The 60,948-nt window shown below is 44.4% G+C and overlaps 1 protein-coding gene and 1 pseudogene across 1 annotated transcript; both read left to right on the top strand.

The window, feature by feature from the left end:
- Positions 1-4,068: 4,068 nt before the first annotated feature.
- On the top strand, positions 4,069-4,203 carry LOC136163384 (thymosin beta-4-like). The gene has a single exon (XM_065927811.1). It carries the CDS (start codon positions 4,069-4,071, stop codon positions 4,201-4,203), a length of 135 nt encoding a protein of 44 aa, XP_065783883.1.
- Positions 4,204-21,543: 17,340 nt separating this feature from the next.
- LOC136164213 (arsenite methyltransferase-like) lies at positions 21,544-59,695 on the top strand (annotated as a pseudogene).
- Positions 59,696-60,948: the final 1,253 nt, after the last annotated feature.

Raw genomic sequence — 60,948 nt, forward strand, 5'->3', positions numbered from 1 at the left:
GTCCATCCTGAAGGAGCTCAGTCCTGGGTGTTCATTGGAAGGACTGATGTTGACGCTGAAACTATAATCCTTGGGCCACCTCTTGCAAAGAGTTGACTCATTGGAAAAGACCCTGATACTGGGAGGGATTGAGGGCAGGAGGAGAAGCAGATGACAGAGGATGAGATGGTTGGATGGCATCACCGGCTCAATGGACATGAGTTTGGGTAAACTCCAGGAGTTGGTGATGGACAGGGAGGCCTGGCGTGCTGTGGTTCATGGAGTCGCAAAGAGTCGGACACAACTGAGTGACTGAACTGAACTGATAACAAGGGAATGGATGTTGGGCAGGCAGATTCAAGAGATGCCTACTGTGAACACCTGCCACCCACTAGGATGGGGCTCCAGTCTCTATATCTACAGATCCTCTGGTCTTCCAAGCATCTCTAGATTGTATCCATTGTCATTTTCCAGATAAGAAAACGAAATCTCAGAGTGCTTGAGTCACTGTCCGCAGTCCCACAACAGGTTCAGGGTCAAACTGGATTCAAACTCAAATCCTATTTCCCAAGATGGACAGAAGTTCCTTGCTGATCTGGGGCCTGTGAGCTCCTCCAGCCTTTAGCAGAGTCTGGCTCTCCCAGCCCTGTGTTTGTTAGTGGGAAGCATTAACGCATGCGCACTCATGCACACATACACAGGTCAATTAAGGTTTTTCCACTTGAGCCAGAAGATGATGCCCCCTTGTGGTTCCTATTTATGACTCCAAGAGAAATTAAGGAATCCGCATGGCCTCACCTCTCTCCTTCCCTTCAGAGCCAAGGGACCATTTGCTGATGTCTGCTTTGCTCCCTTCATCATCACCCCAGCAGCCACTTGGTCTAAAGGCAGATCCCTGGTCCCTGTAAACTGAGGCAGAGAGCAAAAAAGAGATGAGAAGGGGCAGGAAGGGCTGAATAACAGGGGTGGTGGTCCATGATGCTTCTATCCCACGAGCACGGGATAGGCTACCTGCACAGCCTCCAGCGGGCCCTGCACCTCCCTGCCCCTGGGTTCTCCTGAGTGGAAAGATGCTGCCTCTTGAGTGACAATAAGGATTAAGCACTCCAATACACATCGCCTGCTGAGAACAGTGGCCAGTGCATGGTAGGCTCACAATAAACCAGCTCTGCAGTACTGAGGCCAAAAACAGCTTCCCTGCACTGGTGCCTAATCAAAACTCAGAGAATTTGGGTGAAGTAGAAAAGAATAGTTTTATTAGTTTGCCAGGCAAAGAGGGACACAGCAGGCTCCTGCCCTAAAAAAAACTGTGTCCCAACCCAGGAAGATTTGGTGAGGAGTTTTCTAGGATGAACCTGTAGTTCACGAATCCTATAGTTTTATAGGACGGTTCAAGGGCAGGGTTGCTAATAAGGATCAGGGTGTTTTCAGGGCCTGTATCTCTTTAATCTGGCCTCAAGTGGTCTCCTAATGAGTTTCTATGGTTCTCAAATTGATTAAACTGTGATCTTCTCTGGAATGAAGAATGCTGACATCTTCCTTTTGTCAGGGGTTTTAGTTCTATAAAAAAAAAAAAAACTCAAAGATACTGTTATATGTACCACTTGAGAAGGAACTAGGATCCTGCCCCAAGGCTGCACTATTTTATCTTGACTGCTCCTCCCTATTCTCTGCATCCCCTCCCTTCCCTGATTAACAACTGCTTGAAAAGCTTCCATACACAGGAGCCCCACTGGGTCCTACTCAGCTTCAGCATTATCAGAGGTAGGACCAGGAACAGGAGCAGAAGGGTGGTCTGCACACACAGAAAGCAGAATCCCAGAGAAGGTGGGACCCTAGGACTAGGCAGAGACATTCCAGACCAACGAATCCCACTCAATCTCTGGGAGAAAAGATGGACTTGGGGTGGCCTGTGAACACTGGGTCCCATACATGTGCACACAGATGCCCTCTGCATGGAAATTCAGGCCCTCCCAAACCGTCTCCAGCCCAGACTTTCAGGAGAGCAGCCAAGGAACATGTGGGCTCTGAGAATACAAAGTCTGTCCTCGCTCCTTTAAGAAGGAACAGATTCCAGACTCCTAGATCCCAATGGATTCTATTAGCCAGCTTCTGCCTCCATATGGGGATTAATCCACTGACTACACTATTGGCTGAGCACAGACCATGGGCCTCCTGATGGGGAAATATATATACACATATCAATAAATAAATCTGTATACATATTACATGATATATACATCTGCACATTATATGTGCATGTATACATATATAGGTATTATATATAGATACACATATACACAGATATTACATTTTATCAATGATCAACAGATACTTTAACAACACCTGGATGAAGGGAAGGGTCCAGCCATGCACAGATATGGTGGACATATCCACCATATCCATCTTAGATCCTTTCTACACACTTCACTCTTCAGTAGACAAAAATTTTTGCTGTCAGTCCTTGCTCATGCTCAACCTCTGTACTCTACTTTTTCCTGTATCTGGGTATACTTTATCCTCCCCTTCTTTCCCTTCCCACTCAGGTTCTCCAGTTCAAGTTTAAAGAGATGCAACCAGCCTCAGTGATTGGCCCAAGTTATCTTGCTGTTTGGATCTTGTGTCCCAAGGAAACTCAGTTGCTTTGGGGAAAGTATTTGTTTTGCCTTTGGTGGTCTCCCAAATATCTTTGGCGCTGGGACCCCATCTTGCTTTTCTACATCCCCTTCCTGGAGATGCCAGTCTTGGCTGGAACTCTATGACAGCTCGCCCTCACTGCCTGTGTCTCCAAGGGCACACTCTTTCCCTTCTCCACACACCCCCAAAACCAAACCTTACAACTACTTTAGCCTAGGGCTATGGCTTTCATAGCAAAATATCATAGACTGGATGACTTATAAATAGCAAAAAATGTATTTTTTGTGGCTCTGGAGCCCTGAAGTCTGAGATCAGAACACCAGCATGATGGGATCTGGTGAGAGTCCTGTTCTTAACTTGTAGATGGCTGCCTCTGGGCCATATGTTGACAAGGAGGAGAAAGAGAGGGAGAGGTCTTTCTCTTCTTATGAGGACACTTATCACCTCCATAAAGACCTTATCTTCAAATGTAATCACAATGAGGGTTTATGGCTTCAACATACGAATTTTGGGGGAGACACAAACATTCAGCCTATAACATCTGACAGCAATTCTTCCACCAAAATGTCCAACTCTGCCTTCACTCAATCCCATACCACTCAATCCGATAACTCTACCCACCCCCATACCCTGATCTGTCGCATGCATGATCAGCATCTTGCCCAGCAGGAAACATGATGGAGGCCACCTGTCTAAGGAAACAGCTGATGAAGTGTTGATCTCTAGTTACACCCCTGACTTTGGACCACTGGCTCCCCTTGACCTCTGACCCCTAGGGCTCTCGCACACCTGGCTGCAGGCTGACATTTGGCGGAGTCTCACCTGTATCCTTGGCTTTGTTCTTCAGTCCCCGCTGGACCTCAGCATCCCCAGTGCTGCTGCCTGTGCCCCTGCCAGCCTCCTAATCACCTGCAGCCTCACTGAGCCAGCACTTCTGGTTGGCCCTGCCCCCTGCGTTTCTTCCCAGAGCAGCCTCTCTATTGTCCTATCCCAGCGTCACATCTGCCACAGGCGTCCCTATGGAGGAGGACTATACAGCTTTACAGCGAGGCTGGGGTCAGGCCAGGGTGATGGCGCAGGTGAGCCCTGCGACAAATTTATAAACAGAGCATTCCTGCCTTCAGTTACCATCATCTAGAGCATCATCAGGGACTATTTCTGGAAAACCCACCCTGAGTCAACTGAAGGTCTCAGCTCTCATCTCAGGATCACTGCATGGCCATCATCTACAAGAAAAGAAACAAGCCAAAAAACAAAAGAACCAACACGCAAAGGCAGCGTTTAAGAGTCATCTCAGCACTCGCCCTGGCAGGCAGGCAGTGCCCACGGAGGGTACCAGTATCCCTAAGTCACCGCTCAAAACAACTAAGAGAGAGAGAGAAAAAGAGCACTCATCGGCCATCGCAGACCGTATTTCTCTCCTTCGCAGCTCGCTCTGCTCCCTCTGAAACCATGTCTGACAAACCCAATATGGCTGAGATTGAGAAATCCGACAAATCGAAATTGAAGAAAACAGAAATGCAAGAGAAAACTCCCCTGCCTTCAAAAGAAACTACTGAACGGGATGAGCAAGCAGGCAAGTCATAATGAGGCATGTGCTGCCAGTATGCATGGTATGCTCCACAAGCGATGCCTTCTTATTTTACCTCTTTTAGCTGTTTAGCTTTGCAGGAGACAGAGAGGTTGGCTCACGTTTATCCTTTTGCACATAAAGGAAAGGAGAGCTACTAACAATGTGTAGGCCTGCCTGTCTCATCTGCCTGTCTGACTGGAAGGAAAAAATTGTTGGTGAAGGAGGGAGCTGGGTAGGAAGACTGAACTCTAGAGTAAAAAGCAAGCTGGTCCACGATGTCCTGTGGGCTGTGAAGTGCAGCTTAGAGTGCCACTTCCTTTCTGTTACAATGTTTTAAATACTGGAATGCAGGTATTTTTTAGCACAAATTAAAAGTTTTAAAATGTTAAAAAAAAAAGGGGGGGGGGAGAGAGAAACTGAGAAGATAATAGTGAAGAAAAGAAAAGAAGGACAAAGAAAATAGGGAGAAAAAAGTAAATAGGTGGCAAAACCTGGTCAACCTTGGGCTGATTCACCTTCATTCAAATGAGACAGAATCAAATTGTTGGGATGTCAAGATTTTTACTTAGGAATCAACCAGTTCCATATACCAAGAAGTAGATTTACATCAACCTACAGTTGGTCAACCAGTTAGATACAAATGCTCAAGAGATGTTAATAGCAATCAACATTTATTTAACTCGACATGGGCAGTCACTGTGCTAAATGCATCATGTGTATTATTTTTTGAATCTTCGTGAAAATTTAGGAGATAAGAGCTATGATTATTTCTCTCCTTACACATGGGGAAACATGTTTATCTATTTTCTGGTCATGAGGAAATATCCTGCCATGATCATCCCACTACAAGAAGAAAAAATAAATTCTACTGACTCAAAGGCCAGTTGTTAACCATTCCATTTATTTCTAAATCAAGCTCCAAGGAATATGATCATTCAGCAGAACACAGGTAAAATTAGGGAAGGAAGGTTTAAATGTGTAAAAGGAAAGTGGCCACAGCAAATGCTGAGAGACATTGGTGGCTTCAGCAAATTCCAAGTTGAAATGCTGATCTTTATTCCTCAGCAGTCAAGTTCAAAATTCAAATCCCTGGCACCTTCTTTGACTGTAAAAAGGTTCACTTTCTTCAGAACCAGAGGATTCCTACTGGAACGTCATTTCAGAAGTACTGTTGTTTCCATCTCAAGAGGACGGTAAAGACTCTCATTCAGGTGTCATCCTTTTGAGATAGTCAACGTCATTGTGAAAATAAAATGAAGTTGAGAGTGCTAGTCTCTCAGTCAGCTCTGTGTGACCCCGTGGACGGCAGCCCGCCAGGCTCCTCTGTCTGTGGGATTCTCCAGGCAAGAACACTGGAGTGAGTAGCCTTTCCCTTCTCCAGGGGATCTTCCCAACCCAGGGATTGAACCCAAGTCTCCTGCATTGCAGGCAGATTCTTTACCATCTGAGCCATCAAGGAAGCCCAGTTGTGAAAACAAAGTTTTTCCAATTTTTGGCTTCCATGGAACCATTACTGGGATATGGAAAATTGTCTGTTGGCAAAAATCTGTGGGCCAAGGATCTTTGGATACTTTTTTATCTCCTCCGTGACTGGGGCTCCAGTTCCGCTGGTCTGTTAGCTTGTAGGAGCTGCAAATCCTCTGAGAAATAAATTCAGGGTGGCCACTCACCCTGTGGATTTGACTTTGTGACAGCAGTGAATGAGAGCTAACTGACCGTGCAGCCCAGGAGGAAAGCCGGGGAGAACAACGTTCATGGGACCCTGGCTGCAGAGGGTCATAAATCTCTCAGGCTTCTCAGGCAGAATTCCAAACGAGGCTCCAGACCTGCCCTGTCCACCGCGATCGCCGTGGCCATGTGCCCACTGAGCATTTACAGTGTGGTCAGTCCCTGTGAAGAGATGCTCTCGGTGTGAGACACACACCGGATTTCTAAGACTAAAGAGGAAAGATTGATTAGCTCATTAATAATAAGCTTTGTCATCACTTGATAAGTTAAATAGAGTATTTTATTAGAATTGAATGCTTCTCTTTATTTTTTTAATGTAACTTCTATAAAATTTTCAGTTGTACGTGTGCCTCCCATTCTGTTTCTGTTGGGCAGTTCTGCTCAGGACATTCAAACCACTGAAAATATCCTGCAACTAACAGACCACAACCAATCAGTGTATGCCAAAATTATACTACTTACAAATCAACTATCTATGAGAACAACCTGTTGACCAGAAGAAAAGATTCTCCACAATTAAAGACACAACGAGATGTGGGGGGGGTGGGGGGGTGGATAGAGACATAGCCTATCTGGATTCACACCCTTGAGTCAGCAACCCACATAAGGAGGAACATTACAATCTCAGAGGTCCTCCCCAAGGAGTGAGAATTCTGAGTGAGATTTCCCCAGCCCTACACTAGAAAGAGGAGCCCCAAGAACATCTAGCTTTCAAAACCAGCAGGGCTTATGTTCAAGAGAACTGGAGGACGACAGGAAACACAGAATCTCTGCTCACAGAGGGTGCATGCAAAATCTCACCCATTGTGAGTCCCAGTGGAGAGGCGGCAGTTTGAAAGTAGCCTGGGTCTGACACTTGTTGATCTCAGAAGGTAACTGAGATCTCCCCCAATGGACACTGATGTTGGCAACAGCCATTGAGGGGTGTTCAGTCTACTATGAAACACCAGGGCTGGCAAACACCATCTTGGAAGCTTTTCTCTAGCCAGTTAGTGTTGCAGACCCAGCTCTATCTTCCAGTGGACCAGCACCAGCCCCAGGACATCCTGAGCTACACAGCCAACCATGTAGGAAGCCTACCCTGCCCTCCAGGGCCCCACGGCCATTACACAAGGCCTGGTCTCACAGACGGCCAGGCCAGGAGCCAGCCCTGCCTACCAACACAGCCACTGCAGTCAGCCTGCCACAAGAGAAGGACCCTCACGGCCAGCATAGAGGGCACCCCTTGAGCACACACTCTGGTGACAGAGAGGCGCATGCAGCTGGGCCTCATCAGACATCCAAACAAGGCCACTTCTCCAAGATTGGGAAGCGTAACGGACCTACCTAACACATAAAGATAAACAGAGTTGGGCAAAATGTAGAGACAGGAGGAATAAGTTCCAAACAAAGAAACGGGACATAACTTCAGAAAAAAGAACTAAACAGAACTTCCCTTGTGGTCCAGTGCCTAAGACCCTGTGTTCTTAATGCAGGGGTTCGTCGTCTGACCTCTGGTCAGGGAGCTGGATCCCACTTGCCACAACTAAAGATCCAGTATGCCACAATGAAGATGGAAGGTCCTGTATGCCAAAACCAAGACCTAGCGCAGCTAAATAAATAAATAAAAGTTAAAGTAAAATAAAACACACTATTAGAAAAAGAAATAAACAAAGTAGAGACAAGCAATCTAAAGAGTTCAAGGTAATGATTAAAAAGATGCTCACCAAACTTGGGGAATGGATGGATGAATACAGTGAAAGCTCTTAGAGGAAATGCTTTCAGTTTTTTACCAGCATATGATGTTAGCTGTGGGAGTGTCATATACGACTTTTATAACGTCAAAATATGCTCCCTCTAACCAACATTGTTGAGAGTTTTTATCATGAATGGATTTCAATTTCATCAGCCTTTTCTGCATCTATTGAGAAGATTATGTAATTTGTTTGTTTTTATTTATTTTTTCCATTTATTTTTATTAGTTGGAGGCTAATTACTTTACAATATTGTAATGGTTTTTGCCATACACTGACATGAATCAGTCATGGATTTACATGTGTTCCCCATCCCGATCCCCCCTCCCACCTCCCTCTCCACCTGATCCCTCTGGGTCTTCCCAGTGCACCAGCCCGGAGCACTTGTCTCATGCATCCAACCTGGGCTGGTGACCTGCTTCACCCTTGATAACATACATGTTTCAGTGCTGTCCTCTGGAAACATCCCACCCTCGCCTTCTCCCACAGAGTCCAAAAGTCTGTTCTGTACATCTGTGTCTCTTTTTCTCTTTTGCATATAGGGTTATCGTTACCATCTTTCTAAATTCCATATATATGCATTAGTATACTGTGTTGGTCTTTATCTTTCTGGCTTACTTCACTCTGTATAATGGGCTCCAGTTTCATCCATCTCATTAGAACTGTAATTTTTATTCTTCATTTTGTTCATGTGCTATCACATTGATTTACTTGCAGATGTTAAACCGTCCTTGCATCCCTAACTCACCTCCATCTTGAGAAAGAACAAAGCTGGAAATATCACACTCCCTGACTTCAAAGAATCATGCAAAGTTACAGTAATCAAAACACTGTGGTTTTGGCACAAAGAGACACAATGATCAGTGGAACAAGATAGAGTCCAGAAATAAACTCACACTTATATGATCAGCAATTCTATGACAAAGGAGGCAAGAATAAACAAGAAGGAAAAGACAGCCTCTTCAGTATATGGTGTGGGAAAACTAAACAGCTGCATGAAAAATAATCAAATCAAACTATTTTACCATATACAAAAATAAACTCAAAATGAATCAGACTTAAATGTATGACCTGAAACCATAAAACTCCTAGAAGGAAAAACATAGCATTACATTCTTTGACATATGCTTTAGCAATATTTTTCTGGATCTTTCTCTTCAGGCAAGGGAAATAAAAACAAAAATAAACATATAAGACTACATCAATCTAAAAAGCTTTTGCACACCAAAATGAAAAGACAGCTTACTGAAAGAGAAAAGATATTTGTAAATGATATATTCAAAAAGGGGCTGATATCCAAAATATACAAAAATTCATGCAAATGAATATTGAGCAAACAAACAACCCCAATTTTAAAAAACCAACCCAATTTTTAAAATGGGCAGAGGACTTAAATAGACATTTTTCCAAAGACAGTCATATACTCAACAGACATATGAAAAGGTGGCTCAACATCACTAATCATTAACGAAATGCAGATTAAAAGAAAAGAATGGCTATTATCAAAAAGACAAGAAATAACAAGTGTTGTTGAAGACCATCCCCATGGAAAAGAAATGCAAAAAAGCAAAATGGCTGTCTGAGGTGGCCTTACAAATAGCTGTGAAAAGAAGAGAAGCGAAAAGCAAAGGAGAAACAGAAAGATATTCCCATCTGAATGCATAGTTCCAAAGAATAGCAAGGAGAGATAAAAAAAAAAAAAAAAAAAAGCCTTCCTCAGTGATCAATGCAAAGAAATAGAGAAAAACAACAGAATGGGAAAGACTAAAGATCGCTTCAAGAAAACTAGAGATACCAAGGGAACATTTCGTGCAAAAATGGGCTCCATAAAGGACAGAAATGGTAGGGACCTAACGGAAGCAGAAGATATTAAGAAGAGGTGGCAAGAATACACAGAAGAACTGTAGAAAAAACATCTTCACAACCCAGATAATCACGATGGTGTGATCACTCACCTAGAGCCAGACATCCTGGAATGTGAAGTCAAGTGGGCCCTTAGAAAGCATCACTACACACAAAGCTAGTGGAGGTGACGGAATTCTTGTTGAGCTATTTCAAATCCTGAAAGATGATGCTGTGAAAGTGCTGCACTCAATATGCCAGCAAATTTGAAAAACTCAGCAGTGGTCACAGGACTGGAAAAGGTCAGTTTTCATTCCAATCCCAAAGAAAGGCAATGCCAAAGAATGCTCAAACTACTGCACAATTGCACTCATCTCACAGGCTAGTAAAGTAATGCTCAAATTTCTCCAAGCCAGGTTTCAGCAATAGGTGAACCAAGAACTTCCAGCTGTTCAAGCTGGTTTTAGAAAAGGCAGAGGAACCAGAGATCAAACTGCCAACATCCACTGGATCATTGAAAAAGCAAGAGAGTTCCAGAAAAATATCTATTTCTGCTTTATTGACTATGCCAAAGCCTTTGACTGTGTGGATCACAATAAACTGTAGAAAATTCTGAAAGAAATGGGAACCATCTGACCTGTCTCTTGAGAAATCTGTATGCAGGTCAGGAAGCAACAGTTAGAACTGGACATGGAACAACACACTGGTTCCAAATAGGAAAAGGAGTACATCAAGGCTGTATATTGTCACCCTGCTTATTTAACTTCTATGCAGAGTACATCAGGAGAAACGCTGGGCTGGAGGAAGCACAAGCTGGAATCAAGATTGCCGGGAGAAATATCAATAACCTCAGATATGCAGATGACACCACCCTTATGGCAGAAAGTGAAGAGGAACTAAAAAGCCTCTTGATGATAGTGAAGGAGGAGAGTGAAAAAGTTGGCTTAAAGCTCAACATTCAGAAAACTAAGATCATGGCATCTGGTTCCATCACTTCATGGGAAATGGATGGAGAAACAGTGAAAACAGTGTCAAACTTTATTTTGGGGGGGCTCCAAAATCACTGCAGATGGTGATTGCAGCCATGAAATTAAAAGACGCTTACTCCTTGGAAGGAAAGTTGTGACCAACCTAGATAGCATATTAAAAAGCAGAGACATTACTTTGTCAACAAAGGTCTGTCCAATCAAGGCTATGGTTTTTCCAGTGATCATGTATGGATGTGAGAATTGGACTGTGAAGAAAGCTGAGCATCGACGAATTGATGCTTTTGATCTATGCTCTTGAGAGTCCCTTGGACTGCAAGGAGATCCAACCAGTCCACCCTAAAGGAAATCAGTCCTGGGTGTTCATTGGAAGGACTGATGCTGAAGCTGAAACTCCAGTACTTTGGCCGCCTCATGCGAAGAGTTGACTCATTGGAAAAGACTCTGATGCTGGCAGGGATTGGGGGCAGGAGGAGAAGGGGACGACGGAGGATGAGATGGCTGGATGGCATCACCGACTCGATGGACATGGAGTTGGGTGGACTCCGGGAGTTGGTGATAGACAGGGAGGCCTGGCCTGCTGCGATTCATGGTGTCACAGAGTCAGACACGACTGAGCAACTGAACTGAACTGTTGAGGACATAGAGAAAATGGAACCATGTACTATTGATGGGAGTGTAAATCGGTCCAGCTACTATGGAAAATAGTATGGAGGTTGCTCAAAAGATTAAAACTAGAGCTACCATATGGTCCAGCAATTTCACTTTTGGGTATTTACATGAAGAAAACAAAGACACTAATTTAAAAATATATGCATATCAGTATTTATTGCAGTCTCATTTACAATAGTAGCCAAGATACGCATGCGTGCTAAGTTGTATCTGACTCTTTGAAACCTTACGGGCTCTAGCCCTCCAGACTCCTCTGTCCATGGGATTACCCAGGCAAGAATACTGGAGTGGGTTGCCATTTTCTCCTCCAGGGCATCTCCCCCACCCAGGGATCGAACTGGAGTCTCCTGCATCTCCTGCATTGGTAGGTCGATTCTTTACCACTGAGCCAAAGCCAAGATATAGAAGGAACCTAAGTATCTGATTGGTAAAGAATTTGTGGTATATGTCGACAATGGGATATTAGCCATAAAAAATGAAATCTTGCCATTTTGCCACAACATGGGTGACTCTAGAGGGTATTATGCTAAGTGAAGGAAATCAGACAAACAAGAAAGGATCTCACTTCTACGTGGAATCTAAAAAATAAAACAATCAAAATGAAACAAAATAAAAACATACAGGTCAAAGGAGAAGCCAGTAGGGAGAGGGATGTGGAAAGGTGAAGGGGATTAACAGATACGAACCTCCAGTTATAAAATAAATAAGCTGCAGGGATGTAACACACAGCGTAAGGGATACGGTTCATCATAGGGTGATAGCTTTGCATGGAGACAGATGATTACTAGACTTATGGTGACCACTTCATAGCGTGTGCAAATGTCAGATCACTGTGTAGTACATCTGAAATCAACATAATATTGCATATCAAGTATATTTCAGTTTTGTTTATTTTACTGTTATTTTTTGATGTGAACCATTTTTTAAACCTTTATTGAATTTGCTGCAATACTGCTTCTGTTTTATGTTTTGGCTTTTTGGCCGTGAGGCATGTGGGACCCTAGCTGTCCAACCCGGGATTCGACTAGCACCCCTGCAATGGACGGCAATGTCCCAACCACTGGACTGCCAGGGAAGTCCCCGTATATTTCAATTTTTAAAAATAACTGTGTGATCACTCTGACTGGTGGAACATGGAAAGCCCCCACCGTTCACCCCTAATCCTGCCTCTTTCTACTTTTCTAATTCTCTTTATTTTATTAAAATCATATGTTAAAGGTTTACACATCATTTGTTTTCCATCATCAGTAATGATAGAAGGAATTTTTTAAAAAATGGAATTGTATTCAATGTACACAAAATTTGAATCTATTTTCTTCAAACAAGTCAATGAAAAATTTAACTTATTGTTCCTAAATTTCCCAAGAAGTTCTTTTTCTTCAAAAATAGGTAACATTATCTATTGAAGCTAGGGCAACATAAATTTATAAGTAACAAATACCAAATTTTAAAATCAAATGTACTTAAAGCTTTTTTTAATTTTTTCAAAATTTAATTAAATTTATTTAATGATTCATCTAAATATAAAATTGTTTGTGATTCTGGTATTCACTGTCTATCTAAATGCCAAAGTACAGAAGAGTATTGTGTTTTGCAGTGTTATATCTAGACATACATGCAATATTGCAAAATGTTCGTCAGCCATCACATGCAATGTTTGTGAGTACTGGACTGATTGGTGAGTCCTTCTAATTGGAACGTGAACAGAAGAAAGAAAATGGGTGTCGACTCTAGTGGAAAATGACACGGTTTTGTAAGACTGCAGTATTCACGTGTTCCGAGAGAGAGAATTTGACAGTATAATTAGTCTGTCTTCAAGGGAAAATTTGACAACTTAATTAGCTTCTTTTCCTTTACCAAGTGCTTCTACAACTCAAACCCTCCTTGTGTCCCGAAACAGCGTTCATCTCCAAAATATGCAATGACACAGGCTACAGACCAGCATCCCCTTCCAACATGGTCTACTGATACGCTGAGGATGGGGAATCAAAGTTTCTGAGGGCTGTTTCCCTGGTGCCTGAGTGGCTTTAGTCAGGAAAATGGATGGAGGGAGGGAAGTTGGGAGGAAGGGAGAGGGGACGGGATAGAGCTACCAGAGCTGGACAGACAACGGTGAGTAGGGAGGTTAGAGTACATGGGTCTGTTTGAATAACAAGGAGAATGGAAACTAATAAATAAAAATCAGCATTCCCCTTATTAATTCTAACTACTCACTTTTCTCTGAATTTGGCTGACACTTTGTCCTTGTAATATTAAATGATGCTAGTATGAGGAAGCAGATAGTCTTCGTGAAGCAGAAGCATTCACAGGTGAAATCTTGGATCCATATGGGAACTTCAGTGAATGCATCCCCTCTCGGTGTTCTTCCTTTTCCGATGATGACTGAGTTTGCTCACTGCAACTTCTGGTGTTTGGTGTACCACCCGTCAGCTTTCTAATCATTGTTAATTCTATCGCCACAGCAGTTATGAACCATCTGGTACATCCTTCCATTTTCACATGTTACTTACAGATGGCAATTACCCAAGTTAATGTGGCCATTTGGATGACCAGCTCCTCGCTCATTTCCAAGACACAGTTGCAGGGATGACATCGTGTGAATATTCCATCAAGGCTTTTTAACCCCATCTCCTCCTTTTCCATTTGCAACCCCCCATTTCCTGGGCTGGGGTTCACTGCTCCATGGCAAAAGGTGGCCAGGCCACAAACTCTTTAACAAAACAATAGGCTTAGAAGTCAGGCATTGCAAAAAAAGAGAAGAAAAGATTTGCTACATGTCTTTTTTTCAATTACATTTTATTGGAGTATAGTTGTGTCAGCTACAAATTGGCACTTGCCATCTACCTCTGCAGGATTAAATCACGTGCTGCTGTAGCTGTTGATCTTCAACACCCTCTAAGAAGAATTCAGGGTGGGGAGCAGAAGTGAGGCACTCTGTGCTCAAGGGGAGCCGAGTGGGCGGGAAAGAACCTGGCAGAACGGATCGCCAGATAGATAGTTAGTTAGATATCAGTTAGGTATTTTCAGGAGCCGATTTCATGAGCCCAATTCTTGTATCTCCCCATATCTAGAAAAGCACTAAAATCATTCATGATAATGACTGTTCCTAGCAAAGCGTCACAAGATTGGTAAAAACCTTCTGGAAAAGTATGTACTCACTTGCATGTATTCCCCCTTCACCAAAGTCACATATATACTATCCGTCCCCCACTGCCTCTTTGGGTCAGATTCTCAGAGCTAACTGAGGTACTGTCTCCCGGGCAGAGGTCCTCATTTGGCCCAAATAAAATCTAACTCACAGCTCTCACCTGTGCATTTTTTAAAATTGACAGTTGATTTACACTCTTGTGTTAGTTTCCCGTGTATAGCAAAGTGAGTCCGCTGTACATACACATATATCACTCTTTTTTAGGTTCTGTTTCCGTATAGGCCGTCGCAGAGTACTGAGGAAGGTTCCCTGTGCTATACAGTAGGTCCTTCGTAGTTCTTTATTTCACACACAGTAACGTGGATATGTCAGTGCCTACCTCCCCACTCATCTCACACCCGCTGTCCCCCTGATAACCGTTAAGTTTCTTTTCTACATCTGTGAGTCTATTTCTGTTGGTAAATAGGTTCATTTGTACCTAGCTCAAATAGCTTTTTAGATTCCACTTACAAGTGATATCATGTGACATTTGTCTCTCTGACTCACTTCACTCACAATGACAGTCTCTGTCCATCCTTGTGGCTGCAAATGGCATTATTTTGTTCTTTTTTATGTCTGAGTACATTTCTTTAGAGTCTATCTGATATGTTAGAAGCCAGGCTTGGGTAGGAGATCTGATCAGAAAAGGAAGGAAAAGCCCCCCTTCTGGCCCAGGGAATCCTGGGGAGAGGAGGCTTCTGGCAGGTGATGGGCGTAGAAGGGGAGTGGGTGCCAGGTGAGGGGCAGGATCCAACATGACTCCCTTCACCCCAGGATATCAGATGCCACCCTGGAGAGGAGATGGGAGGGGAGAGAGGTGGGGATTAAAAGGCTGACATTTTTTTCCTTAAAGGTTTGAATACGTTGGGACTCCCTGGTGGGCCGGTGGTTAGGACTCCACACTCTCTCTGCAGGGTACTAGGATTCGACCTCTGGTCAGGGAACCAGGACCCCACATGCCACAGGGCAGCAAAAATGTTGCTAAGAATAATAATAATAAAATAATGTTGAAACACACCCAAAAATCTTTTGAATAGGTTACCTAACAAATTAATCAGGCCACACTATTTTAAACCTGAAAGTGAAAAATCGCTCAGTCGTGTCCGACTCTTTAGACCCCATGGACTGTAGCCCACCAGGCTCCTCCATCCATGGAATTTTCTAGGCAAGAGTACTGGAGGGGGTTGCCATTTCCTTCTCCAATTTTAAACCTAGAAGGACTTAAAGTTAATTTAGAGGAACACTGCATTTATGGACAGCATAAAGAAACTACTTTCTCTAGATACCTGAGTATGTCTGCAGTCTGCAACCTACAGACACTTTGGTCAACTCAGATTATCTCCACTAATGTTGAATCCGTACAAATTTAGATATATAAAATTGATGCCTCCATCAGAGCAACAAATAATTAACTGGGTTCATCTTACAGAGTAAATCAAATTATGGGAGAAATATTTACCTATTTAAGAGCATAAAACTATTAAACATCTCCCAAGCACAATTTGCCTACGAAGAAGGTATTTTAGATCAGGAAGTAGGGTGTGATGCTTAGGCCAGTGTTTGATATGCTAATTATGTCAGTCATCTAGTATGAATTTATTATTGATGTCAGCTAACATTTACCAAGACTTTATTATGGGCGGCCAACATGCTAAACGCTTACATTAGCTTCAGACTGTGAGGGACATTATTACTCCCTTTCATAAAGGGGAGACTAGAGGAAACAGTGGAAGTGTTTATTCTATTTATTGAACTCACTGCAGAAAATTTTTACACTCTATAGAGTTGTCACTAGCCAGCAAAACAATCAAATCTGTGGACATTTTATTTCTTTTTTTAAATGAAGGGACATTTTATTTCATTTTTTAAATGAAGTACAGTTGATTTACAATCTTGTGTTTATTTCTGCAGTACAGCAAAGTGATTCAGTTATATATATATACACATTCTTTTTCATATTCTTTTCCATATGGTTTTTCATAAGGCTGTTGAGTACAGCTCCCTGTGCTGTACAGTGGGCCTTCTTGCTTATCCGTTCTCTACATAATGGTTTGCCTCCACTAACCTCGGTCTAGCCCTCCCCACGCCCACCCCTCGGCAGCCACGAGCCTGTTCTTTATGTCTGTAAGCCTGTTTCTGTTCTGCTGTTAAGTTCATTTGAGCCATATTTTAGATTCCGCACGTAACTGATGTCACATGGCATTTGTCTTTCTCTATCTGACTTACTGCACTTAGTATGATGATCTCTAGGTCCACTCACATTGCTGCAAATGCCGTTGTTTCATTCTTTCTATGGCTGAGTAGTATTCCGTTGAGTATATGTACCACATCTTCTCTATCCAGTCACCTGTCGATGGCCATTTAGGTGATTTCCACGTCTCGGCTACTGTGAACTGTGCTGCTATGAAATAAAGGCGCCGTATCCTTCTAGCTTAGAGCTTTGTCTGGATAAGTGCTCAGGAGTAGAATTGCTGACTCATATGGTAGTTTTATTTTTAGTTTTCTGAGGAACCTCCATACCGTTTTCCACAGTGGCTGCGCCAACTTCCATTTCCACCAACAGTGTGGTTCACAATGGACATTTTTTAATGGAACTCAACAGTATGAGGGTCTTTTATTTGGGGAATAAAAATACCACAGGAGTAATTTTTGGATATACAACCTAAAAGAGTTTGTTTTCTTTTTGTTTCTGGGATTTTTTTTCCCTTTCTTTCTTTCTTTATTTCAGTTTCTTTGTTTGTCTTCTTGAAGGAATTTGTTTTAAGACATTTTCTCCCATTGTTAAGATGCAACTCTCTCTGCTATAGAGATACATGGGGGGCTTGACCACCTCTTAGTGATACCAGAGACTGGATTTGCCAAAACTCTATCACAGGCCATGGTTACAGACAGTACTGAGCACTTTTCTTGACTAGTTTTTAAGCTCTGAAGGCAGAAAAATTCATCTTTCAGTAAGAAAATACATTTTTTTATTCTAAAATCTTGACTGAAATCTTCCAAAAGGCTGCCCGAGTGGAGTCCCCACTGCACTGCCTCCCTACCTACCATAGGTAGCAGGGCCTGGAGGGGGAAGGGAGGTTTCACCCAGTTTTGTTCATCCCTGAGAATAGGTTGGAACTTGAACTTTGATCAGGCAAATCTGGCCCTACCACCCATGTGATCTCTGAGTTTCAGCTACCTTAGCCATCAAAATGGACGTAGTAAGAATATCTAACTCATAGGTTTGTATGCTGATTATATTAATACCGATAAATGTAGATAAAGTTCTTAATATCATATCTGGCCTGTGTTGAACACAGTAGTGGCTATCACTATTTTACTGTAAATAATCACTTCTCAAGTGAAAACAGGGGCTGCACCAAATACTGGCCTAGGTGCCACTCACATGGGAATAACCCTGACATGGGGAATTTCCCCTTGACTTTCACACTAAAAGACTAAATGGCACTGAGAAAACCATAATTGAAAAAGACACACGTACCACAGTGTTCATTGCAGCACTGTTTACAATAGCTAGGACATGGAAGCAACATAGATGTCCATCAGCAGACGAATGGATAAAGAAGCTGTGCTGTATATATATGGACTTCCCTGGGGGCTCAGACAGTGAAGAGTCTGCCTGCAGTGCAGGAGACCTGGGTTCAATCCCTGGGCTGAGAAGATCCCCTGGAGAAGGAAATGACAACCCACTCCAGTATTCTTGCCTGGAAAATTCCATGCACAAAGGAGCCTGTCAGACTACAGTCCATGGGGTCGCAAAGAGTTGGACACGACTGAGAGACTTTTCACTTCGTGTGTGTGTGTGTGTGTGTGGAGTATTATGCATAAGAAGGAAAGGAATAAATTTGGTCAGTGCTAATAAGGTGGATGAAACTAGAGCGCACTATACAGAGTGAAGTAATTCAGAAGAGAAAAATAAATTTCATATTTTAACACATATGTATGGGATCTAGCCTTGACCAGACGGGCCTTTGTTGACAAAGTAATGTCTCTGCTTTCTAATATGCTATCTAGGTTGGTCATAACTTTCCTTCCAAGGAGTAAGCGTCTTTTAATTTCATGGCTGCAGTCACCATCTGCAGTAATTTTGGAGCCCAAAAAAATAAAGTCTGACACTGTTTCCACTGTCTCCCCATCTATTTCCCATGAAGTGATAGGACCAGATGCCATGATCTTAGTTTTCTGAATGTTAAGCTTTAAGCCGACTTTTTCACTCTCCTCTTTCACTTTCATCAAGAGGCTTTTTAGTTCCTCTTCACTTTCTGCCATAAGGGTGGTGTCATCTGCATATCTGAGGTTATTGATATTTCTCCCAGAAATCTTGATTCCAGCTTGTGCTTCCTCCAGTCCAGCATTTCTCATGATGTACTCTGCATATAAGTTAAATAAGCAGGGTGACAATATACAGGCTTGATGTACTCCTTTTCCTATTTGGAACCAGTCTAACCAGTCTGTCTGGTCAAGGCTATGGTTTTTCCAGTGGTCATGTATGGATGTGAGAATTGGACTGTGAAGAAAGCTGAATGCTGAAAAATTAATGCTTTTGAACTGTGGTGTTGAAGACTCTTGAGAGTCCTTTGGACTGCAAGGAGATCCAATCAGTCCATCCTAAAGGAGATCAGTCCTGGGTGTTCATTGAAAGGACTGATGCTGAAGCTGAAACTCCAGTACTTTGGCCACCTCATGCGAAGAGTTGACTCATTGGAAAAGACCCTGATGCTGGGAGGGATTGGGGGCAGGAGGATAAGGGGATGACAGAGGATGAGATGGCTGGATGGCATCACCAACTCGATGGGCATGAGTTTGAGTAAACTCCGGGAGTTGGTGATGGACAGGGATGCCTGACATGCTGCGATTCATGGGCTCGCAAAGAGTCGGACACGACTGAGCATCTGAACTGATGGGATCTAGAAAGATGATACTGATGATCCTACTTGCAGGGTAGCAAAGGAGATACAGACATAAAGAACAAATTTACAGACACAGGATTGGGGGTCGGGGGAGAGGGTGGGACAAATGGAGAGAGTAGCATGGAAATATATACGGTACCATATGTAAAATAAATAGCCAGTGGGAGTTTGCTATGTGACTCAAACCAGGGCTCTATGACAACCTAGAGGTTGGGATGGGTGGGAGGTGGGAGGAAAGGTCAAGAGGGAGCGGACATACGTGCACCCGTGGCAGATTCATGCTGCTGTGTGGCAGAAACCAACACAACATTGTAAAGCAATTATCCTTCAATTAAAAATATTTGCTTGAAAAATGTTGAAAGGCAAGAAGATCCTTTTAAAAGCCCTTCATTGACAGAGGGTAGATCAATTTGTTCAGGTCCGTTCTAGAGACAGGCCAGCTCTTAGTAATTTAAGGAGAAATTCAATATTGTGTCTCAGCCCAAGTAAAAAAGATAACGCCACTCCATTTTTTAGGGGAAGTTTGAAAACATCCATAGGGAGCTCCCAACTTCCAGTTCTGTATTTAAGAACTGAACTGATTAGAGGGTTTAGCTATTAAGAAATTGTACAAACTCCACTGTTGATTTTAGAACATTTTCTGCTCAAAATTAACCTGGTTGTTACAGGAATTATTTTCCTAAGTCACAACAAAATTTTAAGAAGCACATTCATCATCCCAAGGGTGCAACTGTTCACATTTGGAAACATAGCCTAATCTTAATGCTATCTTCCCAGTTTTCTGCTCCTTTTTGCACTAATTTCTTTGAAAAAAATTGCAGCAATTGCTTCCTCCAAATTCCTCCCTGGTGGGTCTGCCTTCAGACATCCCCATCAGCCTTCCACTAAAAGAGCCCTCTTTCTGGTGTTTGCCTCTCTTTCCCTCTCCTTCCTCCCAAAAGCTCTTTCTTTGCTCTGCTTCTGGATGTCAGTCCTCCAGTCCCCCTTTCCCCATCCATTCTTGGCTGGCTTTGCAGTTTCTCCTTTTCCTCCAGCCTCTCGGAGCTGGAGCACTGGGGGCTCAGTCCTCTTCTCTTCCCTGGGGTCCTTGTCTAGACTCAGGGCTTGAAACAGCCCCTCCAAGCTCACTCGCCAGCCCTGCCCTCTCCCCCAGCTCCAGACTCCCCTCCGTAACTCTCTACCAAGCATGTCTACTTGGCTGTGCTGTGGACACCTCAAATTCAATACCTGATGCTGAGACCTGATCAGTCCCAGCTTCCTAGTTAAAAATCCTAGAGTTATCCTCTCACACTCCCATCCAGTCTGCCCCCAAAACTGTATCATTTATGATTCAAAAGATGTCCTAGGAATTCCCGTGTGGTCCAGTGGTTAGGACTCAAGCTTTCACTGCTGAAGGCAAGGGTTCAGTCCCTGGTAGGGGAACTATGATCCCATAAGCCACACAGCACAGCCCCAAAATAAATAAATGTGAATCTATATCCTATCTCCTACCATTTCTGTTCACCTCTGACACAATCACGAGGGTCCCATTTGCTTCCACCTCTCATCTATAGAATTGAAGTCATCTGAACAGCAAGGAAAACAATCAATCCTAAAGGATATCAACCCTGAATACTCATTGGAAGGACTGATGCTGAAGCTGAAGCTCCAATACTTTGGCCACCTGATGCGAAGAGCCAACTCATTGAATAAGAGCCTGATGCTGGGAAAGATTGAGGGCCGGAGAAGGGGGCGACAGAGGATGAGATGGTTGGATGGCATCACTGACTCAATGGACATGAGTTTGAGCAAGCTCAGGGAGACAGTGAAGGACAGGAAAGCTTGGTGTGCTGCAGTCCATGGGGTCACAAAGAGTCAGACACGACTGAGTGACTGAACAATCCCATTGTTCTCTATGGAGCAGGATCGTCCGGTGGAAATAGGCGGGGATCACACCTGTAAGCTTACATTTTCTACTAGCCACATCCATAAAGGAAGAATGAAACAGCTCGATTAACTTTAACAGTATATTTATTTAATTCAATATATATAGCTCCCCTGGCGGCTCCGTCAGTAAAGAATCTGCCTGTAATGCAGGAGACCTGAGTTCGACCCCTGGGTTGGGAAGATCCCTAGAGGAGGGCATGGCAACCCACTCCAATCTTCTTGCCTGGAGAATCCCATGGACAGAGGAGCCAGGCGGGACAGTCCATGGGATCGCAGAGAGTTGGACATGACTAAGCAACTAAGGACAGCACACAGCATCTAGCCTCAAGAGCCATCTGCAGGGTATCCAAGTCCTGGAGACAGAGGCGACATGGTGACCCCTCACGACACTGAGATCCAGAAAGACGTGCAGGAGCTGAAGACATCAGCAGGCCAATGCCGGGGTCACTGTAGCAGGCTGTCCACAAAAACATCCAGGAAGCCCTCCAGAGTAAACACGAGGAAGCATCCTTGAGCTATTATGGCTGGGTCATAATATGGTCATCTATTATGGTCATCTGTCAGCGTCTGGAAAACTGATGGGTTTTGGACCTGGGTAGTGGAATTAACCGAGATTGCTCTGCTCTTGGTTGGTTGGTGAGAAGGGACATGTCACTGGAATAGACTTGACAGAAGGTCAGTAGAAGTGGCTAACAAGTACATTGAATATCACATGGAGAAATATGGCTTCCAGGCACCCAATGTGACCTTTATTCATGGCTACATAGAGAAACTGGAAGAGGCTGGAATCAAGAATGAGCGTTATGATATTGTGATATCCAATTATGTCATTAACCTTGTACCTAATAAACAGCAAGTGCTGCAGGAGATACATTGAGTGTTAAAGCATGGCGGCGGGCTATATTTCAGTGACATCTATGCTAGTCTTGAATTGCCAGGGAAAATCAGGATACACAAAGTTTTATGGGGTGAGGGCCTGGTTGGTGCTTTGTACTGGAAAGACCTTCCTATCCTTGCCCAAAAAATTGGCTTTGCCCTCCGCGTTTGGTCACTGCCAATTTCATTACAGTTCAAAACAAGGAACTAGAAAGCGTGATTGGTGACTGCCACTTTGTTTCTGCAACATTTTGCCTCTTCAAATTCCCTAAGACAGGACCAACTAAAAGATGACTAGTTAGTTATAATGGAGGAATCACAGGACATGAAAAAATCAATGTTTGATGCAAATTTCACATTTAAGAAAGATGAAACTGTTGAAATGGATGAAGAAACAGCAGCTGTCTTGAAGAATTCACAATTTGCCCAAGATTTTCTGATCAGGCCAATAGGAGAGAAACTGCCAACATGTGGAGGCTGTACTTCTTTAGCAGCAAAAGATGCAATCCCAGATCCATCCACGGTTAGACACAAATAGAAAGTCCAGAAGTCCCCCTACTGTTGCTGGCTGCTGTCACAAAGAAAAGCTGCTGAAACAACAGCTGACCAGAAGACAGTGGACAGGAGGTGACAAGAATGATCACACATGTTTAAACCTGCTCTTCTTCATAGCCCATATGACAAGAAAGCACAAATGGGAAAAATCCACTGCATTTCAGATAAAAATAAATGAATTATTTTTACAAAGTAAAAAAAGTCCATATATCTAAAGTATTGCCATTTCAATGTGTAAATATAAAAATGATGAAGATATTTTGAATTATTTTTATACTAAAGAATGCAGACTTGGGCTTCCCCCCGTGGTTGACTAGCAAAAAATCTGCCTGTAATGCAGGAGCCACAGGAAATGCAGGTTTGATCTCTGGGCCGGGAAAATCCCCTGGAAAAGGGCATGGCAACCCACTCCAGTATTCTTGCCTGGAGAACCCCATGGACAGAGGAGCCTGGCGGGTCACAGTCCGTGGGGTCGCAAAGAGTCGGTCATGAGTGAAGCAACTCAGCAGTAACAGCAGCAGCAGTGTTGAATTTGGCCTTTGAGCCCAGCGTGTATTTTACAGTTACAATGAACTCAAAGTAGCCACAATTCAAGTTCTCAGCAGCGACGAGGAGTAAGAGGTTGTCATACTGGACAGCGCAGCTATAGAATATTATAAACGCAGAAAACATCCCTCCCATCTCTCTTCAAGCAAAAGTAGAATCGCTGGCGATGGCTCTTGGGACCCTCTGTGATCACACTGCCCTCACAGCTTGGGCCTCATGCCTCCTCTGCCTGACTCCAGCGATACGGGGCCCCTCACGGGTCCCTGGATAAGCCATGTACAGGTGGCCCCAGGGCCCCTGCGAGGCCCCCTTCAACTGGGGACTTTCCTATCCCATGGTCACTCCTCCACCCGCCTTTGATCTTTTTTTAATTTATTTTATTGGAATATAGTTGATTTACTATGCTGTGTTCATTTCTTCTATACAGCAAAGTGATTCAGTTACACAAACAAATACTGGGTTGGCCAAAAAGTTCATTTGAGTTTTTTCTTAGCATCTTAAGGAAAACCCCAAATGAACTTTCTGACCAACCCAATACACTATTTTCCATATTCTTTTCCACTATGGTTTATCATACAGTTCCCTGTGCTACACAGTAGGAATCTGTTGTTTATTCACTCCCTCAATCTTAACCCAAATGCTACCTTCTCAGTGAGGCTGTCCAGACCGAGGCTTTTTTCAGACTGAAAACCCTCCACTCACCACCCCTACACACCCTCACCATCCTCTATCTTCCTTAGAGGGATCTACTTTCTGTCACACTTTTAACCTCCTAACATGCCATAAAATCACCTCTCTCCCCACACTAAACTGTCATCTCCACGATTATGTCAGGGTTTTGTTGTTTTTTGTTCTCACTAATACCTTCCTAGGGCCTAGAGCGCTGCCTGGAGACACACAATAAGCATCCATTAAAGATCTGTTGACTCAGATTGTGTTTTTATTCACTTCACACAACAGGAAGACTGTTCCTCCACCATTAAATATTCATCTTTATCATCATTTAATGATGATATGGTATATATCATGTGTAGATAAAGTACATTTTTATTCACCCAACCTAATTGTGAAAATTAAGATATTTCCAGCTTTTCACCATTATGCAGCTATCCTTGGGATCTAGATAAACATTTGTTGGCAAATCTGATTATGTCTGGATCAAAAGAAATGTAATTTGAAAGCCTATTGTTTTTGTCACAGGTTTCCCGTTTCCCATTATAAGTAAAATTTAATAAGTACTGTAGTTATAATGTCATGTGCATCTGGGATTGTCTCTGAATAAATTCCTAGCAATGAAATAATGGAGGAAGGCAAATGCTTTTGTTATCATTTTGGTAGATATGGACTGTACTTGTCTTAACTGTTGACTAGCTTTAGCTAGACCAGTGAACTAAACATCTTAATCACCTACATAGTTTTTGTATTTTTTTTATTGAAATATAGGTGGATTATTCTTTTCCATTATAGGTTATTATAAGGTACTAAATATAGTTCCCTATGCTTATTGGTTATCTATTTTACATATAATATTGTGTATAGGTTAATCCTGAGCTCTTAATTTATCCCTCATCCCCTTTCCCCTTTGGTAACCATAAGATTGTTTTCTGTGTCTGTGAGTCTATTTCTGTTTTGTATGTAAATTCATTTGTATTGTTTTTTTTCATTTATTTTTATTAGTTGGAGGCTAATTACTTTACCATATTGTAGTGGTTTTTGCCATACATTGACATGAATCAGCCATGGATTTACATGTGTTCCCCATCCCGAACCCCCCTCCCACCTCCCTCCCCATCCCATCCCTCTGGAATGTGAGAGTTGGACTATAAAGAAAGCTGAGCTCCGAAGAATTGATGCTTTTGAACTGTGGTGTTGGAGAAGACTCTTGAGAGTACCCCCCCCAACTTTTTTGGCATCAGGGACCAATTTCTCGGAAGACAGTTTTATCACGGGCCGGGGAAGTCAGAGGGATGGTTCAGGTGCTAATGTGAGCAATGGGGAGTAGCAGATGAAGTTTCACTCACTCACCCACCGCTCACTTCCTGCTCTTCAACCCAGCTCCTAACAGGCCATAGCCCAATACCAGTCCAAGGCCTGGAGTGGGGACCCCGGGTCTAAAGCACTTGGGACGGCACCCAGCACAGAGTGAGCCCTGCTCAGTGACACCTATGGCCATCTCTTAATACCTCTGTGAGTCTTTGTCTTCACCAGCATCATTTACCATCTACGTGTCTGCGTTGCACTGGGGATGTTTGAAGGAGGTGAAAAACATCTTACTCTTTTTGTATATAAAACTCAAACATATACAATATATGAACAGACAGACAGTATACCTGTGCCATTAAAGGGTCATGTCATGCCCTGTATATTCGGACAAGCTATAATCTGAAAAGATAACTCACTGCAGTGTTCATTGCAGCACTATTAACAACGGCTAAGACATGGAAGCAAACTAAATGTCTATCAACAGATGAATTTGAACAAAGAAGAGGTGGTACATATACAAAATAGAACACTACTCAGTCATAAAAAAGAATGAAATGATGTCATTTACAGCAACATGGGTGGACCTAGAGATTCTTATACTAAGTGAACTAAATCAGTCCAGTCGCTCATTTGTGTCCGACTCTTTGCAACCCCATGGACTGCAGCATGCCAGGGCTCCCTGTCCATCACCAACTCCTGGAGCTTACTCAAACTCATGTCCGTCGAGTCAGGGATCCCATCCAACCATTTTATCCTCTGTCATCCCCTTTTCCTCCGGTCTTCAACTTTCTCAGCATCAGGGTCTTTTCTAGGGAGTCAGATCTTTGCATCAGGTGAACACAGTATTAGAGCTTCAGCATCAGTTCTTCCAATGCATATTCAGGGTTGATTTCCATTAGGATGGACTGGTTTGATCTCCTTGCAGTCCACGGGACTCTCAAGTGTTTTCTCCAACACCACAGTTCAAAAGCATCAATTCTTTGGTGCTCAGTTTTCTTTACAGTCCAACTCTCACATCCATACATGACTACTCGAAAAACCATAGCTTTGACAAGATGGACCTTTGTCAGCAAAGTAATGTCTATGCTTTTTAATATGCTGTCTAGGTTGGTCATAGCTTTTATTCCAAGGAACAAGTGTCTTTTAGTTTCATGGCTGCAGTCACCATCTGCAGTGATTTTGGAGCACCAAAATATAAAGTCTGTGTTTCCATTATTTCCCCATCTATTTGCCATGAAGCGATGGGACCAGATGCCATGATCTCAGTTTTCAGAATGTTGAGTTTTAAGCCAACTTTTTCACTCTCCTCTTTCACTTTCATCAAGAGGCTTTTTAGTTCTTCATCCAGCCCAGCATTTCACATAATGTACCCTGCATATAAGGTATATAAGCAGGGTGACAATACACAGCCTTGAAGTATTCCTTTCCTGATTTGAAACCAGTCTGTTGTTCCATGTCCAGTTCTAACTGTTGCTTCTTGACTTGCACACAGTTTTCTCAGGAGGCAGATAAGTCAGACAAAGACAAATAGCATATGATATCACTTGTATGTGGAATCTAAAATTTGTGGGAAATTCTTAAAGAGATGAGAATACCAGATCACTTACCTGTCTCCTCAGAAACCTCTATACAGGACAAGAAATAACAGTTAGAGCTGGACAAGGAACAACAGACTGGTTTAAAATTGGGAAAGAAGTATGTCAAGACTGTATATTGTCACCCTCTTTATTTAACTTATATTGAGAGTACATCATGGGAAATGCTGGGCTGGATGAAACACAGGCTAGAATCAAGATTGCTGGCAGAAATATCAATAACCTTATATATATGCAGACGACACCACCCTTATGGCAGAAAGCAAAGAGGAACTAAACAGCGTCTTGATGAAGGTGAAAAAAGAGAGTGAAAAAAGTGACTTAAAACTCAACATTCAAAAAATGAAGATCATGGCGTCTGGTCCCATAACTTCATGTCAAATAGATAGAAAAACAGTGACAGACTTTATTTTGGGGGGCTCCAAAATCTCTATGAAAGGTTACTGCTGCCATGAAACTAAAAGACACTTGTTCCTTGGTAGATAAGCTATGACAAACCTAGACAGCATATTAAAAAGCGGAGATATTATTTTGCCAACAAAGGTCCCTACAGTTAAAGCTATCGGTTTTCCAGTAATCATGTACAGATGTGAGAGTTGAACCATAAGGAAGGCTAAACACTGAAGAATTGTTGCTTTTGAACTGTGGTGTTGGAGAAGACTCTTGAGAGTCCCTTGGACTGCAAGGAGATCCAACCAGTCAATCCTAAAGGAAATAACCCTGAATATTCACTGGAAGGACTGATGCTGAAACTGAAGCTCCAACACTTTGGCCACCTGATGCAAAGAGCTGACTCATTGGAAAAGACACTGATGCTGGGAAAGATTGAGGGCAGGAAGAGAAGGGGTTGACAAAGGATGAGATGGTTGGATGGCATCACCACCTCAATGGACATAAATTTGAGGAAACTTCCGGAGATAGTGGAGGAGAGAGGAGCCTGGTGAGCTGCAGTCCATGGCGTCACAAGAGTTGGACATGACTTAGTGACTAAACAACAGAAAATATAACACAAATGAACTTATCTACAAAACAGACTCACGTGGAGAACAGACCTGTGGGTACCAAAGAGGGGTAGGCGTGATGGGGGATGGACTGAGTTTGGGATTAGCAGATGCAAATTATTATATATAAGATGGACAAACAAGAAATTCCTACTGTATCGCACAGGGAACTATGTTCTGTATCCTGTGATAAACCATAATGAAAAAGAATATTTTTAAAAAATATCAGCCCTGGACCACAAAGACCGCAGAGCAGACCCAGTGTCTTGGACCACTCGGCCCCCATCAGAGCACCTGCCAGAAGGGCAGAGTTCATACAAAAACTCATCTCAGTCTCAAGGGATTCCTTAAAACATCCTCTCCCCTCAGGATACACTGAGACATTTCTGTTGTCTTTAGAATGTTTCATTGTTTGGTAGGATTTTTTTAATATAGAAAAAGATGCCTTTCTCTGCACCTTGGATCACACCATGCAGCTGGGTTTACTGAGTTGCCTTTGTAGACAGCTGGCTTCAGGAACACCTCTAGTTAGAAACATGTTAAAATCAAAGCAGAATGTCCCAAAATGGAGCCTGGCATAGAGGAATCACTCAATAGATATTTCTTGACTATACATTAAGCACGTTTTATTAATTGAAGTATAGTGGGTTTATAATTTGTGCTGGTTTCAGATGTACAACAAAGTGATTCAGTTATAGATATATGTATTCTAAGATTTTTTTCCCTAAAATAGGTTATTACAAAATATTGAGTGTAGTTGCCCATGCTATACAGTAGGTCCTCATTGATTATCTGTTTTATGTATAGTAGAGGCAGTTTTTTGGTAATCTTGGTTGTCAGTTACTTTTATTTTTATAGCAGGGAAGACAGGCCAAAGAATTCTGCATCACATGACCTGCAAGGTCACTCGGCCCACACTGAGGTTCCAGGCTGTGCCCTCAATAGCCAGCAGGAAAGGGGGGCTATTGGGACCCCACAGACTGGGCTGGAACTACCCAGCTGGGTCATGTACATGTATCACTGCCACTCTGTAAGTTGCATCCTAGCCCACCTGCAGCTCCACAGAGATGTGCACCCCGAGAAATGGCATAAATAAAGAGGCAGAAACTCAGGGGCCAGGCGGTGCCAGCATCTGGAGCCCCTCCCGGCTGAGCCCTGGGAGGAGGCGGTCAGATGTACCGCTGTAATTACAAACAGCAGGCTTCTGTATTTACACTTTCTCTTCGTGCGTGTCTTTAATGAGCTCCTGCTAATGGCACATGTGAATTGGAAAGGCCTTAACTGTGCTTTCAACACCTTGTCATTCTTATGAGCCAATTACAAGGAGCCGCTCATTGCTGACTGCAGTAAACTGAACGTTCATTACCCTGAGCAGGTGTCTCACCAGTAATAGTGACCATGATCATCTCCTGCAGACGGGAAAGAAGACGATGGGAGGACGGCTCCGTACCCTGCTAGCAGCCGGTTGTGCAGCACCCGGTCACCCAAAATGCCCTCCCCTGCCCAGACAGATGGTTTTCCTCACTCTTTGAACCTTCTATTTACTATGTTCCAAATACTTAGCAGGCTAACGATTGGCAAGCCAAGACGTGGACACAACCTGAGTGTCCATCAACAGACAATTGGATTAAGAAGATGTGAGATACACAAATATACACATGCTTTTACACATCTATACAAAGAAACACTACTTAGTCTTAAAAAATGCAATAATGCCATTTGCAGCAACATGGATGAGCCTGGAGATGATCAAACTAAGTGAAAAAAGTCAGACAAACACCATATGATATCACTTATATGTGGAATCCAAAATATGACACAAATGAACTCATCTATGAAACAGAAACAGACTCGCAGACACAGAGAACAGATCTGTGGTTGCCAAGGGGAGACGGGAGTGGTGGGGGATGGACAGAGAGTTTGGCATTAGCAGATGCAAACTATTGTATATAGAATGGATAAACAACACGGTCCTACTGTATAGCACAGGGAACTATGTCTAATACCCTGAGATAAACCCTGATGGAAAAGAACATGTAGAAGAATGTATATGTACAACGGACTCACTTTGCGGTACAGCGGAAACTGATACAACTTGGCAAATCAACTGACCTTTAATAAAATAAATTTTTAATGACTTAATTAACTAAAATAAAAAGAATAAAGTAGAAAGAAAGAATTCGCATTCTGAACAAGGTTCCAGGTGAGGCTGCTTCTGCTGGTGCCGGAACCACTGGAATAGTGGAACAGCTATGAGGAGAGTGCGTGTGACCCAGTTGCTTCAGTTATGTGGAACTCTTTGCAACCCCGTGGACTGTAGCCCACCAGATTCCTCTGTCCATGGGATTCTCCAGGCAAGAATGCTGGAGGGGGCTGCCATGCCCTCCTCCAGGGGATCTTCCCAACCCAGAGACTGAACCCATGTCTCCTGCAGCTCCTGTGGGGGAGACTGTAGTATCAACTTAGGTTCAAATATTGATAGAAACTTGCTTTTTACCTCCAATGGGGTCATTGGCAGGTCACTAATTCTTTCTGAGCCTCAACTGCAAAATGGAGATAAGACTATCTATTTGAGTGTTACTAAGAGGACGAGCAATGAGCAAGATTTCCTGGCAGCTCAGACGGTAAAGAATCTGAATGCAATGTGGGAGATCTGGGTTCCTGAGTCAGGAAGAACCCCCGGAAAGGGGAATGGCTATTCACTCCAGTATTCTTGCCTAGAGAATTCCACGGACAGAAAAGATCCTGGCGGGCTATAGTCATGGGGTTGCAAAGAATCAGACACAACTGAGAGAATGACACATTTTCTTTCACTTTCAGAGGACAAAGAATGAGCAAGCTGGGACTCAGCATCAGGCAGTCTGTAGCTGTTGCTGTTTGTTGGAGAGCCTAGGCCTCTTGCTGCATGGCCCCAAGTCAGGCGCGACAGTCAGAATTGGAACCCATGTCTTTCTCCCGAGCTTGGCTGTCTTCCTCTGAGGACTTCCTTAGCACTCTTACCCCACTCCTTGCCCCCAGAGTCCCAGTGCACTTAAGGATGTACCAGAAGGACTTGCCTGGTGGCTCAGTGGGTAAGAAGCGATGTCGTGGCCATCGTTTGTCCATCCAAGACCACACTTGAATTAGACTGTAAGTGATACAAGATCAAGAACCGTGACTTCTCTACAACTGTGTCCCCAGAGGAGATCCTCAGTCAACATCTGTTAGAAGAGCAAAGCGCTTAGGTGAGCCCAGAGGAAAGGCTTTCTCCTTTGCTGCAGTGGCTAGTAGGAAATTTCTGAAAGTAGGGAGGTGGCCTGAAGCTTTGTTTTTTAAAAATATTTATCTATTCAGCTGCACCGGGTCTTAGTTGTGGCACACGTCATCTTCAATCTTAGTTGCAGCACGCAGGATCTAGTTCCTTGACCAAGGATCAAACACAGGCCCCTGCATTGTGAGCATGACATCTTAGCCACTAGACTACCAGGGAAGTCCCATGATCTGAAAATTTCATTGCAAGTGATAAATGTTAGAGGTCACTGGCTAAGGTACACATTATATTCCAGTTTGCCCAGGACAGTCCTGGTTTCACCTTTTGTCCCACATAATTAATACTCTGATTCTCAAAAGTGTCCATGTTTGGAAAATGAATCATGTGACCATTTTATCAGCAGTCTAAATGAGAGTTGGTGACAGCACAGCACTGGTATCCAAAAGCAGTCACTCAGACCTCCCAGGTCCCAGCAAGGCTCATCACCCAGAAAGAGACAGCCTGAGGTCACTGACAACAAGAGAGAACTTAGACATGGGGCTACTCTCTCATCCCACCTCCCAACCCTCTGCCCGTCATAGCTTTAAAAACAAGTGCAAAACATACACTCGACCTCACTTGTCATCTGTGAGCCAGAAAGGTCTTTGCCAGAAATTACACGCTGCTTCAAACTCATTGGCATGGACCCTGAGCTGAAGATGAAGCCTTTTCTACTGTGTCCCCTGACACCTCAAGGAAGTAAGGCACATTTATTAATGGTTTCACATCCCCTGCCCTCTCTCTCCATTGCACAGGCTGTAAATTAAACAGGAATGAGACGGAGCAAGGGAAGTAGAATTTCTATTTATTGGGAGCAAAGTCACCCTATTACCACCCCAAACGAGCCTTCCTCCAGCGATGCTGTTGAGGCAGCTGGAGCCTGGAGCCTGAGCTGGATGGAGCCTGCAGGTGCAGCCCGACTCTGCCAACCTGCCTAGGTCTGTGCCCACAGTCACACATCCCTCAGGCAAGTGGACAAATTCCCTGAGTGCTCAGGGAGTCAGGGGTGCCTCAAATGCAGGCAGAGCTGGGATATCCTGGCGAAGGCTGCAGCCTACACTTGAGCTACCTACTGTCTAGGCTGGAAGACAAGATTGACACGTGCCTGAAGTGGCTGGAGCAAAATTCAGTCCCCACAGGCTTTTACTGGGTTAAGTGAAACCATTCTGGTGTTTAAAATGTGCCCTCACTTGGATGGCTTTATACAAATTCCATAGACCAGTTGGCTTAAACAGCAAACACTTATCTCTCACAATTCTAGAGGTGGGAAGTTGAAGATCAAGGTACCAGGAGGTGACTGGTGAGAGCCAGGGTTGCCACTTTCTCCCTATGTTCTTGTATGGCCTTTCCTTGGCATGTGAGCATGGAGGAGAGAGATGTTCATGCCTCTTCTCCTTCTTATAAGGACACTAATACTATCAGAGGAGCCCCACCTTCATGATCCCATCTGAACTTATCTCTCAAAGTCCCCAACTCCTAATACCATCACATAGGGACTGAGGGCTTTGACACATGGATTTGGGAACATTCAGCCAGGAACAAAACGCCTACCTGTGGAAGATGAGTAATTTAATAAACATTTACTGTGACCAGCCACAAGACAGACTGTATTCTGAACACCAGAGGTACAGCAGCAGTGACTATAAGAAACTCCCGACCTTCTTCTGATGAAGGGGGTGGAAACCATCCAGATGATACAGCTGCCAATGTGTTTGTGAATTTACATGCACAGTAAAGCCCTCAGGATCATATCATCAGATACCATTTCCTGGCAGGCACTGTGGGAGTACTTCACCTTTGTTCCTTCTTCCGTTTTAGCCAAGCATGGGAAAGGAAGTTGTAAAGATCAAAGGTGCCAGGAAGGAGAACTTTTTTGTGAACTGTCTCATCTATCATTGCAGCTGCTCTAGTTTTGGCATCTCAAAGCTCTGGTATCAACTCTCAAAAATCTTGAATGAAATTTCTATGGAGACAGGTCTGTGGCCCCACTAGGTTTGGCAGGATAATGTTGCTAGGCATATAAGCTTCACTTTGAGCTTTCAAATTACAGATTTGAAACCATTATTTGTCACACTGATCCTGCAGTGAAATGCACAGTTAACTTCCTTAAAGTCACTATAAACCTAAAACTACAAAAAAACAAAGCTCCCATTCATCCCAATTCTTAAGGTCAATGTGGGTGGCAGTTCAGAGCTGAAGCAGATTCAAAGGCTGTAGGTACAACAGGCTTGAGGTCACACTGATGTGACCTCGGGCATGTTACATAATCTCTCTGAAATACGTTTTTTTCACCTGTAAAATGAGAACAGAGACCTTGCAGGTGTATTGAACTATAGCTAATAGAAGTGATATGCACAGCACAGAACAATAACAAAGCAACTGGTACTTACTGCCAAAACTAATGTGCCTGTCATTGCTATTCATCACCATCACTAGTGATCATCAGAGACATAATCCTGCACTGGTAATGTTATGTTGTCTGCGTTAGTTGCTCAATCATGTCTGACTCTTTGTGACCTTATGGACCTTGGCCCACCAGCCTCATCTGTTCGTGGAATTCTCCAGGCAAAGATTCTAGAATGGGTTGCCATTCCTTTCTCCAAGGGATCTTCCCAATCCAGGGATCAAACCCAGGTGTCCTGCACTGAAGCGGATTCTAACCTCTGAGCCACCAGGGTAGCCTATCTGCTATCTGTTATCTGTAAAATGCATTAAAGTATCTCAATATGAACAGCATCCTGTATTTATGTAAGCAAGTTAACTGTAATCTATATCCAGGGATGACTGAAGAATATTTGAGCCACCTAGTTATAAATCAACACTCCAAGAAAAGAGAACCTTCCTTTGGTTCTCAAAAGAGAACTTTCTCCATTGGTGCAGCCATTATGAAGAGCAGTATGGAGGTTCCTTAAAAACTAAAAATAGAGCTACCAGATGACCCAGCAATTCCTCTCCTGGGTATATGACTGGAGAAAAACACAGCCTGAATGGATATATGCACCCCAATGTGCATTGTAGCACTGTTTACAATAGCCAAGACATGAAAGCCCCTAAATGTCCATCAACAAAGAAACAGATAAAGAAGATGTAGTATATATATACTATGGAATATTACTCAGCCATTAAAAAGAATGAACTAATGCCATTTACAGCAGCGTGGATGGACCTAGAGATTATCATACTGAGGGAAGTAAGTCAGACAGAAAAGGAGAAATAGCCTATGACATCCCTTATATGTACAATCTAAAAAAAAAAAAAATACAAATGAACTTATTTACAGAACAGAAACAGATTCACAGACTTAGAGAACAAACTTATGGTGGCCAGGGGGGGAAGAATGAGGGGAAGAGATGGTTAGGGAGTTTGGGATAGATATGTACACACTGCTGAGAAGAGCTAATGCCTCTCCTTCTAAAACTCTTTCAAAAACTTGCAGAGGAAGGAACACTTCCAAGCTCACTCTACAAGGCCACCATCACCCTGATACCAAAACCAGACAAAGACAACACCAAAAAAGAAAGTTACAGGCCAATATCACTGATGAGCATAGATGCAAAATTCCTCAACAAAACTTTAGCAAACAGAATTCAGCAACACATCAAAAAGTCCGTGCACCATGATCAAGTTGGGTTTATTCCAGGGATGCAAGGATTCTTCAACACACACAATCAATCAGTGTGATACACCATATTAACAAATTGAAAGATAAAAACCATATGATAATCTCAATAGATGCAGAAAAAACCTTTGACAAAATTCAGCACCCATTTATGATTAAAACTCTTCAAAAAATGGGCATAGAAGACACCTACCTCAACATAGTAAAGGCCATATATGATAAGCCTACAGCAAACATTATTCTCAACAGTGAAAAACTGAAAGCATTCCCCCTAAGATCAGGGACAAAACAAGGGTGTCCACTTTCACAATTATTATTCAACTCCTATTTAACTATTATTCAAATCCTAGCTACAGCAATCAGAGAAGAAAAAGAAATAAAAGGAATCCAGCTTGGAAGAGAAGAAGTAAAGCTCTCACTGTTTGCAGATGACATGATATTCTACACAGAAAACCCTAAAGATAGTATCAGAAAATTACTAGAACTAATCAGTGAATTTAGCAAAATTGCAGGATATAAAATCAATATGCAGAAATCACTTGCATTTCTATATACTAAAAGTGAAAAATCAGAAAGAGAAATTAAGGAGTCAATCCCATTCACCATAGCAACAAAAAGAATTAAATATCCAGGAATAAACTTACTTACAGAGAAAAAAGAACTGTATGCAGAAAATTATAAGACACTAATGAAAGAAATCAAAGACGACATAAACAGATGGAGAGATATTCCATGTTTCTGAGTAGGAAGAATCAATATTGTGAAAATGACTATTCTACCAAATGCAATCTACAGATTCAACATGATCCCTATCAAATTACCAATGGCATTTTTCACAAAACTAGAATAAAAAAATTCACAATTCGTATGGAAACACAAAAGACCCAGAATAGCCAAAGTAGTCTTGAAAATGAATAATGGAGCTGGAGGAATCAATCTTCCTGACTTCAGATTATGCTACAGAGCCACAGTCATCAAGACAATATGATATTGGCACAAAAACAGAAACATAGACCAATGGAACAAGATAGAAAGCCCAGAAATAAACCCTTGCACCTATGAGTACCTTATGTTTGACAAAGGAGGCAAGAATATACATTGGGGCAAAGACAGCCTCTTCAAAAATGGTGCCAGGAAAACTGGACAGCAATATGCAAAAGAATGAAATTAGAACACTTCCTAACACCATACACAAAGATAAACTCAAAATGGATTAAAGACCTAAATGTAAGACCAGAAACTATAAAACTCTTAGAGGAAAACATAGGCAGAACACTCCATGACATAAATCAAAGCAAGATCCCCTATGACCCACCTCCTAGAGTAATGTAAATAAAAACAAAAGTAAACAAGTGGGACCTGATTAAACTTAAAAGCTTTTGCACAGCAAAGGAAACTATAAGCAAGGTAAAAAGACAACCCTCAAAATAGGAGAAAATAATAACAAATGAAGCAACTGACAAAGGATTAATTTCCGAAAAATACAAGCAGCTCATACAACTCAGTACCAAAAAAGCAAGCAACTCAATCAAAAAATGGGAAAAAGACCTAAACAGACATTTCTCTAAAGAAGACATACAGATGGCTAACAAACACATGAAAAGATGCTCAACATCGCTCCTTATTAGAGAAATGCAAATCAAAACTACAATGAGATATCACCTCACACCAGTCAGAATGGCCATCATCAAAAAGTCTACAAACAATAAATGCTGGAGAGAGTGTGGAGAAAAGGGAATGCTCTTGCACTGTTGGTGGGTATGTAAATTGATACAACCACTATGGAAGACGGTACAGAGATTTCTTTAAAAACTAGGAATAAAACCACCATATGACCCAGCAATCCCACTCCTAGGCATATACCCTGAGGAAATCAAAATTGAAAAAAACACATGTATCCCATTGTTCATTGCAGCACTATTTACAATAGCTAGAACATGGAAGCAACCTAGATGCCCATCAACAGATAAATGAATAAAGTAGTTGTGGTACATATACACAATGGGTATTACTCAGCCATAAAGAGGAATGCATTTGAGTCAGTACTAATGAGGTGGATCAACCTAGAACCTATCATACAGAGTGAAGTCAGAAAGAGAAAGATAAATACCATATACTAATGCTTATATACAGAATCTAGAAAAAATGGTACTGAAGAATTTATTTATAGGGCAGCAATGGAGAAACAGACATAGAGAATAGACTTATGGACATGGGGAGAGGGGAGGAGAGGGTGAGACATATGAAAAGAGTAACATGGAAATTTACATTACCGTATGTAAAATAGACAGCCAACAGGTATTTGCTGTATGTCTCAGGAAACTCAAACAGGGGCTCTGTATCAACCTAGAGGAGTGGGATGGGGAGGGAGAAGGGAGGGAGGTTCAAAAGGGAGGGGATATATGTATACCTATGGCTGATTCAAGATTGCTGGGAGAAATATCAATAACCTCAGACATGCAGATGACACCACACTTATGGCAGAAAGTGAAGGAGAACTAAAGAGCCTCTTGATGAAAGTGAAAAAGGAGAGTGAAAAAGTTGGCTTAAAACTCAACATTCAGAAAACTAAGATCATGGCATCTGGTTCCATCACTTCATGGCAAATAGATAGGGAAACAGTGGAAACAGTGGCAGACTATTTTGGGGGGCTCCAAAATCACTGCAGATGGTGACTGTAGCCATGAAACTAAAAGACGCTTGCTCCTTGAAAGAAAAGTTATGACCAACCTAGACAGCATATTAAAAAGCAGAGCCATTACTTTGCCAACAAAGGTCCATCTAGTCAAAGCTATGGTTTTTCCAGTAGTCGTATGGATATGAGAGTTGGACTGTAAAAAAAGCTGAGTGCCGAAGACTGATGCTTTTGAACTGTGGTGTTGGAGAAGACTCTTGAGAGTCCCTTGGACTGCAAGGAGATACAAGTCCATCCTAAAGGAAACCAGTTCTGAATATTCATTGGAAGGACTGATGCTGAAGCTGAAATGTCAATACTTTGGTCACCTGATGCGAAGAATTGACTCATTTGAAAAGACCCTGATGCTGGGAAAGATTGAAGGCAGGAGGCAAAGGGGGCGACAGAGGATGAGATGATTTGATGGCATCACTGACTCAATGGACATGAGTTTGGGTAAACTCCGGGAGTTGGTGATGGATAGGGAGGCCTGACATGCTGCAGTCCATGGGGTTGCAAAGAGTTGGACATGACTGAGAGACTGAACTGAATTGAACTGAACTGATGGCTGACTCATGTTGAGGTTTGACAGAAAACAACAAAATTCTGTACAGCAGCCATCCTTCAATAAAAAAAAAAATACATAAATTTTAAAAATGGATAACAAACCAGGACCTACTGTATAGCACAGGGAATTCTGCTCAGTGTTATGTGGCAGCCTGGACGGGAGGGGAGTTTGGGGGAGAGTGGATACACTTATGTGTATGGCTGAGCCCCTTTGCTGTCTTCCTGAAACTATCACACTATTGTTAATCTGCTATACTCAATATAAAATAAAAAGGTTTTCAAAACTTCAAAAATTGAAAGTGGGGCTATTTGCAGGGGTTAATTTTTTTCATTTACTTAAAGTGGGAAGAGTATTATTTAATCACTGATATTCCCTAGTGGCTCAGATGGTACAGAACCTGCCTACAAGCAGGAGACTCAGGTTTGATCCCTCGGTCGGTAAGATCCCCTGGAGAAGGGAGTGGCTATCCACTGTAGTATTCTTGCCTGGAGAATGCCATGGATGGAGAAGCCTGGTGGGCTACAGTTCTTGGAATCACAAAGAGTCAGACACGACTGAGTGACTAACACTTTCACTTTCACTGGGTAATATTAGTGGTTCGTAGGGAATGTGAAATTATACTGCTTCCCCTTTGGTTCTCCTTTACTTTAGTAAACACACTATACTATTTTAAATGACTGATTGATGCTGTTTGACAGAAAACAACGAAATTATGTAAAGCAATTAACCTTCAATTAAAAATAAATAAATTTTGAAAAATAAAAATACACAATAAAACAAATGAGTAAATAAATAAATCCACACTCCAGAACAGAGTAAGATGTTGCCTCTCAGAAGTTTTTATCTGTATGGATGCACTGTTCAGCCTAAGGAATGAGAGAGAGCTGCTGCTACTAAGTCGCTTCAGTCGTGTCCAACCCTGTGCGACCCCGTAGACGGCAGCCCACCAGGCTCCCCCGTCCCTGGGATTCTCCAGGTAGGAACGCTGGAGTGGGTTGCCATTTCCTTCTCCAGCGCATGAAAGTGAAAAGTGAAAGTGAAGTCGTTCTATCCTGTCCAACTCCTAGCGACCCCATGGACTACAGCCTACCAGGCTCCTCTGTCCATGGGATTTGAGAGAGAGCACAGTGTCAAATAAGGCTCTCAGGAATCAGAGATCTTACCCAGTATCAACAATTTTGATACTTTGCCTTTCAAAAATACAAGCAATTGTGAAGCAGAAGCGATGCAAGGAGGGATCTAGACCCGCCCCTGCCCCCAGAATAAGCTCCCCGGATTCTTTTTTGTTACATTAACAAGACTCTGAGGTATGGCATGCAGTCATATCTTTCATGCAAAAGGGATATGCTTAGATTAGGGAACATCTCTGTTTTCACACTCAAACTGTCACATAGCCTACTCGACACTTTCCAGGAAGTCATGCAACACTAATCCCTGGATTCCAAGTTTCCTTATCATAAGCAACCTTACACAGACCAGGTACATCCTGCTAGCAACATTCCACAGGTAAGGACTCCCCTGTTAGTTATCATTAATGTTATCTGCTTGGCTTGAAATTAGCATGTTTGCAAGAAACTCTACCTTCCTTTTTCCTTTCCCAGAGGCATTCCAGCACCCTGCCCAAAGGAAAGGACTAGGCTGAAGGGCTGCTGTGAGCCATCCTTTCCCCACTGTGAGAAATACACCTTCACTGGCTCAGTACATGGTACTCAAGGACTGTAATTGGCTAGAAAGGTAGATGAGAGTTCACATCCTTTGCTAGAAATAATCTGTCAAACCCAGCAGATTTCACCCATGGCTCTGGGTCTAGGTTGCAGTCTCTCATCACCCTCAACATAAGATGCTGTCACCCGACCCAACCAGAAAGTTCTGATTCTGTCATCAGAACACTGTTGCCTCTGCCTCTAAGTGAACATTTTATTCAAGGTGCTCGTCAAAGAGCCTAAGAATTGGGTGTAGACTTAACTGAGCTAACAGAGAGAAATTGTAGAACTCTTCTGTGCCCGCTTCTAGTAAATGTGAACTTGGTAATAAATAGAGCATCTGTAGCAGAACTAGGGAGAAGACAATGGCACCCCACTCCAGTACTCTTGCCTGGAAAATCCCATGGATGGAGGAGCCTGGTAGGCTGCAGTCCATGGGGTCGCTACGAGTCGGACACGACTGAGAGACTTCACTTTCACGTTTCACTTTCACGCATTGGAGAAGGAAATGGCAACCCACTCCAGTGTTCTTGCCTGGAGAATCCCAGGGACGGGAGCCTGGTGGGCTGCCGTCTACGGGGTCGCACGGTGTCGGACACGACTGAAGTGACTTAGTAGCAGCAGCAGCAGAACTAGATGTGAAACATGTTTTCCTTCTAATTCACCCCCTGATGGCAAAAGTGAGGGGAAAGCAGGTAGGGTCCCATCTTCTTCAAAACATCAAATTTGCCAGCAATTATTAAAAGGATGACTTAGCCAAGATAAGTTGGCAGAAAAATTGGGAGACCCTGGTCCTTGTCCTGCTCTCGCTCCCTAGTGGTGTTGCCTGGGCTCAGACAATAACTCTTCCAGTCCGAGTTTTCCAAATGGGCCCAATCCTATTCAGATCTGTTACACAACAATTTCCTCCCTGCTCTGACAGCTTTGTGCTCTATTGAAGGGACTATGATTAAAAAAGAAAAAAAAAAAAATAGGGGATGAGGAGGGAGACGGTAGAAATTTGCTTAAATGAAAAATAAGCAAAAGTTGGGGAAACCAATTATAGCCATGTGATTATGGGGAGAGGGGACATCTGGGTGGACAGGGAGAAGTTTGTTCTTCAATAGCACCATCTTGTCTCCAAGGAAGCTGGGACATGAAGAAATCTGAACAGGTAGAAGGAAACAAAACTATTAAAATCTAGGATGATTACATATAATTTCTTGTCCACAACAGGACTCTTTTGAGAGTGAAAGGGGACATTATGAGGAGCTGCTTCCGAATAGGCATAACTGTACCAATCCAGACATATCCGGATGGTCAGCCACCTGACCCAGAGCTGCTCTGGTCCCCACACTGATGGGACAAAGTGGGCCGTGGACTCGGTTCCTACCACTAGGAAGGATTAGTGAAGGTAGCAATGGTTTCTTTCAAAGCAAGAACATTGATTTTCAAAAACGAAAACATTCAAGCAAATGTGGAAATATCAAAAAGTAACTTGCCACCATCATTTTTTCACTCATAATGACTATTTGAGCTTAATTGCCAGTCTTATTTTATCTTCTGTCCTTGATGAATAACTTCAAACCTTGAGAGAAAAAGAGAGAGAGATTTTCTCCTCACCCATGGTATGAATATTTTAAACAGACAGACTAGGAAAGATCTTTCAAGCTTCAATAAAAAGGCCACTCAACTAACCAGACTGCCTTTCATATCATAGTCATCATTAAAAATTAATCTACTAATTTCACCTTTTCAAATAAATTAGGGAAAGTACTACCTTGCTTCAGGGAAAAATGTATTTATTTGTGAGAGCAAGACTGAACTTGAGTGGAAATGCTAAATCAAAAGGGCTTTAATGTAAATGTCTAACAGTAAGAAATGGTTATATAAATTCTAATGCATTCATATACGGGAAAACCATGTGGTCACTAAAGCTAATTATTTGTAATTATATTGACATAGAAAAATGTTTATGATATATTAAAGGTATATTGAAACACATCAAATATTTTTAAATCTATTTGATACTGAAAACAAACCAAAAAAGAAACCTGTCACTCACTTTGGGGGGATAATAAGAAACCAAACCGTTATTTTGAAAACTGGGATATAAAGGAAAAGAATCATGCATCTATCTTGTTCTTCCTGTGCTAATTTTCCCCATGGGTGACCAAACAGTGATTGAAGGAAAATGTATCTTTACAGAAGTATTTGGCTGATAAGCAATAGATATGGTAGGATTAGAATATAACAATTTGATATTGTCTAATGAATTTATAGATGCATTAGTTTGCTCGGGCTGCCCTGACAATGCAGCACAGACCAGGGGGCAGGGGTGCTTAAGCGACAGAAACGTACTTTTTCACAGTTCTGGCGGCGGAAAGCATGACCGAGGCACCCGCGGCGCTAGTGTGCCTGGTCGTTCCTCCCGGCTGTGGATGGCCACCTCGCCTGTGACCTCACAGGGCCATCGCTCTGTGAGCATCTGCGCCCGCACCTCCCCTTGGCATCCGACGTTGTTCAGTTCTTGTGTCCGACTCTTTTGCGACCCCCTGGCCTACAGCCCTCCAGGCTCCTCTGTCCACGCAGTTTCCCAGGCAAGAATGCTGGAGTGGGTTGCCGTTTCCTCCTCCAGGGGATCTTCCCGACCCAGGGATCGAACCCACATCTGCTGCACCGGCAGGTGGAGTCCTTACTTCTGATCACCAAGGAAGCCCCCTGTTTGTATCATAACACCTAATGACTTCATTGCAACTTAGCCACCTTGCCTCCAAATACAGTTGCATTCTGAGGTTCTATAGGTTGGGACTACAACTTATGAATGGGAGGGGGGAAATAATTCAGCTGCAAATATTAGATCTAGGTAGCCTTTCAGAGTGAGATAGCAGCAGACTTAATGTGCCTCCTGGGGGTGTTCACAAGTGGACTTGTAGACTTGACTCATAAGGATGGAATCTGAATCTGATCAAGGTTTGAGATTGAACTAGCAATTTAAGGAAACATTATAAATGATGCCATGGGGAAGAAATCAGCAAAATTCAGGCTGAGAAATTCTATAGAACAGATGATGAGTTTCTTTGACAAGTAAACTGCAAGGAGAAAAAATTCGAGGTGGAAACTATGGATGAAAAAGACTCAAGAGACATAACCAAAACAGCCAGTTACAAGTATAAAACTTGATCCTGATTTAAACAAATCATTGTAAGACAAAGACACTTTAACGGTGCCTAGATATTTGAGAATTTCTAAGATATTGCTGTTAATTATTTAAGTATGACAAAAATATTGTTATTTCTGAAGTATCTCTATCTTTTAGGGAGAAATAGTTACTGAATAAATGATATGATGGCTAGGATCTGCTTCAAAATAATCTGGGGAGGAGGTAAATTAAAATACAGACAAAACAAGATTAGCCACAAATGAACATTATACAACCATAAAAATGAATGAAATTCTGCTGTTTGCGGCAACAAGGATGGACCTAGAGAATATTATGCCTAGTGATATATAAGTGAGTGAAAAATAAGTCAGAGAGAGGAAAACAAATACCATATAGTATCATTTTTATGTGAAATCTACAGAAAAATACACATCAATGTATATGTATATAATGTATATGTGTATATAATACACATCAATGTATATGCAAAACAGAAACAGACTTACAGATATAGAAAACAAACTAGTGTTTGCCAGTGGAGATGGGGTGGGGGGAGGTAGGAGTACTGGATTAAAAGATACAAGCTGCTAGGTGTGAAACAGATAAGCAGCAAGACTCTATCGTACAGGGGCCCCCCTAGTGGCTCAGAGGTAAAGAATCTGCCTCCCAATGCAGGAGACGTGGGTTCAGTCCCCGGTCCAGGCAGATCCCACACGCCACTGCACAGCTAAGCCCCCGCACCACAGCTAGCGAGCCGGTTCTCCAGAGCCCAGGAGCCGCAGTTACTTCAACCCGTCCACCCTGGAGCCCGTGTGCTACAGCCAGAGAAGTCAGCGCAATGAGAAGCCCACGTTTCACTACGAGAGAGCAGCCCCCACACAAAGGTGAAGACTCAGTGCAGCCGTACATGAATAAATAAATTAAAATTTTTTAATGATATATTGTACAGCACAGGGAAATAAAATAGCCAATGCTTTGTGATAAATCTAATAAATTTTTTAGAGGTTAGTCACAAATAGAGAAGCAATATATTATACAATCTGTTTTAGTACATATTTGGAATTTTTCAGAATTAAAAATATTTTTTAAATGAGGGGAAGGAAACATTTAGATCATCTATATTATGTTTATTATGAAAAAGGCATGGGGTGGACACACATATACATGTGCATGATCTTAGGGAGAAAATCAAATGGTAACACATTCAAACCTCTAAGGTTGTCCCTAAGTGGCAGAGTTATGAGTCATCACTAATTTTTATAGTATTCTTCTTTGTTTATATTTTTTAAGGTGTATCAGTTTTTTTTACCATTCGGAAAAATAAGCTACTTTTCTATTTAATAAAATGAAAAATGAACAGTCTGAATAAGTGAAAGGTCTGCGTCCTTCAGGACCTTTGCAGACAGCAATTATGAATTATGCAGATCGATAAAAGCTTCTTTCTCTGCTCACTCTTACTACCAGAGTCTGGGGGCTATAAGGGCCTCTCCCCCATAGAGTAATATAACATCCGAGATCACATCAAATCAACATTCGGATAGTAAAAATGGCACCTTTCACAGACATGCCATAAAGAGCATAATTGGACCCATTAAATACAAAGCATGTGAAATCCAAAGGCTACTGAATAAATAATGTTGCTTAACAAAGTGAGATTGAAGTATGAATTGACTGAAATGAGAGTTCATTTCCCTTCTGAAAATTTCATACCTTCCTTCAAAGAGTGAGCCAATCAGAGCATTCCTTCCAGCCCGGTTCTCCCAGATCCCATCTAGAGGAAGCCATGGATGAGTGGTCCAGAGTCATCTTTGGCAACAGTATCCACCAGAAAGCTTCACTTGGGGTTGGTTCACACGCGTTTATTCAGCGCCTCCTATGTTTGACCCTCTGGTGGAAGGTTGGGGGTCTATGAGGATAGGGGTTAAAAAAAGACTTTTTGCTTTGGAAGGTTGCAAACTAGTTGGAATGACGCGTGCGCGCGCACACACACACACACACACACACACACACACACACACACACTTTGCTGATACTACAAAAGCTCTAACAAAATCGCAAGTATTCCCTGCTGCTATGGACTGAACTGTCTCCTCCACCCACCCAGGGCTTCCCAGGTGGCATCAGTGGTAAAGATAACGCCTGCCAATGCAGGAGACATAAGAGACGCAGGTTCAATCCCTGAGTCGGGAGGATCCCCTGGAGTAGGAAAAGGCAACCCATTTCAGTATTCTTGCCTGGAGAATCCCATGGACAGAGGAGCCTGGCAGGCTGTATAGTCTATAGGATCACAAAGAGTAGGACATGATTGAAACGACTTAGCATACACACACCCACCAACTCAAATCATATGTTGTAGCCTTAGTCCCACTGTGACTGTATTTAGAGATCAGGCTTTTAAGAGGGTCATCAAGGTTAGTGAGGCGATAAGGGTGAAGTCCTAATCCAATAGGACCCATGTCCTTACAAGAAGGGATGCCAGAATGTACATACGCAAAAGGAAGGTCATGTCAGGACACAGAGACGGCCATCGGCCAGGTGAGGAGAGAGAAATCAGCCCAGTAGCACCCAGAGCTTGGACTTCCAGCTTCCAGACTTCTAAGAAAATGAATTTCTGCCAGTGAAGCACCCCAGTGAGGGGTGTACTGTTATGACAGCCGTATCAGACTATGACCCCTGCAAGTCACATTTATTCACTTCCACACACCTTCCCTCCTTTTCAGGAATGGCCATTCCATCTAGGAAACAAAAGTAGCCGTGAACACTGCTCTTGGTTGCCCCTCACCACCTCTCAGGATCCCATCCCAAATGTCAGGTGTCTGGGATGCCCAAGCCCAGAGCAGACCCAGGCTAGGTAGAACCTTTGGGGAAATTATATCAAGGCCCTCCTCTGAGTCAAGGCCGTGAGGAGGGGGGGGTGGTGGGAGGAACACAGCAAGGTGGGGACCCAGGACTTATAGGAAAACTGGAAACACTTGCCCTTTCCTCTGTGCAGACTGGGCTTCATAGCAGGTGCAAGGCTGTCGGCAGAGCCCGGTCACCGGGGCTGATGTCCTTGTGCACAATGCTTGGCCTGATGTCCTTGTGCACAACGCTATGCAGGTCATAAGTGTGGTGTGCTAATCCAGTAGGAGTCACGTCCTTACAGGAGAGGAAGAGATATACTCTGAGTGCACTCCATGGAGGGAAGGTCACGGCAAGACTCAGAAAGATGGCTGTCTGCAAGGTCCAGTCCAAACCCTTGACCCATCCTGCTCCCTGAGGCTGTTCACCTTAGCCCGGGGCTACTTAAGGGGGAGGTGGTGCTGACCCATAGACACAGGGACAATCAACACCTGGGTTCCTTCCCCCCAGTCCCCCGCCACCAGCTGCAGCCCCGGCCCCATAGGCAGCAACATTCCACACCCACTACCCGCCCGGCAAAGCAGCCCGGACTGAGTCTGGGTCCTCCCCTAACCTCCTCCCCTGACCACTTTAACTCCCTGGGCCTTTGTCATCCCTACAAGGCTGCAGGGGCAGATGACTGAACATCCCCAGAAGCACCTAGGAGGGAGCTTCTTATATTATCTGTTTGCTAACTATTACTGGCAGAGGCTCTCCCCAAGAAGCTGCCAGGGTGTTTGGGAGGTGGGGGGCCACTGGCCCTCAGCACCCCAGCGGCCCCCACGCCCAAGGCTCTCTGCACAAGTGAGGGCTCTAAATGCTTTTCCAGAGTGGCCACCCAAGCAAAACTAATATCCTACTCTTACTCTAGTAGTCACAACCATTTGGAAGGACATCGATATAACCACAGGCTGAAGAATCTGACTTAAGGCTGATTTCTTTTAAGTGTGAAAATGCACCAACACTAGTGTGGGGAAAACAAAAACTCAGAAGCTGAAGGGTGGCGGCTGGGCTCCACTACATCTCTTTGCGTTCCTTCCAACCCATTCATGACCAGCTCAAAACTGATCTCGACCCTTCCAACTCCACATCCGAGATTTAAGACTGAGGATGATGCTATATATGCAATCTAGAAAGATGGTACTGGTGAATCTGCCTCCAGGGCAGCAGTGGCGATGCAGACACAGAGAACAGACTTATGGACACAGTGGGGGAAGGAGAAGGTGGAGTGATTTGAGAGAGGAACGTTGAAACATACACACCACTGTATGTACAGTAGATAGCCAGTGGGAATTTGTTATAGGACACAGGGAACCCAAGGTCAGTGCTCTGTGACCACCTAGGGGGTGGGGTGGGGAAGGAGGTGGCAAGAGGTTTAAGAGGGGCATGACATGGGTATGCCTGTGGTTGATTCATATTGACGTATGGCAGAAGCCACACACAGTATTGTGAAGTAATTATCCTCCAATTAAAACTAAAATAAAATAAAGAGAATGAGGATGGCCCGCTCCATCATCCAAAAGTATGCAAATAACCAATGCTGGAGAGAGTGTGGAAAAAAGGAACCTTCCTACACTGTTGGTGGGAATGTGAATTGGTGCAGCCACTGTGGAGAACAGTATGGAGGGTCTTCAGAAAACTAAAAATAAAGTTCTCATATGATCCAACAATCCCACTTCTGGTCATGTATGCAGAGAAAACCATAATTCAAAAAATGCATGCACTCTGATGTTCATTGCAGCACTATTCACAATAGCCAAGACACAAAAGCAAACTAAATGTCCATCAACAGATGGTTAAAGAAAATGTGGTACATATATGCAATGGAATACTACTCAGCCATAAAAAAGAATTAAATAATGCCATTTGCAGCAAAGGATGAACATAGAGATTATCATACTGAGTGAAGTATGTCAGAAAAAGACAAATATTATATGATATCACTTACATAGTAATCTTTTTAAAATGATATAAATGAACTTATTACAGAACAGAAACAGACTTAATAGACATAGAGAACAATCTTATGCTTACCAACGGGAAAGTGAGGGGGATAAATTAGGAGTTTTGGATTAACATATACACACTCTGTTCAGTTCAGTTCAGTCCACTCAGTCGTGTCCGACTCTTTGTGACCCCATGGACTGCAGCATGCCAGGCTTTCCTGTCAATCACCAACTCCCAGAGCCTACTCAAACTCATGTCCATAACATCAGTGATGCCATCCAACCATCTCATCCTCTGTTGTCCCCTTCTCCTCCTGCCTTCAATCTATCCCACATTAGGGTCTTTTCCAATAAGTCAGTTCTTTGCATCAGGTGGCCAAAGTATTGCAGTTTCAGCTTCAGCATCAGTCCTTCCAAAGAATATTCAGGACTGATTTCCTTTAGGATGGACTGGTTGTATCTCCTTGCAGTTCAAGGGGCTCTCAAGAGTCTTCTCCAACATCACAGTTCAAAAGCATCAATCCTTCAGTGCTCAGCTTTCTTTGTAGTCCAACTCTCACATCCATAGATGACTACTAGAAAAACTATAGCTTTCACTAGAGAGACCTTTGTAATGTAACACATTTTGCTATATACAAAATAAATAACCAATAAGGACCTACTGCGTAGCACAGAGGACTATACTCAATATCTTGCAATAGCCTGTGATGAAAAGAATGCATGTGTGTGAGTGTGAGTGTGTGCTCAGTCACTCGGTCATGTCCTACACTTGGTGACCTCATGGACTGTAGCCAGCCAGGCTCCTCTGTCTATGGGATTTTCCAAGCAGTAATACTGGAGCAGATTGCCATTTCCTATTCTTGAGTATCTTCCTGACCTAGGAATTAAACACACATCTCTTGTGTTTCCTGCATTAGCAGGCAAATTCTTACCTCTGAGCCACCTGGGAAACCCATGTGTGTGTGTGTGTGTGTGTGTGTGAGATAACTGAAACACTTCAATGTACACTTGAAACTAATATGACATTGTAAATCAACTCTCCTTCAATTAAAAAAAAAGATTGAGGGTAACATGTTCCATCTTGGACAGGACCACAGACTGGGCTTATCAACAGACATCAAACGGCACCAAAAGCTTGGCATGATTTGAAAGACAGGTTGTGAAGACTGTCCAGCTCAAAAGGTCTCCCTCACCTCCCTGTCAAGTGGCCACCAGCACTGCTTTATTCCATTAGCTTCATTCTTGACCCTTTTAAAATGCAACCATTTCTGGGAGCAATGACATAGAACCTCTTCTTTTCTTCAGTTCACTGTTTTATTGAAATATCATTGATTTACAATGTTGTGTTATTCCAGGTATACAGCTAAGTTATTCATATATATATATGTGGCTTCCCTGGTGACTGAGATGGTAAAGAATCTGCCTTCAATGCAGGAGACGTGGGTTCAATCCCTGGGTCAGGAAGTGGAATCTTCCTGGAGTATACATATATATGTATGTGTGTGAGTGTGTGTATATATATATATATATATGTAGAGAGAGAGAGATACAGATCCTTTTCCAAAGAAAGTCTTGCAACTGCACAGTAGGACAGCAGGCAAGAGAATGGACTCTGGAGCCAAGTTTAGGGATTCCCATCCTAGCTCCAGTACTTACTGATGTGTGACCTTGGGAAGGTTATTTATCCTCCTCTTAAGTCCCATTTTCTCATCTATAAGATGAGGATAGTCATAGCACTTTCTGTGTAGGCTTACAGGAACTATTAGCCGAGGTCCTGTGTAATCTGGCTCACACAGTGACTGAGATGGACTTAAGTCATCGGTAACATTCACTCTGACTAGTCCTTAACACGCAGGTGTGAATTGGCTATCAGCTCAGTTTCTCAGAGGATGACAGAAGCATAGACATGGTTGGCTTTAATTAAACAACCAAAACGCTAGTGAATCTGGCCCCTCCTGGTTGTCACCCGCTTTCTCTCCAATGTCACCCGCTCTCAGGCAGGGCCACCCACCCTCCCTCCAAACGAGCCATCCTCACTGCAGCGCCGCCTCCCCTTCCTGTGTCTTGGGGACACAGGGCTCACAGAGAAGGTGACAAAGCTTCTCCATATCTAAATCTTAGCCAAGAGCCTGCCCTTGACCTTGCCTGGAAACTGATACGTGAGGCATAAAATATGAGAGTTGTTGAAAAGCCAAGTCCAGAGTACTTTACAGAGGGCAAGGTGAACGTGGCTGAAATTCTGACTCTATCCACTGGCTGTAAATTTGATTTAATCAAGAAAGCATGGGTTAAGGGTTTAATGGAGATTTGTCTCCAGCTTGGAAAGAAGAAGAGTAAAAAGAGAGTGGTTATTGACATTTTTACTGCCTAGCAGGAGATGCATGTCTGGCCCAAGTGAGAGAATCAGGAAATCTATCAGCATTGGAAAATGGATGACGCTCTGATCAATCTCCCTCCCACTCCAATGGAGCTGGGCAGCACCAGCTATCAAGCTGGTCGCCAAGTAGATGCCAGCAGCTCTGCCTCTTGACTTACAGAGCCAATAAGGACACAGCAAGACTGGAATTTGTTTGGAAACCTATGAAAGGGACGTTCTTTGTCCCTTCTCTGATACGGGCGGGCTTGGAGATTTGGAGGTGAATCACCCCAGCACACAGGTGAATGTGTGTCCCTCTACAAATTAACAGAAGATATCACAGCAAGAATATCTCCCATTCCAAAAATACCTCCTCTACCTTTAGACTCACTGCTTTATCTTCCTATTCTTTTTAAAATTTTAAGTATTCTGGGAATAATAAAATGTTATCATATATTAATGGCAGAGAGTGAATTCATTCATGTAGTTTCTCTCCCCAAGGTAGTGAGTCAAAGGCTGGTTGTTGGGGAAGGTTTCAGTATTAGATAGAAGAGTAGAGATGATGGCAGACCAACATGGGCCCACAGCATCACATTGTCGCTTGGAAGCCAGCCAACATTTCCCAGCTCCCCTTGCATTTGGGCGGCACCGGGACTACATTTCCCAGCTCCCCTTGCATTTGAGTGGCACAGGGACTACATTTCCCAGCTCCCCTTGCATTTGGGCGGCACAGGGACTACATTTCCCAGCTCCCCTTGCATTTGGGCGGCTCAGGGACTACATTTCCCAGCTCCCCTTGCATTTGGGTTCACCATATATCTTGCCAATGGAATGTGGGTGGAAGTGATGCATGTCACTCTGACTGACCTGGTTGAATATGAGGTGCGTCAGTCTCCACATTCTTCCCCTACCTGCCCCTTGAGTGACAGGCTGGCCTTTCTGTAGCACAAGAACACAAGATGGCAGAGTCGTAAGATGGAAGCCGCTTGGGTCCCTAAACACTCCTTGGAAGAGAGCTGCCGGATTCAGGCGGGATGTGATGTGGGATCTGGGGGTCAGCCCTCAGCATCCTGGCGCGAAGGAGGCGCGTGCGGCGTTCTCTCTGGCCTCGCTGTGGCAGTGAGGGTGACAGCGCCTGTGGAGAGGGGGGAGTGAAGGGCCCACAGTTACTCACACTGTGGGAAGAATTCCCAGCCTGTAGCCATCCCGGCCAGGTCACAAGAGGTACTCCGTGAGCGAAAGGAGCAGGAACCCAGTATGCCAAAGAGGAGTTGTTTTATGAGGAAAAGCTTTCTATATTCGGTTGAGAGTGATGGGCTGTTTTCCACTTTTATTTTGGTTTTGATTTGGTTTTCATGAAGCCTGCAACCACACCAAATAAAACACCGTTTCTCTCTCAGCTTCTCTGCATCCTTATGGCAAAAATGCCAAGAAAAAATGTCCTCGATCCACATTCATGCTGACACACTCATTTCAGTGGTTTTTTGAACCTCCAAGCTGGGATTTAGACCAAGTTATAAAGTGAGGTTAAATGAGGTCATTGATGGTAAATATTTTACCCTATAGTCCCCTGACCCTGGTGTCTGGTACTCTGTTCTCTTCCTACGGGCCAGCCGCTACTCTAGGAACCTGGCATTTGTATACATCAGTAAATGGGAAATCAATAAATGAAACACCATTCAAAATCATTCATCTTCTCAATTAGTTTAAAAATCTTCCAAGTCACTTCCATGAAATTCCTCCAGCCTCCTCTCTCTATAAATACTGGGTAGCAAATGTAAGGTGTGAAAGGTGGAAACCATCTCAAGCAAAATTCTCCCATATCCTAGTTCTGGTTAAGGGTTAGCCCAGATCTGAATCACCTCATTCATCCCACTGACGATTTCTGCTCCAAGCCTTCGTAGGATGAGGTCTGTGGGTGAATTAACTTGTTTCTTTCCCTACGAAGGCTTTTGAAAGCCCCAGTTGCTAATGCTCTAACGCACTGAGTTAAGTTCTAAAACACAGACATACACACACAAAAAAGTGATTTATAGGGTATTGAAAGCTCTAACAATCTGTGTTCTGCCAGGCAAATAACAGAAAACACCACCAGCGAAGTGAAGCAAAAAAGAAGTTTAATTGCAGTACATTGGCTAGCTCACAGAATCAATGAAGCCTGGAGAATCAGTTTCGGAATAGAGATGAAAATGAAGGGAAATAAGACTTTGAGAAGCTCACAAGCTGAAAACAGTCTTCTGGGCCTGCCACTACTGGTTGCACTGTCCCTGGGCTCCTGTCTTCCGCAGCTACAGAGAACCATGTCTTCCTATCCTGAGCAGCCCTGTGGTGCAGCTTTCAGGGTCCCGGGCAGGAACATCCAACTGACCCAGGCTGGGTTACCTGCCTCCACCCCGGTTGCCAGGACACCAGGAGAGATGGCAACTGTACCCCTTCATTTCCTGAAGTGGACTATTTGGAGACTAGTAGGTCAAAAATAATCGGTCCATTCCAGGGCATCCCTTTGGCTCCCCCAAATTCCCTCACGTTATTCTTCTCACATTTAAATCTCCTAAAGGAGGCCTTGACATAATGCAATTATCCTTTAAGATACCAAAAGTACTTTCAACTCTCCCCAAGGCGAGGCCACCATATTATTTCAGTTATTTCATATATTTCATATTATTATTATTTCATATTATTATATTTCACATTTCACATTATTTCAAGAATATATATATTCTTTTTTTAGATTATTAATCAGGCTTCCCTTGTGGCTCAGATGGTAAAAAATCTGCCTGCAATGAGGGAGACCTGGACTCGAGCCCTGGGTTGAGAAGATCCCCTGGAGAAGGGATAGGCTACCCACTCCAGTATTCTGGCCTGGAGAATTCCATAGACTGTATAGTCCATGGGGTCACAAAGAGTCGGACATGACTGAGTGAGTTTCACTATCACTATATATACTCTTTTTCAGACTATTAATCATATTATTACTTAATGGCTATTGTTAATCATCAGTCACGTTTTCCTTGGATGTTGATTATCTCACAAAGAATGCAATCTGTACCAATGGTGGACAATTCAGGCATCCAAAACAGAGCAGTGAGGAAAATTAAAGGAATAAGGAAGAAGCTTGGCCCTAGTGACATCACTTCCTAAATAGGACCTTCTGTTCAACCAAACTGGAGATGCCCTCAAGCACCTGGTTCTCCCAAGCGCACAGGCCCTGCAGGGTAACAGGCAGACAAGAGCTGCTCCGGCCACGTGGGTCCGCCAACGGGACGGTGCGGGGGTGTTCGCACCTACCTGCAGGCACCCAGCACCACCAGCTGCGTCTCAATCCATTTAGCTTATAATAGCAGACATGAAAATTTCATCAGGTTTTCTGCTTTACTGTTGTGAAATATTAAACATTAATAAATTATTCAGCTCGATGTAAAATACTACAAATGTTCATAGGTTTCCTCACGAGGTAGTTCAGCAGCCCGTTGGTTATAGGGCTATTTTGGGCAAAGCAATCTGCTCCAGGAAGTGGGTGTCTTTTTTCTTCTTCCATTATTTGTGTTCCTTAATGGGGAAATGTCTATTCTGGGATTCAGGTGCTACAAATAAGTACATAAGATGCAGGAATATTGCCCATGGAGCTGCTCTATGCATTCAGGGATGGCTGTGGACCAGATATGAGTGCTATGTTGGGAGGGAAAGAATGAGCAGAAGGAGTGTGGCCCAAACTTAAGAAGAACGAGGTTGGACATAGAGAACAGACTGGTGGTTACCAAGGGGAAGGGATGGACTGGGAGTTTGGGATTAGCAGATATAAAATATTATATAGAGAATAGATAAGCAACAAGGTCCTATGTAGAGCACAGGGAACTGTATTCAATATCTTGTGATAAACCTTAATGGAAAAGAATATGAAAAAGAATGTGTATCCATGTAGAACTGAGTCACTTTGCTGCACATCCAAAACTAACACAACATTTTTAATCAACCATGCTCTAATGAAACAAAATTTTTAAAAAGAATTAAAGAAGTGTCTCAGGTGTCCCCAGTGTGAGCTTCTCTCTTAGCCTCTGAAGCAGAAGCTCATCACAGGGCTGGGTTGGGCCGTCGTGGTTGCCTGGGCATGCACATTCAGTGAATTGACTGCCAAACCCAGTGCGTTATCCTGGGAGACAGGGGCCGTTCCTGAGACAGAAGTCAAGCTAGATGTAAAACCAGCTTGTTGGACAAGCCGAAGGGCTGACGCAACAGGAGAAGGCTGTGTCCTGGGAAACTGAGGAACTTCCTGGAAAAGGGTTCACCCTAAGAACACAAAACCTCCTGGTCTTTAGTTGGAAGAAGTAATTCTGTGCCCAGTCTTGCGGCTAGTTCTCTAAACCTCCCACAGCCCAGCCTCATAACATGTTGTATCTGCAGAAGAAAAAGAAAGACAGTTCAAGTGATGCCAGAAATCTGAAACAGGTATTTCAGGACCGGTGGTTCCAGCAAAAACTGTTTGGAAGTTGCAACACGCCTCAAAGTAAGGAATTGGCAGCTTTCTCAAGCCAGGCTGGGCTTTAAAACCTGCTCAATGCAACAGACTAGCTTTTCAGGTGGCGCCAGTGGGGAAGAATCTGCCTGCCTATGCAGGAGACATAAGAGACAAGGGCTCAACTCCTGGGTCGAGACGATTCCCTAGAGAAGGAAATGGCAACCACGGCAGTATTCTCACCTGGAGAAGGCCGTTGACAGCGGAGCTTGGTGGGCGACAGTCTGTGGGGTCGCACAGAGTCAGACACAGCTGAAGCGACCTCGCAGAGAGCAGCAGAGTTGCACGGCCCAGCCCCGTCCTCCCCAGCCCCCAGTCTTCCTTCCACGCTGGACTGCTCCTACCCTGCTGCCCCACCTCCCCCCTCGGCCCCACTCCCACCTCCCACCTGACCAATTCTCAGTCCCTCCAGCACGGTATTTGTTGCACTGGTCTCCACCTTTTGTCCCTAGTTGCCTGTAGGTCCCCATGACGTAGGCACCCCAATACCCGATGGAAAATTCAGGAGGATTATTGCTAAAGGAGGCCAGACGCAGAGGTTTGTGGGGCTGGGCCGTGGACCAGACATGAGTGTGCCAGAGAGGAGCCCAGGGCACCCCTCTTTCTCCTCCCACCATGGGTTGGTCTAGTCCACACGACCAACCTCAGGGATGACGGGAGCCTACGTGATACCTTTGTGCAAATCAAAAAAGATGCCCCTTCTGAAAAAAACCTAAGGTTAAAAAAAAAATGCCCCTTCTTAAGATAGTTCTTTGCCATTCATAGAAACAATCATCATCATTTTCTGATATTTATTAAAATGAGGCGTTTCACTTACATTTTTGAGAATTAGCACACCAGACATATAAATCTAGGCTTTCCATGATATGAATGGTACTCACTTAGATGCGGCATCCTTGGGCAGTGCACAACCCACACAACTGCACATGGGGCCCCTGCTCAGCTTTGCATCTGCTAATGCCAAAGGGAGACCCTGAAGCCTGGCCCCGTCCCTCTTCTTTCAGTCATTGAAAGAACCTCTCTTACACACACACAAAGATGTCTGACCCAGCTGTCCACCTGAGTCCCAGAGCCAGTTGCTACTTGGACATCTTATTTCCAAGCCCAACCACACTAGCGGCATCTGCTCCACTTTACACTTCCCACAGTCCCCTCCTGCCGACAGGGAAAGCCCTGGGGTCCGGTGTCCTCACTCGCCACCTGGACCACCTTCCTCCCCCAGGAAGGACACAAGCCCCAGCCCCCTCGGTGCTCAGAGCCCCTCCTTCAGATCACGTCCCCTGACCCCCCATAGACCTCAATACTTCCTTTAGCAGCTTACGCCTCCATGTCCTGCTCCTGCCTGTCACCCCCATCAGACGGCAGGCTCCTTAAAGACGGGCCTGTCCCTCACCCTCCTCAGTTTCAGGGTCACACCTAGTGCTGCCGAGCTGGCCACAGCAGGGATGCCTTGTCCGACCACAAGAAAGCTGGTCTCGCTTTGTACCTTCTTGGGGTTGTGAACACTGAGTCCAGGTCAGGGGAAGCAGGACCCTCAAATGCAGAGGAGGTAGGTGTGCAGAATGAGCAGAGACTGCTTTTTTTTTTTCAATTTATTTTGTTGAAGTATAGTTGATTTACAATGGTGTGTTAATTCCTGCAGCATAGCAGAGTGATTCAGTTATACATGTATATATTCTTTTTCATATTCTTTTCCACTCTGGTTTATCACAGGATACTGAATATAGTTCCCTGTGCTCCACAGTAAGACCCTGTTGTTTATCCATCCTATTTATGATAGTTTGCGTCTGCTGACCCCAAACTCCCAGTCCAGCCCTTCCCCCATGCCCCTCCCCTTGGCAACCACACGTCTGTTTGGGCGCCGCTTTAAATGCACTAATGTTTAGGAGGGAAGCTGCTCTGCTCTCAGGGCTCATGTCTAATATTAGCCTACTTCCTGAGGAAGATGTCCTCTGAGGGCTGGCAATGCCCTCCTGATAACCAGGCCTCCCTGTGGACCCGATTTCACATTCCTGTGGCTCCACCTGCACGGAGGACTCAGGGAATCATCCTCACTTCCCCCGGGAGCACAAGCTAATGGATGCTTCATTCAATAGTACTCACATTGTAAAGCGCTGGCTAATAAAAAGCGTTATAGAAAATTCAGTGGAGGACTTTACATCCGCACTCCCTTCATGAAAGCTTGATTGCCCCCCAATGTGACATATTCACATGGGTGGAGAGGCTGGCTATGCCCTGCACCAGGCTCACAGCAGAGCATCTGACCCCTTCCTGTCTCCCTGTTGCCCCGTAACCTCATCTTCCACCTTCCCTCCATCTTCCCCATCCTCAAGTGTTGTTTCTAAATGAAATTTTTGCAGTGGGTTCAAACTCTGACCAGCTCAGGGGGAAACATTTCCAAAGGTGGCGTAGCAACCTAGGGCAGCTGTGACATCTACAGGGGATGCTCTTGCCCAGCCAGGACCCCTCAGAAGAGTCACGAATACTTTTCGGTGGAACCCAGGGTCCAGAGGGAAGAACTGGCGGAGATTGTGTGATGGAACGATGATGGAACGAGGGGTGCCTGGGGCTCAGTCGGGCTGCAGGAGCCTGGACCAGAAAGGAGGTGAGGATGGGGGTCCACCACCAGAGAAGAGAGGGTGGCCGGTGGGGGAGCTGTAGGAAGGCTGGGCTGCTTGTCCTAAGAAAGAACATTCCAGAAATCAGAGCTTTCTAACTCAGGGAGGACTCCTCCTGAGACGTCAGTTCCATAGGAGAAGGGACTGCTGGTCTTCGCCACTGCGCTTTCCCCACCTTAGAATAGCGCCAAGTGCACGATACATTTCAGTGGCCTCTGCTGAATGAGCACGTGGCCTGATGACCGAGCGGACGTGATGAGCGAGCCCTCGAGGGAGACGTGGGGACACCACGTGCCAGGCAGACGGCCTTGGCCCTGGTGCTGCTGAGTCAGAGGTGGCTGAATGGGTGCCTCTAAGAAGCGCCCCCAGGCCAGGACACCACGACCCAGGGCCGCTGGCCGGGGAGAGCAGCCAGCTCTTCCCGAGCGACCCCTGTCCCCTCCCTCCATGAACTCTGAGATCCAGCCCAGGGCACATCCACAGCAAGTGTCCCACTCCATTTACTGCCTGCCTCCTTACAGGTCACACCCAGCCAAGCCAACCAGGTCCAGGGGACTCTACTTTGAAATGATTCTCATCTGTCTTGGAGGCAAATTCCACCTCCAACAGGTGGGGGCTTGATTTATAATATTGTCTAATTATTGTTATCAAGACTTCTAAGTAATTCCTGCCATACAAACCCTATTCCCTAGGTCTGGGATCCTAATGTTTCAGTCAATCCTAAAGTACAATCAATATGTCTCAGAGGTGGATTTTAAAGTTCACTGATAATGGAAGTGAATGCGCTTCCTGGCATGTGGTGGGGTGTCATGGTATGTTAGCTGATGAACCACTGGGGGAGTGAAAACGTGCATCTCTTTTGACGTGGTGTTATTGAGGGTGCCTGGGTACACAGAAGCCCCCCAAAGTCATGTAGGGGCAGATGGCCAATCTGCCAGGGGCCCTTACACGTCATTCAGTTCAACCCACAAACAGGAAGAAGCTTACCTTTGGGAAGACAGATGATCCTGAGGGCACACTGCCTGCACTGATTACTGGTAGCCTCACCTTGGTCAAGACCTCACTTTCCAGACCTCGAGTTACTCATCCGTTCATGGGGATAATTCCTTGCTACCTCATGGGGTGGTGGTGAGAAGTGATAACACAGGTTAAATGTCACTCAGGGAGCAGATGCCCAGTGGGTGACGGTTATTATTTTCCAGGTGAGGGAACAGGCCCCAAGGCAAGATGCCAAGCCAGCATGAGCCCACTAGAGACGCTCAGAGGTCCGTGCTCTGCTCAGATGCAGGCCAGGGTCCCAGAGCCTCAGCGTCGCCCCTAAATCCAGGCAATCAGGATGGGGGACCCGGAGCTTGGGGTCAGCCCAGCTCCCCCATAGGACTGACAATTTCTCCAGCCCTCTCCCCTGACCTCTCTAGAAGGCCAGAGAAGTCTTCTGGCCACATGGAGCTCCTGGGAGCTTGCTGGAACCTCAGCCACAGTAGGTTAAGGCTTGATGAAGTTTGATTTTTTATTAGATGAGCCCAATGAGGTGAAGAGAAATTCTATCTCTTCCAACAGCCCCCTCAGAAACCTTAGCTTCATCAAGGGAACCAAGATTAAGTCATTTACCCTTTTTTTTTTTTTTTTAATCCCTTCCAGAGAGGCATTGTCTAAATCAGTGCCTTGTCCAATTAAAGAAAACATTTCTCGGCAATAGTTTCCGGCGGGGCTCTTATAAGGCGTGGAGTACCCAGCTTTGTGTGAAATCAGAGGTGATGGTGCTGACATTTCAATTAGCTTCGTTTTACTTGGGGGATTTATACCTTTCTCCAGCATAATTACACTCGGAGCTTGTCCTCAAGTCCTCCCACCCTTGACAGTCTCCACCTTCACCTCCTCCTCCAGGAAGCCTTCCAGGACCCTCACCCTGCAACCTTAATGACTCATCCTGACTCTGATGTCCCAGATACTGCATTCTTCAGGCCCCTGACTACAGCTTCTCACACAACCTCCAAAACAAGCTGGCTCTCATCCTTGCATCACACGAGGCTAGCAACACGAGCAAAGTTCCCGTCTTTATGGAATCTGCTGATGAGTCATGAACAGGCTGTTGCCGAAGCCTGAGAACACTCCCTTCCTAACCAGTCTGCATGAACAGACAGCAGAAGGGTCCAAGGGGCATTCAGGCGCAGCAAGGTCACCCCAGGAGAGGCCTGAGGATCATCAGAGAACAAAAGTGTGCACTCTGCCCTGCCTGTCACCAGGCACGAGTGGCCAAAAAACAAAAGAATTAAAAAAGAGAGAGAGAGGATATCTCTGGTATCGAGAGGTCCGGGTCCAGAGAGGACCAGCCCTAAACACAGACTGGCTGTACATGTGATCACTGCCCTCTCGGAGGGCGCGGGGGCCTTGGAGGCCCGGAGCGGACACTACCCAGCCCGTGGGGTCAGCGAGAGTTTGCAGGAGGGCTGGTGCGCCTGGGTTTATCACTTGGGTTTACAGCACACTCTCTCACCTCTCTCTCCGAAGCTTCTTGACCCGGAAAGGCAGTCACTGTCCCAGGCCCTGTCTACAGGCAGGCCCCGCGGGAACCTCAGCTCACTGGCCGGAAGTCCGGAGCTCTCTCCGCCCAGCTCTCAGCAGCACCAGTTCGTGTTGGACGGGCAGATGGGCTGAAGGGGTTTGACATGACCAGTCCCCATGCAGGGGTTCCCGGCCTGCCCATGGTACCCACTCCCCGGCCATCTAGGGATGCTGCCCTTCCCTTCCCGTGGCGCCAGAGCCTTTGAGAGGAATGACCTGCCCTCAGAGTCCCAGCCTCCGAGGGCAGTGAGGATGCCCCACCGGCGATCCCCGCCCCACAGACACTGGGAGAGTGACGGGGAGCCCAGGCCGGGCCCAGCAGCTCTCACAAGGGGCCGGCAGACCACCCAGAGGCTGACGGGCTGGAGGGCACCCAGTCACCCCCACTCCAGTCCCCGTCAGACTGGCAGCCACAGGCCCTCCCATCGAGGGTCTGGCAGGGACCTCAACCCCTTCAGAGCCTCAGGGGCTCCTTTGCCCACGTTTGCCCGGTCCTCAGGTTTGTGTCTGGCTGGGCAACACTTTGAGATAATCATGGATGGAAGTACCTTCTCCCTGCCTTTCCCCCTTTCCTCGCCACCCCCAGAGTAGGTAGCTGATTAAGTCCTCTGGTGCCTCAGGGAAGGGACCCCCCAGGGCAGAGAAGAGGAAATAGCAGGTCTTTGTGGATCTTTGTCCCACAAGTCTAAGCTCTTAGGACAGTGGTCCCTAAAGCCCAAAGGGTATCAGAACCACCCAGAGGGCTGGTCTGACTCCCAGCCCGGAGTCTCCGCTCCCCAGCCTGAGGTGGGGCCCAAGAACCTCCACTACGGCCAGGTTCCAGGCACGCTGGCGCTGCTGGTCTAGACGGCCGTGCTGAAAACCCCTGTCTGCCACCCATCCTCCTCACCTTGGCCATAGATCAGAGACACCTGGGAGTTTTCCAAACCCCATCCCTGGCGTGTGTACGCCCAGAGACTCTGGTCTCAACGGTCTGGGACAGGGCTTGGGCCCTGGGAATTCCTCAGTTTTCCTGGGCAGTCCCAGCTAACATCAGGCTCCAGAGTGATGGCCCCCTCAGCCGGGTCCTAGCACCCAGTCCGCCTCTAGGAGCTCACCCAGGCCAGCTCTGCACATCCCACTGCTTCAGTCACACTCTGTGCCCGGGGATGGCTCTGAGCTTCTGCCCTCTGCTCTCTGCCTAGAAGGCTCTGCCCCCAGGAACTCCTCATTCTCCCCCCTGGGGACCTCACTCAAGCACCCACTGGGAGAAGCAGCCCCCAAGCCATCTGGGCCCCGCTTCTCCCAACCCCTCAAGTTCCCTGCCCACGCTCTGCCCCACCTGTGCTGGGTGACAAGCACCCTGG

This window comes from Muntiacus reevesi, chromosome 3, assembly GCF_963930625.1.
Source record: "Muntiacus reevesi chromosome 3, mMunRee1.1, whole genome shotgun sequence".
Classification (NCBI taxonomy): Eukaryota; Metazoa; Chordata; class Mammalia; order Artiodactyla; family Cervidae; genus Muntiacus; species Muntiacus reevesi.

Excerpts from the sequence above, each read along its gene's own strand:
- LOC136163384 (XM_065927811.1), top strand. The coding sequence starts at position 4,069 with ATGTCTGACAAACCCAATATGGCTGAGATTGAGAAATCCGACAAATCG.